Source organism: Dermacentor silvarum, chromosome 1 (genome assembly GCF_013339745.2).
Source record: "Dermacentor silvarum isolate Dsil-2018 chromosome 1, BIME_Dsil_1.4, whole genome shotgun sequence".
NCBI lineage: Eukaryota > Metazoa > Arthropoda > Arachnida > Ixodida > Ixodidae > Dermacentor > Dermacentor silvarum.
Window position 1 is genome coordinate 11,250,953 of NC_051154.1, and position 72,089 is coordinate 11,323,041.

The 72,089-nt window shown below is 44.5% G+C and overlaps 1 protein-coding gene across 1 annotated transcript; it reads right to left on the reverse strand.

Moving 5' to 3' along the window:
• Positions 1–8,183: 8,183 nt before the first annotated feature.
• Positions 8,184–51,280, reverse strand: LOC119456656 (phosphatidylinositol 4-kinase type 2-beta). Its single transcript, XM_037718485.2, has 9 exons — positions 50,863–51,280; positions 50,227–50,424; positions 50,026–50,157; positions 49,812–49,965; positions 38,421–38,476; positions 38,128–38,218; positions 30,794–30,927; positions 21,701–21,760; positions 8,184–10,743 (listed from the first exon to the last, which is right to left on the reverse strand). Exons 1-9 carry the CDS (start codon positions 51,187–51,189, stop codon positions 10,564–10,566), a joined length of 1,332 nt encoding a protein of 443 aa, XP_037574413.1. The 5' UTR covers positions 51,190–51,280; the 3' UTR covers positions 8,184–10,563.
• Between the last annotated feature and the right edge of the window lie 20,809 nt (positions 51,281–72,089).

Genomic DNA, 72,089 nt, shown 5'->3' on the forward strand with positions numbered 1-72,089 from the left:
AAACGTTTTGGTAGGGTGCCGGGGCTTTCGCCGGTTGATTTGTGAACCCGCGCCCTTGTTGAGTGCGCATCGGTTGTGCATTTCGTGAATCGCGAATAATTATTAATGGCTTCTGCGGGGCAGCATGTCGTTCCTGGAAGCCATGTAGCACTCACCAACTATATACATATAGGGTGAGCAGGCGTGATAGCGCTGTTTTCTTACGCTGAGGTACGCCGAGTACCCTCTGCCGGCGCGGCTGCTTTGGAGTTTGTTGTCGCTAACTCATGCACTTGCACCTCGCTTTTCTTTCAATCCTTTTTGCACATTCTTTAGACATTTTGCATAAATAAGAAGTTTTTGAGCGCGCAACCTTCCGCGTCGGATTTAGCAAAGCGGTGCGCTTGTTTACATCGACATCTACAGCCACAGATCGTTAATTGTTAGCGTCCAAAATTGGGAAAAGGTGCATCGCTGATATGAAAAAAAAAATGTCAAAACGTCGAATAAAACACACATACTGGCTCATATGAGCCGCGTTATTCCACCGTGAGATGAGTCAGTATGAGCGCCTGAGCTACTCAACGGCGACTGTGATCCAGTTACAAATATCGGGCTGTTAATGTATTACTGATTCCCGCTTTTCTTTAACTTCATCATACTTAGTTTGCGCTTGTCATAAAGCATTATTAGAGAAAAATGTGCTCACATAAGCGCTCATTTAAAGGCCGTGTTGTTCTCCCGCAAAAACGCGGATGCCATCGCTGACACCGTTGTTATATAAATGAGCAAGGCGGCTGTTTATGCTGCTGTACCGAATGTACCATCTCTTGTTACGCGTTTGACGCAGAGATAAACAGTACATCTCATGAATTAAGAAATGCGTAAGCATACCAACACGTAGAAAACGACCCATCTACGTTGCGAATACGAGCGGCAGCCTACGGGAACGGTGACCTATACAGATGTTGGCACAGCCGTTGGGCACAGCGCTGTGTCGCCGCTTGCAGATTATTGGGTACGCGCCGTGCGAAGCGAAGAGTAGTTTATTTCAAATCGCTAAGGCCAGAACTGAACTATAAAAGCAGTTTCCTTCGTCCTAACTTGTTTACTTTTCAGTACAGGTCCGCCGGTAGCGGGTGCAGGAACTCGACGGAGCCAGGCCTAAGCTTCGCTGAAATCAACATTGGCTCAAACTTCATGTGCACGGCTTGAGAGGGTCGAAGCCTTGTGCATTTCAACCTTTCAACTTCGTAGGCATGTTTTGACTTACTTTGAGCGCGATTATTTATATATACCAACGAAGGCGTTGCGGCTATCGCGTTATCGGTTCGACGGCCTATCGCGCGGGTTTCGATCGAACGATGGTATACAGGCACGGTGATTTTATCGGTGCCGTGGACATGAAAAGCATGAAAGCCCGTCGCAGTACCAAAGCCAGTCTTACGCTACGCACACTTTCAGTACTGCACTGACGTCGAGCTACCAGTGGAGTTTCAACGCGGTACACGGCACGAGTTGTCAGTAGCGCGCGTCCGAGCGCTTTTTTTTTTTTTTTTTTCGGGGTACGTTTCCCTGAGATGGGGCCGCACGGCCGCGCGCGCGACCCTTCCAAAACGTTTCGCAACTAATCCGCCAGGGCAGGGCGCATGCGCCGTCGGGCCGTGAAAAAGGCGGATTGCTAGTAGGTACAGCGGGGGCGTGGCACTGCGGGTCACGTGACTTCCGCTTAACACGTGTTGTCATGGCAATCGTGGAGCTCCTAGGTGCCTAGGGACATAATCGCTTAGGGACTTTTGAGGCACTGGTCTGGCACGAGCATAGGTCGGCAGTGTGGGAGAATACTCACTCACACTCGTTCACCATAATTTTTTCCAGGCCCCTGCACTCACTCACGTTCACGCTCACCTCCACTCACAGCACGCACTCACACTCACCTCCACTCACACTCACTAGCACTCACTCGCACTCACCTGTGCTCACACTCACTCGTACTCACCTCCACTCACACTCACTGGCACTCACTCGCGCTCACCTCCACTCACACTTGTAAGGTCGCATACCGGAAAGGCCCGGAGAGGAGTGATGGCATTCTGAACTCGATACGCTTGTTTACTTGAAATGTTCAAAAAATATCGGAGGTGGTCTAGGGGTCCTTTAAATCCCAGCACTTCTGGATGGTGAACGTTTCTTACGGGTCTCGCTGGGTGAATACATTAGCATTACAGTAGGATGTGCCAAGTTGTTTTGGGATTTTTTGCTGCAGCACACACACACATCCTGTAGCGAATATTTGTTGTATGTTTTTGTCCTTAGGCAACCAGCTCGGGCCTCAAATAGCGAGGCACTGCCCTTCGTGTTATAGTACTGATTTTCGTTTCCAATTTTTTGCCATTCTTGTAAATCTCTAAGGTCTTTGTTTCCATCCTTTGCATCCAATTTACTGTTTCTCCCACTTTCTTTTTGACGGTTACAGCCCCTATAGTGCACTGTACCTACAGCTTCTCCTGTTCTCCAATTAACCTGTTCCTGGTTGCCAACTTTCTTCACCTCTTCCTCTGAGCTGTGCACGTTTTTGAGGTACACTAATTTATTTGGACTTTAGCCGCCCACTTGGTATTTTCCTACATGTTCCTGAATCCTCCTTCAAAACTAATTGTGCCCGGCACTTCTCCGACTTAAAGGGCAACTCCGGCGATTTTTTGACCATGTCGAGGTAATAAAATATTTAGCTTCCCGAGACCCTCCTGTGACGCACCTGATAGGAGAATTGTTCCGCAAATTCGAAAATAATTTTAAATAAGCAGAAAACCGCAAAAACGAAACCGAAACCTGAGTAAGCAGCCGAGCGAACCTCTGCGTGTGACGTCACGAATGTATCCCCGGCGGGGAAGGCGCGCAACGCATGCCGGTCTCGCCCGCGGGGCGAACGAAACCGGTGAAGAGCAGACGCTCAGCTTATTCGTGACCGCGCCGGACTTTCGGGGACCTTCGGGTTACATTGCAAGCTGCACCACCTATTCGGATCTGTCAAACAGCGACAGTTATGATTCAGACGAATTCAATAGCCACGAATCGCCGTCCTCCACCACTAGAGCCAGCACCCATGCGCAATATATCGCGCTGCGACATGAAGACCAAGGGTAGCCCTAACCACTGATATACGCGCTGCTTGCTATTTTAGTTGTTTTACCCCTCTCAGGGAACCGCTTCGCATGCTCACTGTAAAATGTGGAGCACGACTTTCCGCATTTGTATCCCACAAGAACGCCGCTGACAGTCCAAAGCACCGACCGGTGCATTTGTTTACATCTGCAGGTACAGCGACCACTCGTACGTCGTTCGCTTGAGATAGCCGCTCATCGATGACATCAATTAATGTAAGAAAATATCAAAACACGTAGATTTTGTGCATGTAAACACCGTTACATCACTCCGGGTCGCGCTGATACGTGCGACCACACACCTTCGGAAACAGCGAGCGGGAGACCGTAGTAGGCAAGCGTTGTGCAGCCTGCTTATCATTCTTCGTATTCTCTTCATGCACATAATTAGTGTTCCGTAAAGTTGACATAGATTAGGACATTGCACGTATGATCTTTCATTTAGAGAATGTATAGTTTTCTCGCAGAAACGCCGATGTCGTGAAGTATGACGTCGTTGGCAGCTGAACGAGACGGTTGTTTACGCATGCTGTATCGAAGGGGCCTCCGCTTGCTGCCCATTTGGGATACAAGGCAAACAGTGCACCTCGTAAGCTAAATAATTAGTCAGCATAACAATAGGCAATAATACACCCATGGATTTGCGTAGTCACATTTCATTTATGGAAGCGCCGGCGAGTGCATGCGACTGGCCGCATTCGAGAACGGCAACGTATACGGATGTTGATTGCGCGTCGTGTTGTCGCTTCTAGCTTTTTGCGTGTGCACTGTACGAAATGAGGAATGGTTTATTTCAGATCCGTATGGTCAAAACTGTACAGAAGCAGCTTTCCTCATCCTAATAGCTTACTTAATTAGCTTCATATCAGTGGGTCTGGTCCGCCAGCAGCAGACGCACGAACTCGGCCACTGTGATAGGCTTAACCTCGGCTGAACGCGATCGGCATCGGCTCAAACTGTGTTTGCGGATGGCGAGGGCTGAAGTTCGTGCAGCCAACAACGCAACACCGCTTGCCACCCCGCATCACTTGCCCATCCACAGGTAATGCAACTTCTCGCGACAGCAACATCTCACACCAAGCACTAGCTCACGATCGTCAACTCCTGCACGCTCTCGTCGCTGTCGTCTGCATGATCCCGGCATGCTCTGCGTGGACTATTCCTGACGTCATACACAATGTGGCCTATAACTGAGGAGGAGGTAATGTAGGGCGCTCGAGGCAATAAATTAAATTCATTTGTAAAAAATCTGTGCAACTCACAAGCCTGCTTTTTTTAGGACATGGCGGAGGTACTCAGAGGAACAGACCCAGTGAATTTCATCGACATCCGTTGACATCGAAAAATCGCCGGAGTTGCCCTTTAATAATTAATATATCAACATAAATAAGAATGTTTTGGTTATGGACAGTGTCATGCGGTTCCACTCTCCACTTTGTTAATTCCATGGTGCTCACCGCTGCCCCGTTTTTTTTTTGTTTTTTTTTTGTTTTTTTTTGCATGCGCGTTTTTACAGCGGAGCTGTATATGGCTAGGGTACCATAGAATTTTCATGCCCGAACACAAAAACTATCATCATCAATGGCTCATAACCCCGTAAGTTAGCAAAAAATGCAGAATCAAAGCCCCATGAGGCAGAGGTATGGTGGCTAGAACCCCCTTCTAGCCACCATAGCAGAGGTATGGTGTCTCAGCAAAGCAAAGTGAAGCGAACAGTGCTTACATTCTTTGAAATCACGCATACAACATACAGAACATCATGTCAAAAACTGTCGTCATCAATGGCTCATACCCCCGTAAGCAAGCAAAAAAAGAGCAATAGCTCATGCAGTCATAAGGCAGAGGCTACAAGCACTCATCAAAGTGCAGCGAACAGTGCACCACTGAAGATCGTGCCCGATGATGATGATGATGACGGAAAAGGGAGTGGTTTACGCGTTCCGTGTTGGAGACATTTCGCTTGCGATGCCACACCGATCCGGCTCAAATGACCACCCAGCGGCATATGTGCATCGATTTGAGATCATCAAAGAATGTGTCTGCAGTTGCGAGTATGCCGATCAGTGTACATCATAGCGACCACAAAGTGACCGTCGTTACTAAGTGACAATGAGTGATGCAATAAAGTCTTTACCACAAGTTTTCTTACCACGACGCTCCACCATTCTTACCACAACGCCCTGCGAAGGTGGATGACCACGACGCTCCACCAGGTCATCCACCTTCGCAGGGCAGAATGGCCTAAAAAAAAATTTTTTTTTCTCTCGTTTTATTGACCCTTTTCGCGGAGATCCTGGCGATCCCGAGGGCGCCGCCATGTTTGATCACGTGGTGATTATGAAATAAATCAGTTTCAGTGTGCACTTCCTGTATTTGGCAAATATTTTGAAGCAGTGGCTTGTCATGTTTCTGACCCACTAAAGTTCCTCGGTTCATCAATGCGGCCACTATCTGATTGTTTATTTTCAGCCTAATCGCTTGCGGGGGTGCTCTGCTGCGATAGATTTGTTCTTGCTGCGCACAAAGCTTGGAATGCAAATGTTCTGTACTTTGTGGGAGCCTGTAGCAAGGACGTATTATCGCTAGTCCCTCGCCTACTCTAGATCTGTGGACCCATTCAAAACAAAAAAAAGCAATTCACTCCAATTAGCTTTTCCAATAGAATTAATCAACTGGGACGAATAGGAAGCAATTGGAAAATCCTTACTTCCAACCAGTGAGTCAGAGGAGAAAACAATTGGATTAGCCAATCGAAATGAACTGGACCCAATTGGAACCGATTGGAAAATCCCTAGTTCCAAATGGTTACGATTGAGTCAAAGTGAAACCAATCGAGTCCGATGGACTTGCCAGTTTTAACCAGCTAGGCCCACCTTACATTCCCAACCGAGTCTAATTGGACCACGAATACGAATAAACTAGCTAGAACGTAACCAACTGTGAAATTATACTTTCAGTTTATGAAACCATTCAAGGAAACTGGAATGAGGTATAGCTATATATGCATGCAGTACTAAGGCTACAGCAAACCTGTTTCTGACAGCTGGAATCCTATTTAGGTTTGCTTTGTGGTGTATACATGTGTATTGGTATTGCTCATTGGTATTGGTCATTCCAACCAATTGGTCACGTTCCAGTTGGTTCAATTGGTCCAGTATATATGTACTAATTTACGATTGCAAATTTTCCAATTGGTACCAATTGGAAATTTCCCAATTGGGGTCAATTGCTTTTTTGACAGGGGACCGTCGCAAAACGTTCAGCTTCCGACATTCACATCTTGTCGGTGTAGTCGCCGTCACTCAGGTTTTGGCACATCGATTCGAGTGTGCTCCCATTCACTAATTATTGATATGTTGGCGATAGGGCGGGCGTAAGTTTGCGTGCAAGTAGGGGTGGATGTGTGTAGATAACGTGCGAGAAACTTACTAAGCCAGCAAGTGGCGTTACTTCCTTTTGTAACGAGCGGTACTCACTCTTAAGTGCCGACGTTCCGGAGTTGAAGTCCTTTCTTTGGAGGTTAGCTATACTGCGCTGGCGGATGAATTAACTTTTATTTTTTTTTATCCTCGAGGAAAGCCGTGCATCGCGAAGGTCCGGAAACACAGGCAGTCCTTACTTAAGTGGCGACACAGGTTGATTCCATTCCTTAATATGCATATCACTATTTTTGCAGTTAACTACCGCACATGTCTTCCCTTTATCGTTACACATTTTGCAGCATGAATTGGGCACAGTGCATTAGCTAACACCCTGTTGCATTTCCCACAGCCGATCCCACAAGAGCAGGGCAGAAGCGGTAATAGGTACGTTCGATTCACCTGCACCGCCTGAACCAGTTCACGAGGTGCTGCACCCTGCCATTCGTTACAGCGGTGCAGCAATGGCGTCCGCTGAACCACGCCGTTCGTTTCAAAAGGTGCAGGAAAGGTGCAGGGCTGGTTCATGGTTTTGCTGCACCCCCTCCACTGTCGGTGCCGCCTTGGTGCAGGCGCACAGGTGCACGGCAGAAGCGCAGCAGACGACACAGCACACGGGCGTTATCGCAGTTAAAACCCCGCTTATACACGTCTGATGTATCTACGCAAGTGTGGTGTGTATTTACGCCTCAGAAGGCGATCATACCTGTAGTTCAGGACCTCTCAAACTTACGCAATCCGTGCATATTAGTCGGACATAACATAACGCGCCTGCACCACGTCTGCACCTTGACACTCGTTTTGAGTGTCGCGCTGTGCCTGCACCACAGAAATCGAACTGCACAATGTCTGAACTTCTAGTGAACCGCCGTGAACTGGTTCACAGTGGTGCAGGCGAATCGAACGGACCTAATGGTTTTGTATTCCTGCGCATTCGCTGAGGCAACGCATTGCACGCCGCCAAAAGCGCCATCTCGTTCCTGCAGAGCAAACTGCTCCGCAAAAAGGGTGAATAAAACCTGTAGTAGCATGACCAAGCCTTTGCTCGGTTAACCTCTTTGCTTATAATTAAAATCACCACCATGCACATATTTTCACATACTGGTTTATATACTTTCCTTTCAATACATTCTAGGAATACGCATGTGCACGATAGGTGGGCTGCGTTATGTGAATAAAGCACGATAGCAGTGCTTGTTGAAGAGACTATTGCCTTAGGCTAACGGTCTGGTATAACACAGCACCAACATTCCAAACAGTTTAGCTCACAAGACCCAAATGCAAAATATTGTATCTTTCTGTTCAGTACTGTTATACAGTTTCTTTATCCTCTCTCCCGGTCATTTCGCTAAGGACAGGAGAGAGGACATCCTAAGGCTGCCAAGTATTAGAGCATTGTAGCTTTTGTATTCCGAAAACTGCTGGGGTACAGTGTTGATTAAACCTAGCGTGCACCCTCCTCTCCATGTCACATATTACTTGCACATTAATCTGTTTCTGGCGTAAGCATGCCTGTATGTCCTCTGTGCCTGAGGTTATGGTACAGGCTTGCTGTGGTGGCCACGACATTGACTGAGCCAGCTAAAGTCCACTAAGTGCATGCAAGTTAAGAACGAACAGCTTTACAGGTGCCACATTTTATTGAATAACAACAAACTTCATATTTATTTAGCAAAATAAAAACAATGTGTTCTTTTCCAAAAATGCACACTTCTTAAATACTTGCAGTCTGTGATTCCCTTGCGAATGTTCACTGAAACGCATCTCCCACAAGTGGCAATAAAACTGAAATTCCAAGTTAGTTTCAGCAGACACACCTTCCAAGATATTGAGAACTGAAGGAGTACAATAATTCAAGAAAAAGCCAGCAGCTCCACCAGTCCTCTTGTGTCACCACTGTTTCATGTTCCCAAGAACTACAACCCAAAACATTATTAAGCAAATCGGGAAAATACACATCAAAGCATACCACAGTGACTATTGGCGGCTTTTTGCCACTTGCTGCACAATTTCAAGGCATTGATGTAGCACACATTCCACTCTTCTGACAGCTGCTATCACATCACAATTGCCATTCACGATGCATTTTGAACAAAAATAAATGCATCGCTCTAAGTCACTGTTCCCACTGTTCGCAAAGAGGCAGTGCCAATGAAGGTAAGCTACATCATAGTACAGCAGCACAGGTTATGGCTACATTGGCATGCGCACAGTCAGTTGTGCATTCAGTCCAGCCACAGAGGATGCAGCAGCTCATACACCCGAAGATAGCTAGCGCGTCTAAACATCAAACATAGTCTTTGGCTTCACAAGGTAGTGCAATTTGACAGGATGTTGCTTAGATGTTAAGAAAGCTACTGATTATTCAGTCCTTCATGCACAAACATGTACAAATGAATGGAAAGTTTGTGCACATGGCACGCAGTGACCTGCACTTTAAGAACAAATATTTTACGCTTACTGCTGTTTGCACAGATACTTCACAACAAGATCGCACCTTTTGGTCCACATAATTCAATAAAGCACTTGGCATCCTTGCTTGTCTGCTTTGTGCGGAAAAAGAATGTAAAATCATTGTCATCTCAGAAAAGAGCTGCTGCAAAGATGCGTTTTGCTGCATATCGCAATTTAAAGTGCAGATGACCAAGTCAAACGACGATGTCGTGTTTTACTGCACAATGTGGACCAAACAATACAATATTGTTGCGAAAATGGGACGAAAACAAAGCAGTAATAGGCACTAAACACTTCAGAATAATTACACATAGTTCACAGTATAATGGCTTCTGCATGAAGCTACAACTCGGGAGCCAACTGCTCCTTTAATGAAACACCAAAAAGCTAAAAAGACAAATCGAGGCATTGTAATGGGGTTGAAGCACATTCAAGATCACATAAGCAATTCATAGAATTCGACTTGCTTAGTTTGCACTATACCAGCTGTTCCAATAAGGGTTGTTTCTTGAAGAAAGTACAATGGAGATAATGCCTTTCTTTTGGCAATATATTCACAAATACACTTTCGATTACCTTGGAGCCTATGTTGCAATTGTGCAACTCCAACCAGCCAGCATTTGCATGTCTACTCTAGTTTGAAGTATTTGTACCCAAAACCTGGCATGAAATACATAGGCATTCCACCACAAAGTTTTGTCCCACATGCACAAGGTAGGCTTTGAAGGAAACTGGTACATTGCACACGGAGTCATTTCAGTACATGGTTAGGGAGCGTTTTCTTCAAATTAGTGATAGTCTCAACTCCTAAATGGGCATGCCTTAATACTGACCAGCCCCAATGCTACAATTGCAACATGTGCCCTAAAGTAACTAACAAAAATTTGTGAATATAATATAAACAGCTATCACACATTCAATCACCAATGCCCACTGCTGTTAATGTGTTGCTAAAAGAAAATCTCCAGTGGCATCATAAAAAAAAAAAGATCATTCAAATAGCATGTATAACTCCCCTTGCACATGTTTAACCAAATCTTTTATCCCTTAGTGAATATTCAGCCTTAGGGCAACATCTCGGCAGTCGCAGTTAAGTGAAGTAGTTTAAGTTTCCTGCTAGTTTAAGAAAAGTCAACAATAATTTATGCTCTCTTTTCGTTTGTGCCAAAATCTGTTTTTAAAATACAGGTAACTTACATTGCCCATTCGAGGCATTATTGTAGGGGGTGTGCACTTCATCTTGAATGCCTTCCTGACAGCTTGGAATTGCAGTACTAGAAAATGAAACGGTGTTCTAAGGCATGCACTACAGGACGCCTGCTTGGAAGTGACTAGCAGTAAGCAGCAACTTAACTGTCACAGAAAGTAGGGGATTTAGCACCCACAGAGCACACACATGTTGAGCTGCTGCACCCCCATCAATGGCCCCAATGTTGGTTTTTATTGTCTTAAAAGTTACACCAAAGAAAGAAAAATACAAAAAAGCCACCAGGAGGAGAAAGATAAACCCAATGTGCTTTTAAGAGTCACAGTCCCTGTCTAGGGTGTCAGCACCAAGAAAAGAAAGGGGCCTTGTTTTGGAAGCTCTGGATGAAGTTGTCATTCAGCGACTTGATACGTCCACGAGCACCTGGTCGTCGGCTGCTCCGCTCCACAATGACTGCTGGCATTTGGACCAACTGCACGGGAGACTTGCCATCCTTTAATGCCTGGTTCAAATTCAGAATCTGCATAGACAGCACAATTCACTGTAACACCTGCTTTAAAATGGAGAACAAATTGGAGGATAACTGGTTCTGCAAACAGTAACACCAGACCTCCTCAAGTTGCAACGGAAAAAAAAAAAAAAAAAAGAAAGGGATTGACTGCTGCACAGCTTAAACCTCCCTTTAAGGATGCAACATAAAAATATCTGAAGGAAAAAAATTATTTTTCATCAAAATATACAAAATATGCTAAGAATAAAGATGATCAATGGAAATAAAAAATATATTGCGAAAACATTTTGTGAAATAGGTGGGGGAACAACAGGTAGAACACTAGAAGCGAGCTTCACTCCAAGCAACCTATGACTTGTGTGGAACTTGTCTGGAGACAGTTCCCATCGTATATGAAACAAAGATTTATATTGAATCTGCTCTGCATTACCTGTGCGATACCACTGCAGTCTTGAAGTTTGCATCAGTCTTTCTCCTCTGACTGTTTTTAAAAGAAAGCCAGTCCCAGTGCCCAACTTCTTCCTCATCCTCTGCTCCTGCTCTAACCCAGCAAATGATGCTTGCTGCCCATCATTAAGTGTTGTCGAAGGACACTTAGCCAGAAACTCCATACTCAAAACTGAAACTTGGTAAGAAAAATCTTATTCTGTGTTGCCCTAAACAACATTAGTCTATAAAGCATACATAGGTCACCCAGAAGGTTTTGCAATATGATAAGTGTTTATGTTCGCTCAAAATACATTCCCCCACAGTTCTGCATCCTTCGGAGCCAGCTGTCGAACCAGCCCTTCCATGTTTCTTCACGTAGCTGAGTGCACTCGTCATACCAAGCCCTCAGAAGGTCCTCTTCATCAGAAAACCATTTTCCTTTCAGTATGTTCATTACATGAGGGAATGATGTGAAGTCACATAGAGCGAGGTCTCAACTAAACAGAGGATGCTCCACCAGCTTCAAGCCCAGTACTTGCCAAATAATCCATGTGAGCTTTGGAGTGATGTGCAGGTGCATTGTTGTGGTGCAGAAGCCACATGTTTAGCCTTGAGTGGGCAGACATTCTTTCGTGTATCACTTCGCTGTGACTGTCTTCTGTGCGTCTAGCCCTCAATATTCTACGACACCCTTGATATAAAAAAAATGCCACCATTCTCTTCTTCACAGATGATTTTTGCACAGTCACAGTTGTGGCTTTGTTTTGAAAAACCCAGACTTTGTTCTGGGCTTTAGTGGGCATGTCATAATAAAACACCTGTTATTGTGCTTTTGACATCGTGAGAAGTTCCATTTATTGAGCACCTCAGGGCACCATGAAACACGTGCCACCTGCTGTTATCAGTCAAGGCATGAGGCAGCCAAATGGAAGACTTTTTTTCATTTCAAGATGTTCATGGAGAATAGACTGAATTGCTGGTGCAGGAATATTCAAAGTCTCCTTTTTTTGGCGATATGTCACATGCCTGTCTTCCTGGCACATCTTTTGCTCAGCAGCAATGTTCTCCTCTGAGGCACATAAAATGGGGCGTCCTAACCTTACAGCACCTTCCATGTTGAAATTTCCTCTCTCGATGGAACTCCCAATACACTATCTGAATATTGTCGTGCAGTAAAGGCAATCATCACCCAGCACAGTAGTCATTTTGTCCAGACACTGTTCCACACTCAAACCATGTGCAAAGCTGTGAAAAATTGCCTAGTATTTCGTTTATGACCACAGCAGCATTGTGAGCATTGTGAGCATTTTGCACTCACACAGCTCGGAAGAAATTAAAAGTACAGGGCTTGTGTTGAAAGCGATAAGTTAAGTTAGAACTTGCAACAAACGATGTGTGACCATTGGCTGCATCATATTACAAAAGTGACCGTCGTAGTAACTGCCATAAATGCCTCACTGCCTTCAACTTCCCTGGGCAACACACAGTTCTCTAATAGAGACTCCATAATAAGCACAATTACAATCAATGTAACCATTGAAGTTACTCATGCAGCAAACATAACATGCTGAAGGATGTAAAGTTATTAACAATAATCAGTTATAGTACTTCTGAGTGCAGAATTATGCATAGTATTGAACTCTCCAATGACCTTTGTGAATATGTGAGCATGGACATTTTACATAGTACACAACTGCGCAGAGTGTGTCAGTCACAATAACTTGATATCTGCTGCACAAATGTACCTGTCTAACAAGCAGTGTGGTAGATATTAAGAGTAATCGAGGCCACTACTGTTGTTCTATTTCAGTGATCAACAATGTTTCTGACATTCTTAACACTTTCCAAGCCACAACAAAAACACTATATAGGGCGCTGATGTAACGCATGGTCGGAACACAGGGCTGCTATTTTGTAGTGATGCCTTTTCGTGTTTCGTCGGTGGTCAGAGCGACGCTCCACCAACGTTCTCAACGGGATGAACAAGCAGAATTGAGCTGAAGGCATTGCTACAAAATAGCAGCCCAGTGGCGTAGAATGCATCAGTATCAATGTGCGATATGCTACGCCGACACCGCACTCACCAGTTATGACCTCCACAATAGGTGGCACATGCCACAAGATTTCGGAAGCTATGACCAGCTGAATTCGTCGCTACCGGTAGCCTCTCTGAGCCAATCAATGCGCAATTTGAGAGGTGCACTCGCAAGGAACTGCATATATTTCAACCCATCTGTGTCTGTGGCAGCTTCGATTTATTGCCTCGGTATTCCCTCACGATGGAAGTGAAATTTTGTTATATATTGAAATAACATATAAACTCACTTTGTTATATTTAGGTTAAAAATACATGGCGTTCTACAGGCAAGAAGTTCACAAAAGTTAAATACTTTGTTATAACAGCATTCGTTTCGATAAAAAAAAAAAAAAAAAGACAAGCACAAAACAAGCATCCAAACCACTTATTTGATGACTAGCACTTTGTTAATCAAGAATCTCTTCATATTGGAATTCGTTATATTGAGGTTTGACTGTGCAGCCTTTTGCTCAATCTTGCACTTCAGCATGATCTCTACTCAAAAAGCAACAGACTCATGGTAACCATGAGTCAAGAGCACTACACTAAGCAGCTGACGCTTTGATGTCATACCAGACCTTTCTACAGCCTATGTCAACACCCCTGTCCCATCGTACCTCATGAATCTTCTTATTCTGGGATTTTACGTGCCAAAACCAGTTCCGATTATGAGGCACGCTGTAGTGGAGGGCTCCGGATGAATTTCGACCACCTGGGGTTCTTTAAAATGCACTACATGCACTACAATGCAAGCACACAGGCGTTCTTACATTTCGCCTCCATTACCTCATGAATCCCAACCCTTCATGCATATCTTGTTTGCACCCCATTGACCGCCCTGCCCCCAACCAGCCTAGATAACATGTTATTTGCTTTGTGCGAGTTTCAATAAGCCTACATCTGTTCCATCACAGCTTTGGCTTTCTTAGCAAAACTAAGCTGATGAAACTACTACTGGTTCATGAGGCCCCACCTGACCCATGAAATGATTGCCGCCTCGACAGGAATTGGACGACGCCCAATTCAACATTGATGTCAGTGCCACTGCATGCAAACACATCCAAGTCCAACAGACTTGCAGACATATGGAAACTGTGACTGACCAGTTTCCCACCTCATAGCTGCTCAGCATAGCAAAATTTTGGATGGCCATCCATTTTGTGTTCTCGTCACATGTACAGAGTAGATTTTTGTGGTGAGGCGAGAAAAAAAAAAAAAAAGTGTAATGCAGAGTGCAGGCAGTACCGCATTCTCCAAGGGTCCTTTTCCTTTGTTTGAACCAAGTGACCATGTTGTAATCATGTACAAAGCGATAACGCAGGGTGCAACAAAAGAGAGAGAAAGAATTGTTACAAAAAGATGACCCATGGCCGTGCTGTGCAAATTCAATAGCATGCAAGCTTTTCTTTGCGAGTGCTCTGTAAGGCGAACTTGTTCAGAGCTGGCGGTTCAGAGCTGGCATTGCACGGCCAGCTATAGCCAGAGAGAAGCTGCATATCAATACTCAATTGAGCGGTTTTGCCGTTAAATTTTGCAAGTTTTTGTTCTTCCTAGGGGGAAACTGTTCGCTCGCAGGCAGTGGGTTGTTTAGCAGTTTTCATGCAATGTTGGCTTCCTTTTTGGTGGCAAAATAATTAGAGCTTTTGATAATAATTTGGGCTCCATGTTTTGTAAACATGACGCTTATCCATGCCCCTTTGAAAGAGGGAAGTGTGAGCATCATCGACAAATTTCCCATCCTTCGTTCATATCATCTCGTATCGACCATCGTCATAAAGTGTTCCTCGTCATACTAACCACCACTTTCATTCTTCAAGCTTGTAATAATTGGAACCACTTACCCACCTCCATTCATCTATTACGGATCCCATTGATTTTAAAAACCCACTTGAAGAACATGTTACCTGATATTTGTATTTGTTTTTTAGTACTTAACCCATATATGCTCAGTGTCCTATATGTAGCTGAAAATTTTCCAAATAACTCAAACATGTTTTTTTTTTAAAAAAAGCTAGTGCCCCCTCGTGGGTGTTTCTGAGGCCCTACCCTTCTCGCATGCAAGTCCTGGTTAGCGTGGGAGCACTCCTCGCCACGTGCTTTCAGTCGCAAAATTGTTGTTCCACGTGAGCTTCGATGAACGCCATGTCGCGGAAGAAAATGCAAGTAATATAAATTCAAATGATTATTGATGTCGAAATTTTTGTCAGTTATTCCTGAATAATTGAATATGCTCTGAAAACAAAATCATTGTGATATATGCAAAAGTTTTTTGTTTGCAGTCGGTCAAACGGCGGTGTCCTATATGTAGGACGCTGGGCAGATTGGGGGTCGTTGTTGCCACTGTGGAACGCGCGATCCGTCGCGCGCGTAGCGTTGAAGTAACGTAATAAAAGACATATGGACGTACAGTAGAAACTTTTTTTTCAACTTGCAGTCAGGAGATTCCCTACAGTTCATTTTACCGCAGAAGAGATCCGCAAACACTCAACGACATTCTAAAGTGCATTGACGCTGCGGAAGATGTATCGTCGACTGTGGCCATTCTTCCGCCCGAAAATCACGCGGCGGTAGTGACAGAGAAAGAAAGTGGTGATGCTCCACCGTTGTATGCTCCATTACTACACTGCTTCAGCATTGATGAAAGCATGTGCGAGTACTTCGGAAAGCATGGATGCAAGCAGTTTATGAAAGGGAAACCAATCAGGTTTGGATCTAAATTGTGGCACGTTTGCACTCCATTGGGCTATTTGCTTTCTGTTGAGCCCAACCAAGGGAGGTAATGTGGATGAAAAAAACAAGCTTGGTCTAGGAGGATCTGTTGTCACAGAAATGGTGTCCAGGATGAAAGGAAAGCTTGATTACTCTTTTCATGCGTTCTTTGACAACTTCTTTTCAAGTCTCAAACTTGTTAGAATGCTTTCGTCAATGGGTGTCAAGTGCACAGGCACCGTGCAGGATAACCGAATAGAAAACTGTCCCATCCTCACACAAAAATTAAAGTAAGACTCGAGGCTTCTAATATTACAGAGTCGACGCCGAATTTGAAATTATCGTATGTCGCTGGAAGGACAATAGCGCAGTGACCGTCGTCTCAAATGCTTACAGGGTCGAACCAATGCAAATGGTAAAAAGATATTCAAGAGAGAACAGGTCCAAAGTCACGGTGGAGCAGCCATTTTTGATTTCTAGGTACAATGGCAACATGGGAGGAGTTGATAGACTGGACCAAAATATTGCCAAGTACCGCACAGCCATTACAGGAAAGAAGTGGTATTCTTCACTCCTGACGTATCTTGTTGATGCATGTGTGAATACATAATGCATTCCAGTTATACAGAATGGGAACGGACAGAACAGAGCTCCTCACATTTGGAAGGACAATAGCGATGTCATACATGACGAGTAATGGCTCCATTGTGTGGAAAAAGCATGCAATCTTTACTGGAAGCCCAAAGTCGATTTGACCGCATTGACCACACAGTGATCCCTCAAGACAAGCAAACAAGGTGTGCTCATTGCTATGGTAAGACCACCACACATGAAAAAAGCGACATCGGAGTCCATGTCAAATGCTTCAAATTGTATCATTCAAATAAGTAGTATATGTGCCTAGTGTCCTATATGTAGGACGGCTACAAAAACACACTTCGAAAAAAAAAAAAATTTCTTTTGAATAATAGGTTGATTCTGCTTTCTGAGGTCCCAGAAGCAATTATTACGGGAAAATAAACCACTTTCCTTAATTTCCCCAAGTTCAGGCATATATGGGTTAATGTTCCCACTCCCTTCTGTAACGCTCTGCAGGCCCTGTACGCATTCAAATAAATAAACACATAAGCAGTGTGCCCCACAGTTCTTCCTCCATGGGTGCTATTTTGGGGTGCTAGTCTGGACATTGACCATTTCTGTAATGGCACCATCTTGAACTAATCAGAGACCCAAAGGGCTGATAAAGCCTTTCTGATTGGGTCAAATTGCCACCATTACCAAATTTGACAATGGGCTTGTTCGATTTTCGGAGTTCTGGCAGCCCGCTGGCAGCCAGACGGCAGCCAGCTAGTTCCGGTTTTGATAGGAAGTCACGTGAGCTGGGATCCCAAGACAACGCGGAGCTGCCCGAAGTTTGCAAAATCGAACGCTGGGACAGCGTTGGCCGCGGGATAAGTGTAAACATGCTACCAACATGGCAGCGACCAGCATGGGCGGCGTGCGCGCAGCGTAGTCGGCCTATTTCATCGTTGCCACCGTGAAAATACATATACAGCTGCGTTCGGGAAAACCATTACTTTTGCGAGATTTCGCGCGACTGGGCATCTCACTTTGCACAGCGTAAGAAACGGCCTGCGACGAGTCCGATGCCAAGACGCAAAATTGCACGTAAATAATTGAGAAAAAGCGATCGCTCGAGGATGCCTCGAGGAGGTCGGCCACCGGCGACATTTGAAGTCATTTGACAAGACACGAAAAAGCGGGCATGTCATTACGCGTAAAATTTTGTGCCGATTGACATGCTTGAATTCGATTTCAGAAAGTTTGTTTCGGTTGATAGTGCTCCTTTCAATTCTGCTCCTGTGCTGAAGGAGCTGGGGCTGCGGCTGGCGCGTGAAAATGCACGCCACCTGCGACCATCGAAAAGCTTTATCATGAGAGCAATAATTAACCTAATATGCGTGTGGCCACTACTCATCTCAACCAGTGCATTCCTTTAACATCAACGGCGGTTTCGAGCTGCCACCCAAGCATACGACGGAGAGATGGAGCCAACACGAGCTAGCTGCGACGCCTTCGCTATATAACTGCAGAAAAAAGATATCGCCGCATATACGCGAGCGATGTGAAAAGGGATACCACTAGAGAAAGAATGAATCGAAAAGGCACCGCGATGTGTGGGAATTGAGCGTCTACAACTTCGCGAACAACTTACGTGGAACATGATGAAAATAGCATGCAGCATAATCGACCAGCGCCCACGGTGACAGCGCCGTGTGCTCTGTTTACGGCGGGGAAGAAGCATTCACGGCGTACACACACACACACACACACACACAAGAAAGCATCAAATGGTTCGCCGCCGCTCGTATGGCACCGCCTCCCAAGGCGAAACGGTGCGTTAGAACCCTATAGATAACGCTAGAAGCAACGCAATCAGCGATCCACGCACTGCGCCGACAAGTACGCGAGACAAAGTCCAAAACCACAACAGCCAGGTCAGCGGGGTGGCGCGCGCTAGCATCGAGGCAAGCCAGTTGGCTGAGCGAGGTAAAAGTCCTCAAGTGCCCGCGCTGCAATCCGTCAAGTCCCCACAAAGATGTCGGCGAGCACTCATCACCTCTTTTTGTCGTCTGCTAGCCAGAAAACTTCCAGAGAGCTGCCAGAACAAAATCGTCCTGGCAGGTTCTGGCAGCTCGCGGGTAGCCAGAACCGTCCAGCCCGAGTAAAACGAACGCACGGCGGAAGTGCGTCACGCGGTGGGCGGGGCAATCCGAGAAAAACGAAGGCGCTCTGGCTGGCTCTGGCAGCCCGCAGGTAGCCAGAAGTGGAAAATCGAAGAAGCCCAATATAGCGGTATTTGTCAATGTCCAGACTAGCACCCTCAATTCTACCATACGGTTGAATTTGCCATCTTGTAAGCTTTGATTGGCCCAGAGCAGACTCGGAGGGCTCCTACGGCCTCTGATTGGCTCAAAATACTGCCATAACAAACTTTGAACATTGAAGAATTCGACCATGTCCAGAATAGCACCCCATGTCTCTATGCCTCCTCTGAACTATAAGCTTTAGCAGTTTCGGCAGTTCATAACAGTTTCACTCTTTGCCATTCGACGCGCATTAGGAGACTCTGCCTCATGAAATGGCTCCGGTGAAATAGTAATTTTGCTTTATCAATACTGGTGCTGCCGTAGTCTAATGCAGATGTTGAGCAAGTTTTCAGCCAGCTGAATGTGATTAAATCTGAGTTAAACAACAGAATGTCCATTGAGATGACAAATGCTATCCTTACAGTGCAGGCTGGTCTACGAAGAAATGATAAATGCTGCTTCAGTTACATGCTGCTCGAGCACGTTGTTTGTAAGATCGGCACGATGGACGTCTACAGGGTCAGTGATGGCACCGACCCAAGATCCAGCCATGCCAGCAAACAAATCCACACAGAAGACGCGCAACCATACCAAGATCAAAGAGAGGACATTTTTTTGTAATTTTACTCAGTACCCAGCAGTTCAACCTGATGTCCAGGCAGTGGTTGTAGTTCAGGGAAGCATTTTTTTAATTAGTTTTGTTTCGCAACACTTTTCCGCACTTCACAGTCGCAGAAAAAAGAGCTTATTAATATTGATAAGTGATATCTTTTATCCCATTATGGACGAAAAAGAAACGCTTCTCTGCCCAATGTAACTTTTCTTCTACTTTGTTTTATTTATATACAATAAAACGTTTTGAACGTGATTCTGATTGTTGTCTGCAGTTAGCGAATTTTTAGTGGATTTTAGGTCTTGTATAGTGGGTGTTAGAGTTCTCTACTTGCAAGTTTCTTTTACTCCTAGTTGGCAACACTGGCTGCCAGAATGGTTCTGAGGGCATATCGATGGGGTGAAGGCATCCAGCGGGCAGCACAGCAGGTTTTTTGCGGTGCTGACAGAGCGCACAGGCTGCAACGTGGTAGCGGCCGTCAGGTGTGACGAAGGCAGTTTTCTCATGGTCCATGTCATCTACCGAGATTTGCCAATAGCCTGATCGAAGGTCTATGGATGAAAAGTACTTGGGAAGCAGTCTAAAGCGTCATAAATACATGGCAAGGGGTAGGGTAGACATCCTTGCACGTGATTTTGTTGAGGTGTCGGTAATTGACACAAAAGCGCCAACTGCTGTCCTTCTTGACAAGGACAACAGGGGATGCCCACAGACTGCAAGATGGCTTGATAACGCCTTTAGTCAATATCTTATCGACTTCTCTTTGTATCACTTGTCGTTCAGCATGTGAAACACTATACGGCCAGCGGCGTATCGGATTGGCGTCTCGGATGTCAATATGATGGGTGACCACCGATGTCTGGGCTACAGGGCGGCCGTCAAGGTGGAAAATGTCGCGGTAAGTTTTCAAGAGACAGCGGAGGTCAGCAGCTTGTGCAGGAAGGTAAGGCGCAATCATCTGGCTAAGATTAGAGTAGGTGAATGGGGGGTTCTTGTAGAGAGCAACGGAATGTCGGCATCAAAAGCCAATACCTCGCTATCGTTGATAGGCAAGATGTTGCCCAAAGAATTGCCTCTGGGAACAATTTGATGCGAGCAGTTAAAATTAAAGGGGTTGAGACATCAAATTTGTGGCTTGCACATTCTTTGTTTCAAACGTTTCTTATTGCTCCAGGAAGCATGATACACGGTTGAAGATTCATATATTCTCGGTAAATAATTTAATATGGCAGATTAGCAAGTCAGTTGCGCCACACTTCGCTCTGTTTGCAAAGTACCGTACGAACAGATTGTCTGCGCCAGCCAATATATCACAAAATGAAATTTCGCATTAGAGAGTATCGTAAACGTCAGTGAAATTTTTTCGTTCCTTGCTCGTTTGTTCCGCATTCCCTGCTCATTGAGAAGCGTGCTCGCTACCGCGCTTGTCTGCGGTAACCTAGGATGCAGATGCAGGTCCACATACCTTTAGTGCAATTCAAATTTCCCGCCCCCGAGCGGGGAACGGTGACGTTGCATATGCTATTACCATCGATGAGTACAACGGCGACCGACAGACGGCGCTATGATTTTCTGCGCAGAACGCAAACACCCGGCCATGGAGAAACTGAGCAAAGAAAAAGCGTCGGATTCGCCGCTGCAGCTGCTCTTGGTCAAGTGGTGTGGACCGTTCGGGAATTCCGCGACATCACATGGACGTGGCATTCTCTGCTACTTGCAGTTTGTGTGAATTTTGTGAGCCAGCAAAACCAGCGCAGCACTATGCGATAACGAAGCTACTGAAACGCGAAAGCATGGGTGGCACAGAGTGGCGAAAACGAAACCTTTTGACTGCCCCCGTCGTTGTGAAGGGTAACACATCAATCAGTTTTTTTTAAATATCAAATAGAACTGGACAAGTAGCATTTTCTTTCAACTTATAATGCAATACAATCATCTTCTTATTGTGAGTGGTTGATTACTAGTGACAGAATTATAATGTGCCTTCATGATCAGGCTAATACTTGAATGTCCCGGAGGAGTCTCTAATCATGTCCTGCATTTAACTCAATGTCTCTATTACTAAAGCTCAGTTCGAGATAATATTGACACCTTAGACATTCTCGAGCACTAATGTATCATTTTAGCATGACTTAAAATTGCTTTTAGTGTTCCTTTCAGCAAACTTTCACTTCCACAGCCAGGTTACACAGTCACTGCCAATGCTGCTATAGATTGTTGGCTTTTAGCATGCATATTGTGTGGAGAATGAAAAAAAAAGACGCTTACCTGACCGCGCATGACTGACATCTGCTTCTCAAAAAGGTTCTTGTCGAAACCTGGGTCCTTCTGCAGATGCAGGCAACAACCACAAATATATCAGCTTAAAGAAAAATGAAAAAAAAAAAAAGTGTTCTGGGACAGTTGAGAGATACCAATAACTTCTCTATTTAAGCTATGATGCCACTCCTGAAATATCAGTTTTCTTCATTGCTCATTTTTATGATAACCCCATGCGCTCCTCTACCTATTGCACAAAAAAAAAATTATGCTTCTACTTCGTGCTGTTCAAAAGTTCCAGAACAATTTGTAGCCTTCGCTGTGCTTTGTGAAACTGAAAGTTGGAGGTTTCGGTATTGCATTTTCAAAAATTGAATATTTTACATTAGTAAAATGTCAACTTACTACTATTACTTGCTCACATGAATAATACATTTTCAAAAGCCACAATATTCCAATATAAATCAGCTCTACATTCTAACAAGGGCCCCCAACAACAATTTATTTGCATATATTGTGCCTAGTACCTAATTTCATTGAGCAATGCTTTGCTTCTATCTTTATACACCATCAGCTTTGCAAGTAAAATCACTTTTGTTTTTACTAGCGGCCTAATGGCACAGTTAAAACGCAAAAGTGTCCGAAAAAAAAAAAAAAAAATGGTTTTCAGGCCTCCGACACAAGACAAATGATGACGTGAGCACGTACACATAGAAGCCTCAGCAATATCGTGTCAAAGCCAGCAAATATATACAGTAAAAGCTCGATGATACGATCACGGCTAATACGAATTTCCGGATGATACGAATTTTTCTGTGGTCCCGGCCGAGCCCCATTACTTTGCAACGTGCTAGAGAACGGTTGTTACGAATCGATTTTCAGCCTGCGTCGGTTGATACGAATAAACGCCGCCCCACCGACGGCCGCGAAAGAGAACAGTGCGCAGTCACGCGCTTTCTCTCCTTCTCTTGGTGCGGAGGCGCGGCGCCGGACAGCGCGGATTCCGCGACTGGGCGCGAAGAGTTTGAAGCGGTGGCGCTTCAAGAAATAAATGCTTTTTACGTACATGTGCCTGAGTGAGTTCACCTCTGACTCTTTAATTTAGCTACAGTCGAATCTCGTTAATTCGAACACGCTTACTTCGAACATACCGCGTACCGACAATGCTCTTAGCAGCGCGCCAAATAACGCGGCAGCGCCTCCGACCGGCATTGCTCCGACACCGCCATAGAGCAAAAGCTCAGGAGAGACCCCTCAATGCCGCGCGCGAAGGAACGGGGGGAAAAAAAAAGAACCCGAACCCGCGGCGGAAATTTCCCCCTCTCTAAAATTGCAAGGTCGCCGTTTCTGCATCGTGCCGGAACAAGCATGTACGTGCCGACTAGAGTATGCTAGACAACCGTATTCTAGCACACACTAGTGCCGACGTCTCGTCTCAGCCACGCGGATAAAATGGCAGTGAACCCTTCTCCTCTATTTTCTAGTCACATGTTGACCTTGCACGCTGCGGCAGCAGCGCAGAGGGAAGCAGCGGCGGAGGCGCAGTCGGGCCAACGAAACTGCTACGCCCACAAACGCTCGCTTCCCGATAACGGCAGAAGACGAAACTTCAGGGGGTGGCTAAAATAAGCTGGCGCCAGCACGGCGGCGGGCGCGCTCGGAGATGTGCGCACGGAGTCGAAGGTGAGAGAGCTACGAGGGAGTTGAGAGGGAGGGCGAGGGGAGCCACCGAAGCGGCGGATTTGACGCAGCCATATCCGCTTCCCTGCCGCCCTCCTCCCTCACCTTCGACGGTCTCCGCGCGCACCCGTGTGCCGGCGCCGCCCGCTCGCTCCCTGAAGCTTCGTTTTCTGTCGTTATCGGGAAGCGACCGTTAGCGTGGGCAGTTTCGTGGCCCGCGCTTGCTATGCGCTTGCGCGCCGCGATATTTCACGACTCGCACCGTTCGTGCATCGTGCTATGGGGCACGAATATTTCAAAAATACGTCCTTTTAATTCGAACAAATTTTCGGGCCCCTTCGAGTTCGAATTATCGAGATTCGACAGTAGTTTTAATTGTGTTTCGATGATACGAATTTCGGCTAATACGAATATTTTTCGTGACCCCGTGAGATTCGTATCATCGAGCTTTTACTGTAGTATAAGTACCACAAGACCAGAAAAAAGCTGAAGGGGAGCTCTTCGTTCTAAGCATGTCGTCCTAAGCCTGTAGCACTTTGCTTTCTTGTGTACACGACAACTTATAATCTTAATTCTCATTTTTCGTAAAATGCAAATTTGTTCCTTTTTCTGTTATGCCAACATTGATAATGTTCCACTCAATCAATTTACTCTTGAAAATTTCCAGGCTGATTTCTTACACTTGAAGGCGTCCAATGAACTACACTTGAACCTTGTTATAACGAGACTGGATATAACAAAATAAAATTCTCCTTAAAATCCCCATAGAGATCCGCGTATTTAAAACCTCGTTTTAAGGAAGTAAAATTGTCCTGCCAATGGAAATAACCAACTATATTCGTCTCCAAAACCAAAAGTGCTGACCGTTGTGCACCGAGCATATCGCTTTCCACCAGGTTCCGCACTCGTTCCAGCATGGCAGTTCAAAATTCCCGCGTCAAATATGCTGTCGAGCAACACTGGTCTTTCTCAGCACCGTGCGCACGGTGACTGCACACAAGTAGTACTTCACTGGCCCTCACTGTGGCGCGCCACGTTGGCTGACGCAGCTAGGCGTGAGCTCTGAGATTGCGTGAAACCAGCATGAGCCAGCCAAGCCAAGGCGGCAGGCTCACACAGCCGTCAATGAGTTAACTCTGATAATGGAGCCGCGGCAGCTGCGGGGCCACAAGAGAGCAGCGGATCAGATAGTTTGCCTTCACAGGTCGAACGCGTCTGCACACCAGTGGGTAACATCATCATCATCGGCCTATTTTAAGAGGAAGCTTTAAGCTTGAGCCCAACTCCGATGCCACCTGCTCAAATACATGTAAAATGAAGAAAACACTTTTCTGAGATAACCACTGGGAAGATTTTAATGAAATCAAATTTGCTGCAGTGGTTGCTGAGAAAAAGGATTTCTCCTTTCCCATGTATTTAGATAGGAGCCCCCGAGCTAAAGCTTCCTCTTAAGTCCACTGCAGGATGAAGGCCTCTCCCAGAGATCTCCAATTATCCCCGTCTTGCGCTAGCCGATTCCAACTTACGCCTGCAAATTTGCTCATTTCATCACGCCGCCTAATTTTCTGCCGTACGCGACTGCGCTTTCCTTCCCTTGGCACTCATTCTGTAACTAATGGTCCACCAGTTATCTGCCCTACGCATTACATGGCCTGCTCAGCTCCATGTTTTTCTCTTATTTCAACTAGAATATCGGCTATCACCGTTTGCTCTCTAATCCGCATCGCTCTTTTCCTGTCTCTTAACGTTACACCCAACATTTTTTTGTTCCAGCACTCTTTACGCGGTACTTATGAGCTTCTTTGTTAACATTCAAGTTTCTGCCCCATGTGTTAGCACCGGTAGAATGCGATGATTGTACACTTTTATTTTCAATAACAGTGGTAAGCTCCCAGTCAGGATTCGGCAATGCCTGCCGTATGCACTTGAATCCATCTTTACTCTTCTGTAAATTTCTTTCTCATGATCAGGGTCTCTTGCGAGTAATCGAACTAGATAAATGTACTTCTGCATAGACTCTAGAGGCTGACTAGCGATCCTCAATACTTGTTTCCTTGCCAGGGTATTGAACATTGTCTTCTGAATATTAATCTTAAACCCCACTCTTACACTTTCTTGGTAAAGGTCCTGAATCGTTTGTTGCAATTCGTCCCCAGTGTTGCTGAACAGGACGCCGTCATCTGCACACCGAACATTGCAGAGATATTTGCCGTTGATCTTCACTCCTAAGCCTTCCTAGTCTAATATCTCCTTGTGGAGAACCAAGGTAGCTGTGGAATCTTTGTAGATATTTCCCAAGATATTCCCGTATGCCTCCCGTACTCCTTGATTACACAATGCCTCTATAAATACTGGTATCTCTACTGAATCAAATGCCTTTCATAATCTATGTAAGCCATAGAGAGGTTGATTGTACTCCACAGATTTCTCGATTACCCGATTGATAACATGGATATGATCCATCGTAGAATATCCCCTCCTGAAGCCAGCCTGTTCTTTTGGATGGCTGAAGTCAAGTGTTGCCCTGATCATATTGGAAATTATCTTGGTGAATATTCCACTAGGTATATACTGCAGTAAAGGGCAACAGTGGATTCAACAAAGTAATAGATATAACAAAGTAATTTTGGCTTCCCCTTCAACTTATAACGAGGTTCGAATGTATGATCATTGAAATCCACTGATAATTCTTTATAATATGACCTGCTATCTCAAAACATAGCCTTGCGAAAAGCCAGTTTTTGTGTGTTCGGTCTTTTATAAGGAAACACCCCAATTTATGGACACATTTTGATCAAACTTGCATTACTGATGTATTTTGACATGCTGATTTCAAATACTATATGATCGATTTTCCTGTTCAACAAGTAGTTTCTAATATATTAAGAAATTTATGTTTTTTTGTGACAGCTAGTTTGGAGGTGAGCTCTCATGAGATTCTGGTTGTTATGAAGGAGACTAGCACATCAAAATGAAGGAGTCAGAGGCCTGTACTTTAATTTTTTTTATTTCAATAAAATCCTTACATGGCATAGCAAAATTTCTACACACATTGGAACTGCACATATTTTTCAGTGCATGCCTTTGTGTTTTAGCATACAAAAATTCTTAGCTGAGACAAGGTGGAAAATGCGGCTTATGCAACTGCACAATGTTCAGACTTAGAGAAAAAAAAAATCAAAATATGCTATGATGCCATACCTTTTATACCTACTTTACACAACTTCTTTAATGGAAATAAAATAAGTTTGTCTGTGCAGGCTCACAAGATGAGAAAGAAGAGCAAACTGTTCTTTTAACAAGAGGATAAAAAAAATGGGCATTTTTTTTGGCAATCTTTAATGTGTTCCCATTCCCGTAATGTGTTTGCAATGTAATCACATTCTTGTTCACCATCGCATAACAAATGCTGCGCCGCACCCCTACAAGTGCGCTTCTCCTATTGTGGACAAGATTACTTCTTGCTCCGTCAGAAATATTTGCGCCGAAACAACGGCACCGTTTTAGCAGATGCTGTCACACTGAATCTGAAGGTCAGCACATCCCATAGAGTAAAAATGAGCAAGGTGCATGTAGCTGCAAGCAGCCATTCGTTATAAGCAAGAGAAGATCGTCACACTGCTTCATTTATGATAAGGGCTTCCCAGTTCAATACGTGCTTCCACAAGATATAACATCTTTTCAATGAGCGGCTCCAGGCATGGGATGCCGAAATGCAGATGTCTACGCCACCGGGTTTGTCCTCTTGTGGACCAGGAGTTTCCGCAAAGAGCATTTTAAGGTTCCACGAGCAGTCAAAGCAAATCCGACCCCAACTTGGACGGAGTTTTACATTACAGTTTAGATTTAACAAAGCCACCCCGTACTCCACATCTGCACTTCGGTAGTTATCACAGAAAGACCACTACCACAGCAGCGGACAAGACTCATCACTGTGTGATTTGCAGGTCCGTGCTGAAATATAAGTAGTACTGGAGTGTCTGTGGTTGTCTATGTTATATTATGGGCCCCCGTGGCAGGGAGTTGAACCAGCGCCATCGTGTTCAGCCGCAGATTGGCACTGCCACCAAAATTAGAGCTAGTCTTTATTTATCTTTAAAAAAATTGTGTTTGCTCAGTAGCCCGTAAGGTTTATTATTTGTTCATGGCATTAATGGAGGCCATCATTAAACATGACGCTTGCTCGGCTCCACATTCCAGAAAGCAGGCCACAGCGCACCGGACACCGCAGCCTGCACACCACTATTCATTGATTTCTTTTGTACTCAGCAAAATAATGCAACATGTTTTTCCATATAACAGATAACTGATCCAAAACGACACGGTGTTGGGCTAGTTGGTGATCCGCAGAAATAAACATTGAAGGGTAAGGCACAGGACCTGTCATCTAAACGTACATGCACAGAGTGTCACACAATTTGAAGGCTGCAAACCGATATGGCATCCCCCTCATTTTTTTCTGCCCCATGGAATTTGGTTCGACTGTGCTTATGTGCACAGGACAAGAAGGCTGCAGCGTGAAACACATGAAGCCATACGTAAAATTTCGTGTCGGGGTGGTTTTTCAAATCCCGCTGACATGTGGTAAAGTGTATGTAGGGCAAATGGGGCGACACATGAATGAAAAAGCTGCTGAACATGAAAGGTCAATAAAAAACCAGCGAAGATTGCATCCGCCAGTGCACTGTGAACCAAAGCTAAGAGACAAATCTACTAGGAAAAAGCAGGAATGCCATGGACAGATAATTGCTAGAAGCCTACTTTATCAAGGAAGCAGGTGCGTCAGTGATACTTCCGTAGTTTCATACAACTAGGAAATGATGCTCATGCGTAATGCAATGCGAAAGAAATTGTCCTATCTGGGTTTTTGTGCGTTCGTGTTTCCCTTATGATTTTTTGTATATACTAATAATGATCTTTATTTTGGCAGGAAACAAAGAAAAAAAAACACAAAATTACAATAGAGACACCTTCCTACCAGAGTCAACGAGGCAAAAGGCGCTGATCAGATATTGGTGCTGATCAAGCAACCATAAAACCTGTTGGTTGTGGTGCTCTGTGGTGTCTGTTGCCGTCCTTCTTGTCTTTTTTGCACATATGCTTATTTCTCAGATACGTGACAATTTATTTGTGCACATAAACTGTCAAATTTTCAATGTTATGCATTTTATAAAATTTTTCCACAAAAATAAAAAATAACGGTATGTGAAAGAGACTAAATACATGCAGCTGGCGCATTTAGCATGTACAAAAGTCTGCAAAGAAAAAAATCTCAAAAGAAACTCGCGGTAGACATGCACAAAAAATTGCAAAGGCCCATTTTTTAGCCTCTTGATTGAAAACTGTTTGGCACTTTTTGCTTGTGTTATGAGCTTCCGCAGACAATTGAGTTTATTTTATCTCCGTTAACAAAGTTCTGTAAAGTAGGTATAAAAAGTATGAATATATAGGAAATTTTATTTTTTATTATCTTAAAGTCGGTACATTGTGCAAACGTGTAAGCCGCATTTTGCACCACGTCTCAGTTAAGGTTTTTTTCCTACTGGAACAAAGGTGTGCACTGAAAAAGCAAGCTCGGTTCCAATGTGTGGAGAGTTGTTATGTCATATAAAAGTTTGTTATGCCATATAAAAATTACCACATAACAGTCGGTCCCTCTGACTGTCCTACTCTGGACATACCCAGACGCTTTTTATTTTAGTTTATTTTCATTGCACACCACAGTGGGAGACCTACATTAATGTCAAAGCATTATGCAATATATCAATTTGTTAGCGAGCTACGAGTGTTAACGTGAGAGGCAGATTTAACACTTTTTAAAGAAAAATATGAAGTTATAAAAAATTATTTTTTAAGCATGTAGACAATAGTGGCTTCCTAACAAAGGACAATAGCAATGAAAATTTCATTTACCACTATAAAGGTTTTGTCTGCAGAGTGGCATCATACTCTAAAGGAGTACTGACAATTTTTTTTCTTTCATGAATTGCTGTTGCCCCAATAATTACCAGTATGAGGCCTGAATTCCCAGCAATTGCAGCAACAAATCATTACACTGCCTTTGATGTGATCAGTTTAATACGTGCACCAAGTGCAGTACAGTTTCGGATGCGAAACAGGAGGCTGGTTACAGCACAGAACACAGAAATGGTGGTCATGTGGTGCCCCAAACCAATCACATGCACACCTACACACAATGACCATGCTACCAGGCTGAATGCACTGAGCACTCAGGCAGTCTACCCCCTGCATTCCCGAAGAAGTAACAGCAGAGCACCGAGCTTAATCTCTGTCAAGTACAGAATAAATGGAAGGGCCAGCTTGGCAGTTCAAGGCCATATTCAGTGACAGTCAATGTGTGGCCTTCAATCATTGAACCGGGCTGACTGGTGTGTAGCCACCATTGGCAATTTTCCTGTCAGCTGCTATTTAACAACAAATCGGTTTGAAAATTTCTCAACTATGTTTCGTAGCATTGCAGGTTTTTTCTGCAACACCAGCTTGAGCACAGCACATGCCTCCAGGCCCTTGTGTTCAAGGGCCACAGCGAGGCAATACAGTAGTGCTGCTTGCAAACTACCACCATTGCCGCATTTTTGGTTGCCGATTCTTATGCAAGTTACCTTTTACGTTAACAGCACACCTCACTAATGCCATTGCACATATTTTTAATACATACGTATTTTACCCACTTATACAGCGACTGATTTTAGGCCCATTTACAACAACATTATATATCAGTGATATCACCATTAAAATTTCACGTACATATTACCAATGACAAGCCTTAAAACACTGTCTAGGCACTCTTTGGCCATAAATGGCCCTTGCACCATCAAAATAAATATACATCATCATCACTGGCAATTTTCAAGATGCAACCAGCCTCCTGCTTCATGCCCAAACCCACACTTCACTTGGCACACATTTTGAACTGGTCACATTAAAAGGTAATGTATTGAGTTATTTATTGCTTGTGCTCTTGAAAATTTAACCTTCATAACATAATTAGGGAACCAACAGCTACTTAATAAGCAAAAATCAATACACAAAATTTTCATGCCTGAACTCCATTACCGAAGGAGATACCAGCGACTACTTGGTATAGGCCTCTTATTTTTTATGATGTGATCATCACAACAAAAAGAGTTCATGAAAACATGACCAGTGACAAAGCGTATAAGTAAACAGACATATGCCTGCCCCCATAGCAAGCATAAAAATAAAAAAGAATCAGGAAGTGCCCTACAGGCTATATCTTAGAATGCTGTCCACAACTTGCACACACTAATAATGATTTTATCAAATTATAAGAAAGAACAAAGAACACTACTGACTACATGACTGAACATGTGCAGAATTTTTTTTTGCCCATCTTTCTAGATGTTACATTTAAGTAGACCCTAAAATGCAAAAACTTGCCTTGAAAAGAGCATGGAGCTCGTCGCACATCTCTTGCACAAAGTTCATGTCGGAAAGCTGCGGTAGAACTAGGTCACGTGTCTCTGCAGAAAAAGGCACCTTGGCCATAGGCAGCCACGCCCAATGGTAAGGATCTGCAGTAGACAGTTCAGTCTTAGTAGCACCATGACATTACCATCCACTTATGTACACTCTTATCTACAACAACCTGCAAGCCATAACCTGAAGTGTGCGTATATTAACCCTTTGCGGTCCGTTGTCAGGCCCGGCCTGACAACGGAACACGGCCTTAGCGGTCCGCTGTCGGGCACCGTCCGACAAGGGTGTTCGGGGGTTAAATTTCGCAGTTTTTCTCACTGCGATTCCTGCGCATTCTTTGTATACATGATGCGCCATCTCTTGGGGGATAAGTAGACGTTGTTTGTTGAAGTTTACTTTCTTTTTGCACTAGGGTTCCGGGGTGCTGGCCACATGTTTCAATGTTGAAGTGAGAGTGTCTGTTGAACTGGGATCATTTAGCGGGGAAGCTGAGAGTGCTCTACCAAAATCAGCAGACCAGTGGACTGGAACTACAGGATACTGGGCAACTTGGGGCCAATTTAGCATGCATGTACAACAGCCTCTTTGCTCCTGCAGTGTCGATTGTGTTCCAGCAGTGGTGGAACAACCAAAAGGCTTCTTGTAAAAAAATTATGGGGTTTTACGTGGCAAAACCACTATAGTGGGAGACTCCGGAAATTTGGACCACCTGGGGTTCTTTAACGTGCACCTAAATCTAAGTACACGGGTGTTTCCTGCATTTCACCCCCATCGAAATGCGGCTGCCGTGGTCGCGATTTGATCCCATGACCTCGTGCTTAGCAGCCCAACACCATAACCACTAAGCAACAATGGCGGGTAAGGCTTCTAGTAGCAGCTCTTGCAGCAGAAAAAAATGTCTTTGTAGCAAACATCTCAGCTTTTACAGCAGAGCATTTTGGGTAAGTAAATGACACAAAAACAATATAACACAAGCCAGGGTTCTCTCCAGAAATTTATGAGGGAATGGACGTTTAATGACCGTGGTGGTGAGGGGTTTTACACAGGCAAATGTGCTTTGCGTTGTTGTTCTTTTTCAGTAGGATCATTTACATTAAACAATTTTGCATTTTGGACACATTAACCCTACAACTTATTAACCATAAGAAAATGCATGCTAGTCGACCATTTAACCCCCCCCGCTTAGGTAGCTGTATCTAGCTGTAGATAGGTAGCTTTAAATCGGAGGGTGCATAAGCCAATATGTCTATACTCAATGGTGCAAAAATCAGCTACCTATGTTTTCAGCTTATCTATCTTTTCTAAAGTCCAAAGCAAACACGGCGGCACTCTCAGGAAAGGTGAAGTATGCAAGAGCATAGGACAATAAACAAGCTACCATTTCTCCAAGAGAAACATGTGAAGCAGATCCATAATGAAATGTCACAAACTGTGTGTGACAGTAGCCCTTTATAAGCTACCGTTTAACGTAAGTTGACGATCTTAAAACTGCTCATTTCGGTGTTGAAAGTGAGAAACCCCGTGGAAGGCCTGTTTCTGTCTCTGTGCCTGCAAATGTGAAATGCTCCATCTATGAAATGCTCATGGACGACGACTGAGAAATAAGGCAAAAGTATCGCTACATATCTGGGAATACCATGTGAGAGAGTTGGCGCCATTATCCACAATGACTTGAATTCGCTTTGCTGCACGCAAAGTGCAGTTCCATGTGCAAAGTTTGATACAGAAGCAAATGCAACAAGATTTTTTTTTATTTGAGTAAGAAGGTATTTCTGCTGATGGACTACCTCTGGCAGGGTTCAACCATTAATGCAGAACATTACTGTGCTTTATTGACAAAGCTGAGGCAAAACCAAGAAAAAACATGGAGGAAAGGCTCTTTAAATGTGTCATCCTGTTGCATGACAATGCCTTGTCATACTCTGCAAGTGAAACAATGGCAATACTGACCTTCCTCAATACATGCTACATAAAAGTGTTTTTCCGAGCGTGAAATCAGCCTGCGAATACACGTAAAGTGCCTCGAGTGGCCAGTCACGCGGCAATTTTGCGTGTATTCGCGGGCTTCTTTCATGCTCGGAAAAACACTTATGTATTGCGTATGGAGCAACACAAAGCTGTATCGGGAGCTTTTCATGTTGCTCTACAATTTTCTCATTGACACTTTTCATCTAATTATAATATTTGATAAGTTTATTAATTAAGAATAATTATGTAATTAGGCGGAATGCAAAAAATAATCTGAGTACCTCCAAGCGACGGCAAACAGTATTACCTTGGTTCTGTCCAGCTACGTGGCATTTGCATATTTTTAAATCTTGGTGCATTATAGTTGGGAAACCCTGTCTATATATTTAAACCTAGACAAACAACGATTTGGGAATAAGTGGAGGCAACCAATGCTGCAAGTTAGTGGTTACACCAGCAGACAGAAGAATTTGATTTGCAGGGACTTAAGAAGCTGGAGGACAGGTGTCACAAGAGCACCGACATCGTGAGGAAATAAGTAAATAGTGTGGCAGTTACAGCTTTCTAGCTAAATTTTTTCTGAGTAAGACTAAATACTTATGGGCCCCTTGTGCCATGGTCGTGAACAAGCCCCACCAGCCCCTGCAGTGCCTGCCTCACCTGGTGTCACAGCATCAGCATTGCACTATACGCAAGTTCTGGGCCAAAGACCCCATCCTGCAGTCCGTCCAAGTGGAGAACAGTTTTGCCTATACCACATCACTCTGGAGTGACGCTTGTCTGAGCTAGTGCTTGATGCTCTTCTTTCACAAGTGACTGAGGTGCAAAACATTCTCCTGGTGGCCGCAACTGATACACTGTATGCAATCCTTAAGAAAGCTTTTGCCACTCTCACTCATCTTGAAGCTTCCGAGCAGTGACAAGCAGCCACTCGCTCAAGAGGAACTTTGATCGTTGCCCAATGCTATTCCTCAGACATCTTCAACACCTGCTTAGTGACAAGGCCTTAGACACTGCAAACTCTTGATGCTTCCATATATGCATGACCCTCACCGCTGCACATCAGCTTCTGCTCTCAGAACTTGTGATGTTGGCTGACTGCACAATGGAATTTACGAATCCTACTGTTAATGCCATGCAATCATCACAAGACATGGACATCACAGAACTTTGATTCCACAAGCAAAATTTTGCCACCCATCCCAAAGACAGCCACACCTTGCCGACTATTTGACATTTAGCTTAAGAAATGCTGCACAAACATCTTAACGAATTATCGATAGAGTGACGCACAAGCTGCCTCTGTGCGTTGTTTATATCAATGACCTCCTTGTTGCCAGAAAGAACATTGAAATACAAAAAACATTTGCATCAGCTTTTTACTTAGTTCAATTTTGGCTTGGTCATCAAGGCTGCTAAGTGTGAATTCAGTGTGGGTGCTATCTCCTATATCCAGCATCCACCCAATGCCCTCAGAAAGTTTCAGCGATTTGTATTTCCATGCCCCATGTGTTGTCAGGGCACTCTGAAAATGCCTTGGGCTGATAAATTATAAGCCACTTCACTGTGGACTGTTTATCTATTCTTGAACCCTTGGAAGCACTTCTGTCAATCATCAAAAGCAATTCTTCAAGCATTCCTTGAGATGCTTGTGCCAGACCAGGCTTTCTAAACAGTTGAGGCCCAACTCGCTGCTACTACCTCGCTTCGCCTGCCTCTACCAAATGACGCCTTTCACGGTCCAGACAAGCTGTGGGTGCCACCCTTCAGTGAAACATTGCTAACAACCGGGTGCCAATTGCTTTTGTCTCGATAAAGTTGCATGCCATGTGGCAGCACCCTTTTGGCCATGAGCTTTTGGCAGCCTAGCTTGCATTCAAAAAGGCCGTTTGTGTATATGCAGCTGTGCTGCTAGCATGCCATTTTGTTCCTGTATCACGTTTTAACAGCAGGCGCACAGCCACAAAATATTATGCCCCCGGAAGGAGCCCAGGGAAAAGGAAAGTGCAGTATTTCTTGTCTTCACTGATGTAAAAATCCTGGCACAGCGAAACGCTTATGCAGTTGTTCATAATACAATATCAAGCCCTAGCAATTCTTGACTTACAGTGCCAAAACGAAAAATCACAGTGCACTCCTAAAACATTTTACTGCTCCCTTTATTGCTACACGTCATCTTCATTATGCATTGTGTGCATGGTGATTTCGTGTGATTCAGTAATCCGTTAATAATTTCTAATAAACAATGGCTCCAGTCACAAACCAATTTAGCCTTCTTAAGTGAACAACGACTGGCACATGTTACAACTGAAATAAAGAGCACTGATGTTGATTGAAGAATACTCTCAAGCACACAAAACTTCTTAAGAGCTTGTACTCCACTGAGGTTCATAACAAAAATCACAATACATTACATGTTACCTATGTAGAAGAAAACAGGAATCTGTGAGAGAGGCCAGCCTTCACGGATGTGTTATGCATCGGAGAAGCTGCTGCTCAAGGGGATGAAATGAGAGCATGAGCAAAATGGATGAGTCTGACACACTTGCCTGTCTTATTATTTCTCTGTTCATCACAATTGTGCTGCAAAACCAATCTTCATTTGTCTCCAAAAGAAGGTGAGACAGTTTATATGCTGTTTTTTGTGCTGAATGAGCAAACAAAATTAAAGGGACCTTGCAATATCAATTAAGAATTCAGCGTCTGCATGTGATTAGCAGAAGATGACGAAGATGATAACACCCAGAATGTGAGCTGGTTTTCTGCGTCAACAGTAAACTAAACGAAGAGCCTGCTGATAAAGACATCAACTTCCTTAACAAGTGATATAGTTGCTGTCACGTGCTGTCGTTGAAGTGTATATTAGCCACTGTTCTGCCGAATAAAGGTTGTTGAAAGTTAGCAATCTGTCTTTCCTGCATTCTTCTGATGCAATTGCCTTATTCAAAACCTTTACTATGGCATACCAACAGGCCCAAATTGCCACGATGTTAAATGAAGAGCCAATCAGATGAGACCACACTGGCTGTTTAAGAAGGAAGAAATAAGAGGAGACACATCGGTGGTTGGGATCAGGAGAAGACGGCTTGGGGCGCAAAAGTGTGTGCTAGTAGGGCCAGAGAGACACCCCAGGGTGCAAGGCCTTCATCCAGCCACACGGTGGCTGGATGAAGGCCTTGCAGGCCTCGATGACCCGGCGTGTCCCAACGACATCTTTTGATGGCAGCTAGAGGGCAAGGCAGCTGAGGCATTGAGGAGCGTGCTAGAAGGGCGCGTCGAGACCCTGACACGCAACACTTTCACTCAGCCGCCTCGACGCTACCGCGATAGCCTGGCAATTCCCGGCAGCAACCACTGTCTATGGCAGCGCAATGACCATGTAGTTCCTGAGCATGTTTGGCCTGTTGGTGACATGACATAGCAACTAGAGTTCTACTAGTCTGTCGATCAAGTCACCAAACTGGTTTCGGACCCTGCAGACAAATGCCGTCATCAACTAGGATTCAGTGACTATTTTACAGCTCATTTTGTATGGTTAGAGTTGCATGAACAGTTAATCCTAGAGAACTGAATTGGATTGAAAGACTTAATTATTCTAACGCACCGTGCTATCTGTATATTTTTCTTGGTTTTTGTGCTTAAGTAATGTTAGGTAAGTTTCCCATGAGTGCAAGTGGTTGTTTTTTTCCCTGTCAATAGATGTGTACCCTTAGATTCTATTTTCGGCTTTGATTTCCCTCTTGAACTGAGGCAACACCCCAGTTACAAAAGTCACCATCGAACATTACCACATCACAATCGTCAAGTAAAACCTTGACCCCAAAATTTCAATGTGCCATGTATGGGCAGAATTGCTGGCAATCAAATGGTGACCTTGCCACATCTTTGCAACCTTACCTTTTGTCATTTTTAGCAAGCTGCACTGCAGCAGAGTTGACAACTGCAATGTTCCACCGAATGCTAGACATCACCGCAATAATGAGCTTTGATGCAGGCACCGTAAATTTGTTCCCCAAATGCCAGGAGGAGCACCACTGCCTCATCAGTGACACGATTCTACCGTTTTGTTCAGTCAGATCTTCTGAACCTTCTAGACCACTTCAATAAAGCATCCAATAAATGTAGTAGCTTTGCTAAAACACGTCCAAAAATAAAAATTGAGAATGACACTATGTCAGCCTTCGTAAGGACACAGGTAATGCACGGAATTCACAGGTGCAAAAGGCACTGGAGCATGCAAATGTGTAAGACAGACAAAGAGGGAAAACCTACGTGATGACAGCATAATTTGCTCAGCAAGAGATAGCGAGACCTCAAGCCATTATTCATAACTATTATTGCACTTTCTGAGATGCACATTCATTTTTCGTTACCAATTAGTAATAACATTGTTGGATATTTTTGCTGTTGCTAGAGGCACTGATTAGTAGTCCGCATGCAATGGTTGGGATATTAAAGAGTTGAAAGAAAGGGCAAGGGTGGTTTTTGAGAGAAATTGTAGGCTTCCTTCTCCAAGTACAGCATATCAAAAGGCAAAAATATTAAGTCAACAAGGACTGTTAAAATACCATTCCAGAAAATTCACAGTGCTTGTTTTGTGCAAAGAAATGACTTAGTTAAAGAGAAGGGAGTTGTGATGCTGCATACGCCATCACCGCCCTTTACTGCCGCGTGTAAAACAATGCTGCAGTTTCTTGCACAAAATGCACAAGCGCGCCCAAATATCGAGGCAAGACAGAGCCTACAGTGCTAGAAAGCGCACACTGAATGGTAAACGTGGTCTTCGTCCCTCGTTGCAATGGACCTCGTTCTCTGCCATTTGCGGTTTGTGTAACTACTGAAATGCGAAAACATGGGTGGCGCAGAGTTGAGCAAAAACTAAACCTTTTGACCGCCCCTGTCGTTGTCAAGGATAACGTCAAAAAGTTATTTTTCTCAGAATGGAATAGAAGTAGACAAGTAGCATTTTCTTCCGTTATATAATGCAACGTAATGATCTTTCCATTATGAGTGGTTAGTACTAGTGACAGAATTATAATGAGTTCCTACGTCATCATGCTAGTATGTGGATGTCCCAGTGTAGTCTCAAATCGGGTCCTACATTTATCTCAATTTTCAACTACTAAAGCTCTGTTCGCGATAATATTGATGCCTTGGATGTTGTCGAGCAGTAATCTATCACTTTAGCTTATCTTAATATTTGCCTTTAGTGTCCCCTTGATATTTGGCTTAGCAGCCCATGACAGCTGTGTATAGAAACTAGGCACGTTTATTCACCATGTTCAAAAAGTGCTCTAGTTATGCTCAGAATACCAGTGGCATCTTACATGCTCTCCACGAGTCTGGATGCTTGAATGGGAAGGCCAGACCATTGTCGATGGCAGCGATCTTGATCTCTGGTGTCCGTGGGCTCCAACTCTGCACATAACATGTCGTCAGCCTTGAGAATATGTAGCTGCTACAAAGCACAGACAAAAGAGAGTGCCCAGCAGCGCATACCTCAGCTCCTTCAGTGCCTGTTTCCTGGGTCCGCGAGCAGCACAAACATTTACATCTTTGCTCTCTGGCCTTAGCACGTTTGCACTGCTCGGCACTTGCCCTGGGGCAAGGCATCACTCACCTGAGGTTCCTTGTCGGGCCGGGTGCACTTGATAAGCCAGTTGTCATTTCCCCGATCTGCGTGAAACAAGATTCACTTTACATGTCTCATCAAGTAGAATAACAAAGCAGCAGCTCATATGACCTGTTATTTCCCAAGCCAAAGCAATGAGATAAAAACAAAGGCTTTGAAGTGTATACAAAACTAAACTTTGTTGAGGAAATATATGTCTGTTTCTAAAAAAAAAATTTGAGTTAATCAGTAAGCTTAATGAACAGGACTAATTATTAATCCACACTAATTACGGTGATCCTTCATTTGATATCCAGACTTATTGTGTATGCTAATGTTAAAACTGAGCACTTTAAATTTTTTTTCAGCTTGCATAGCTGGAGACTTATTACGGTGATCCACATAGCCTGTACATTGGAGAAGAGGAAGCAACATCAGAGTTCATAATGAAGCTATTCTTAAAGGTGTGTCTGATGGGGGGAAGGGAAGAGGGGTTAAAAAAAAGTACAATTGTAAAGGCGTTTATTAGACACCAGCCGTTTGGGCTGTCCGTTGTTTGAAGGTCTGAGCTCTCAGCACGAGCTGCGTTTCTCAAGGAAAGCGCAGGAGGGATCGACCCACTAGAAAGGGCTGGAGAGAGTGACCCGCTATGACGTTCGTATTCTTCGCTACACAAAAATTAAATTCTGGTGTTTTACATGCCAAAACCACAATACAATTATGAAGCACGCCACCATGGGGGGATCCAGATTAATTTTGACCACTTGGCTTTTTTTAACTTGCACATATTCATGCTTGTTACTGGCTCTCTGCCCTGACAGCAACAAAAAAAAAAATGTTTAAATCCATCATCGCTTACTCTCATCTCATGCTGAGGACAAAGCATTAGGTATGTTTTGTCATTATTGAGATCAGCTGTTTGTTTTGACGCTGCTAAGACTACAGAGGCAGCGCTGAGCAGTAGAAGAGCAATAGCATGCTAACTTGGGCTGGCTGGTACACGTCTGAAGAAAACGAGTAACAGCACTGAACAACGGGACGTGACAGAGTTCAGCGCTGTTACTCATTTTTTTATTAAAAGTGGTTTGATCTCCATTTAGCAGATGGCGCCACAGCATTAGCGCTGATGATGCGTTGACGATGTGGAATGCTACGAATTGTTCACTACCATAATTGATTTACTACTCCGCTCTAGTACAGTACGTGAGCAAGCGCCAAATAGACACCAAGCAGACGATGCAGCGTGTGTGAACATTTACCAGGGCGTTCACTCTTACTAAAACAGGCTAAAGAGGCTGCATAGAAAGCGTATCGATGAAGTGAAGCCCCGCTGTCGCATTCATGGAAACGCAGCCTATAGTTACAACACAGAAATATTTGTTGCGTCATCCCACAAACAGTGGAGGATGTACCGAAAGGATGGCAAGCAGACGCTGAGCAGACGGTGCGGTGCGGATGAACACATCTCGAGGGACATTCAGTTTTCCTATTGGCTAAGGAGCCCTGCAGCTTCCCCAGTATAAATATAAGTACACAAGCATTTTTGCATTCCACCGCCCATCGGATTGCATCCAGCGCAACTGGGATCAAACCTGTGACCTCGAACTTAGAAGCACAACGCCATAGCCACTAAGCTACCGAGGCAGTTGGGGTTCAAAAAGCAAGCAAGTAAATATACGAACTCAGCACTGCTCATCTAAACAGCCCGATTACTTTTACTAAATGTTTCCTGTGCACTACCACCACAGATAAGTAATTGTCACAAGTAACAAAGCAGGTGAACAATGCCATTAAAGTGCATCAAGCCATACTCGATGCAGCCAGCAGCAAGTTTAATAGCACAGAAGGTGCTAAGCCCAATTCTAACGAGGTGTCTCAATGCTAGAGGCGTTTACCGAGATGGTACAAAGAAATGCGCAATTAGCGATGGAGAAAGGGCATGCCCTCCACTTGACAGTGCGTGGTGCTGAGGATCTTGGAGGTCATCTATCACATGTGAGACCCCACAAAGTGGCAGCGCTACAATTGCATTATGACTTCGTGATAAGTAATATCGAATGTGTTGAGCAACACACAAACTTTCTTACAATTATTGTGAAAAACCTCTATGGTTACACTCCCACCGGCTTTCTTTGTACATGGCCATACCAATGGCAGTTTATGCGTGTGAAAATCGGGAAGTTAGGATTTCTGAGAGATACTTTCCCCAGCTGTACAAAATGGTTAAAATCTATACATTAAAGGGACTGACAACTGACCAGAATGTGTTGCGAGACGATGGAAATGGAATGACCATGATTTATAGTGATATAATCTAGCACGCTGTTCGCGATTTAAGTAGGAACTGTAATTTTAAATGGCAAAGAAAGTCTCAAAAACCAGTAAGTGGCGAGGCCTGGAGGTGAAATCTTGGTACTTCGGATGTAGTCTATGAGATTACTGTACATAAGTCAACTGTTATCAAGTACAGCATAATAACTGCTTAAAATTGAGTTGGTATATTATTAGACCAGTTCCGCTTTATTCTACGATTCGGAAAATAAATGTGCATGTATGGTTACAGCAACATGCTGAACAGCGTATCACGTGTAAAAACGTCGTTTTGTTATCCATCCGATTGGTTTCGTTTTGAGTGCTTAAATACAAAAGCAGTTGGACAAGAAACCACGAAAGCATGTTGCTATTATCGCAGAAATACTTTAACACTTCGGAAAACATGAATCACAGGAACATTGACTGGATAAACAAAATAATACTTTCTCACAGCTACGGCTACACTTGTCTGCCTCCCACTAATGCCAGTGAATAATCGCTATCATGCTCACCTATCACCGTTTTCAGCATGTTTCGATCTGCAGTGAATGACTACATCCTCACTGCAGATCGAAAAATTTGGATAAATGTTCCAGGGCGTTTTCCAAGTTACCACTTAATGATTAGACAGTCAGACCGGTAAGCTTTCCACTGAACTAAAAAAATTGGGTACCATGAAAATTGGTTGTCAGTCCCTTTAACCTGGGACTCATAACCCATCGACCCGGGAGACTCACTAGGCATAAAGTTACCATTCCCTTGTAATGTTTTGACATTACATCAAGTATCGGTGTATTTTTTTTAAACCATACAGAATTTTTTTTTTTTGAAATCGTCTGCCACAGAAAGCACAATTCTAGCCCTCGAGCTGGATTGTTTGAAGAGGCGGACATCACTTGCTCAAGAAATAGAAATGCATAAGTGACTAACAAAATTGCACTATCAGTTTTCAGCTAATAACTTCACTACACACACAAGTTGCAATTTACAAACTCCAACTGGTGAGTTCATAAAGTGAATCTACTTGAAACAAATTCTCAGGATGGCACAACATTCCTGAAGTTTGTGATGAAATACATTGGCGGCCGAGTTACTGTATTTACCGGTCTATAAGTCGCACCTTTGTATAAGTTTCACCCCCCTCAAAACGACAGTTTTTCCGAAAAAAAAAAAAAAAAAGTATATAAGTCGCATCGGTGTATAAGACGTGCCTGTTCATTCAGTGAGTGAGGTAAAAAAAGATAGTGACGTTTCACTTCGTGATTGTGGATCACTGCGCAAGCGTGTCGGTGCCATTCCTATTCGCCGCGAGATCGAACTATAGGTGGCAGCCCCGTCCCCGCATTAGTGTGGATAGGCGGTCGACGGCGTGCACTGAAATGTACGCGTCGGCGTTTTGCTGTGAACAATTTGGCCCGATTTTTTGGTAATGAAACGCGCTCACTGCAATGAGCTGATCTTATATTGCCCTCCAATGCCACACTGCCGTATCTTGAAAACGATTTGCAGATGAGACGACTTCGGAGTCGGTAAACTCGTGGTCGGCCTGCTGTCGCTTGCACGGCACTCAGCAACTCGATCACGAGAAGAACGCAGTACTCCCATAGCGCATAAACAACCCGTAGCAACGACCAGAGGAGGTCACCCCGCGCTTCGTGGGCATAGCATCCAATTCGATTTTCACAGCAGTTTTTCCAGAAAAAAAAAAAAAAAGAACACACTATAAGTTGCACAATACTATAAGATGCAGTGATGAAAAATTATATTAAAAAAAATGCGACTTATACACTGGAAAATACAATACTTTCTTGCTCCAATGCATAAAACAAAAAAGCAATTGGAAGAACAGTGCATTTTACCACAAACCTGACACCACATATCTCAAAACCAGAGCCATCTTTAGTATTTGTTCTATCTGGATATGCCTTGCCAACTCACTGGCTACAATTTGTAAAGGCAATATGTGCCATAATGTCATTATAGTTGAACCCGGATATATCGAACGCACACACAATGAATTATTGTGTATATCGAACATGGTAAAATCCCCATGAAATTATTATTATTTATTTATAATTTTATATATCGAATTACCGATAGATCGAACTATTTCGCAATCCCCTTTGAGTTTGATATATCTGGGTTCGACTTATTGAAAACTCAATTAGAAGTTTTATGTTAATTAGTCAATTTTGCATTTCAATTTATTGCGCAAGTGATGCCCAACCTTCAAGCATGCCAGTTCAAGGATTAGCACTGTGCTATCTTACACAGGCAATTTATAAAAATTCTCTATATATAGTCTAAAAAAACACTAGCTATGTTAGCGCATAGTGTGTTACCACACACGTTTCAGCGAATCAGCTAACATTCGCCAAGCTCTTCAACGAAAAGATTTAAAAAACACGGTGCAAGGTACGAAGCTCTCTCACCAAGGCCACACCGCCAATACGAAGTACGAATGCAGGACATGCCAACAATGAGTAATGGGCCAAGCGCGCATTACCAGGCCCGACAGAACATCCTAAACTACGCACAACCCACAAATATAGAGTATAGTGTTTCCAAATGGCTGACTGTGAACCTGTGCAAGTGCGTACTAGATTGAATTAGCTCAGCGACTCTTTAGCTCATTTAGCTTTATGAATGGCAGGAGATGTGATGGCACTCTTCGCATAGAGTAGTGGCGACCGCCATCCGACTTTCACCGCAATTTCTCTTCACCGTGGCCTCGGATACTGCATGGCACGGCTTGTCCTGGAGCAGCTTTGGAGCAATTTCTCTCATGTGTACCATGGATGTAGCAGCTTTAACGAAATGTAGCAGACTGGAGCAATTGTAGCAGCATTCCTACTACTGCAACTGAAGCGAACACGTGCTTTGCGCATGTTTCAATTGAATGACAGTAAACGACAGTGCCTGCAAACTGACACAACTGTTGGTGCATTCACCTTACTTTCTTACACCTTCACACACATTTGCTCATCAGGATTAAGTTTTTTGTTGTTGTTTCTTTGGGGGGGGGGGGGGGGAGATCTAAAAATTGGCACGAATGTCATGATCACCATCTCGTACGTCCTAGGCAGATACAAGTAAGATGCTGCTTCTCATTGACACTAACGGAGCTGGTAATAAAGTGACCAAGGAAAGCTTGGTGGGCCAATTTGTTGATATGTTGCTAGCCTGACACACAATTTCGGCACTCACATGCAGACATCTCATCCATTCTGTAAAAGCAGCAACGTTTTCTGTCTTCATCATACTTAAAAACAGATATGGGACCAAACACAGACTGCCTTTCCACAAGTGAAAAATGTCTCCCATTAAAGTGAGGCCTGCGTGGGACCCAGAGAAGCTAATTTTGATCCTCACTGGTTGAGTTATGCAGCCCTTCTCTATAGAATAAATAACATGGCCGACATGCCTTAGCGAGAACAATGCATGGAGGTGCTGTCTTTCACTTGTCAGGTAAAATGCAAGCAGATTTGTATTCTAAAAAATTAATGACCTCTTTTAAAAATTCAACGGCCTTAATTTGTTGTATTGTTTTTGCTGTTACTGTGTTAGTTTATTCTGTGAAGACTTCAAAATAGATTCTGAAACATAGACAAATTATTTTTTCCAACTTATCTGATTGCAGATGTTTTCATTTAACATTAAACATGTCGTTTAATAGAAAGAGGAAGACATGAAGGGGTATTAATCAATATATATACTGCAGTGAGAGGTGAAACCATAGGTGCCCAAGTATTGCAAATTAATGCACTCAGCTGTGCAACTCTTAATTTTCTGTCTACAGCAGGGATTGACAACTCGTAGCTCACAGGCCAGAGTGCAGAGCCTTAACACAACTTGGAAATGGCTACACACTAAGGCCACATCGACTTTTGACCTCAGGCTGGATAAGGAACAAAGGATCCAGTGACTCAACTTGTTTGGCATCCTCACTTGGAGAGATAACATCTTGACACAATGGGGTGTGACTCTATGAACTGGGACACACTCAACTTGCTGCTTTAAGGCTGTCATTTCGCAAATCATTTGACAACCATCTGGCTCAGCTGCTTGGACTTGAACATGCAATTTTAGTGCATCTATTCAGGGTGCATACTTAAGAGACAGTTTCCTATGTAGTAACTCATATTTGGAAACCAGATAATTACTACGGCTGGTCATCAATTTAAATATTCAGCCTGGACCTTGCAGTCAATTTTTTGGTAGCTTAATCAGGCTTGTGGATTTCCATTTATATGAGCTAAAAATTAACTGGTTATTCATATCAAACTCGCACTGATGCAATCACAAGTGCAGCTGCAGTAAGGGTATTCACATGTCCAACAGGCTTGAAGTGCAGTGCACATGGGCAGATTTTGTTCAGACATGCATGACGGTGCCTTTTTTTAATAGCAATATTGCAAGCTCAGTTTGTCGTTCTCTTCCTTGCTGCACAGCATTTGAAAGGGGGTGTTGGTGCTGACACTTGCCTGTTTTTGCCCATGTGAACTCAACTGATTAATTATTGATTGATTGATGTGTAGTTTTTATTGGCGCAAGGGCCAGATATGGCCAAAGAGCGCCATGTACGTAGTGATGAGTAATCAATGAATGGTTTGTTAATAAATGAAGAAATGAGTTAAGAATGGTGGATAAATGTGGCTGTAAAGGAGCCTAAAGTCAATCACTGTAAATACTTAGAATATAAATACACTAAAAAGATCGCAATGATTTTTGATGTGCGCTATGATCATAAAATATTTACGATGAAGAATACTTAGCGCGACGTGCAGGTGACAGCAGCACTAGTACCTCACAGAGCCGTTGGGGGCAAGGGCTGGTAGGCACGTGCGTACAAATATGCTTGTATTGTAGCTGCAGCCTCCAAGAGGAGGTCGTGCTACAAGTATTCGGGTCAAATGACTTTTAACATGTTGGTTTCGGCTAAAAATTTCAGTATTGTTTGAAAATCAAAAAGCGGTTCATTGCTCAGAAAAAATGCAGGGTGTAAAGGTAAGTGGTAATGATATGCAGAACCGGAAGCATTTTTTTCTCTCTGCTTCTACTTCAGGGCACTCAAGAACATGGAGGACTGTAAGACTATTCCTACACTTAGTATACAACTGATTAATTACAATAAAAAACTTTCACTATTAAAGCATTAGTCAATTAATTGGAAGGTTAATCAATCAATCGCCCAGCCCTAGTAAATACCTGGCAGCAAGTACTGAATTGGCTCCAAAGAAATCTTGCTCTATCATCATACCTCTCTGTAAAACATGTTTGTGCAGGAATCACCATACATTATTACATGCAAAGGTTAACCATAGCAGCCATTAAAGGTAGATTTAAAATGGTCAGTAAAATGGTCAAAACGCTTCACACTAGCCCCGCATTCATATCTTAAATATCCCTCTATCTGACACGCTGCCTAACCTCTCCTGAGTGGACAAGAAGCTCAGCTCATTCAAGGTGCTTGTGATCAGACTGTTCTGGAGATGCCATAAGCTCACCTGCTGTTTTGTTGACAGCAATACATAAGGAGCTTCCAGACTCTGATTGTCTGTCACTGCAATGGTTGTGATCTACTCGATCATTCATCAGAACAGCATATGTCAGTATTTGAAGATGCCACTGGCATAACCTGTGTGCAGCCACCCTCCTATTATTTTGCAATATTATAATATGCACCATATTCACATAGGAGCAACGCAACTGTAGCGTTGGACTGTGCACAACACAATGTGCATGCAGTGAAGCCAATTTTTCTTACTTTATATTGTATTCATATTTTAATAAACATTCTCCCACAAATTTTTCATGTAGCTTTGCTTTATTAATTTATGCTATCACTTTCGCAAATAAAAAAAAATGCTAAATTTTTTTTTTCAAGGTTTTCATTTCACAATACCTAAAGGGCCCCCCCTCACCAGGTCCAGTTGGAAATTTAGGTTACACAATATGAAAACCTCCGAATTCCCCCTGCCAGCAAAACTCCATTGCACCAGCACTCCAAAACTTAAGAGATGCTTACATTGAAAGAAGCTGTCATGGAAATGAACTAATGTTGGCCCATCTATATAGGCTGAGCGACCCACAGCAGCCATTCCTCTCCTGCCTACAGGAGCCAAGGGCTGTTCACGTGACCCCTTTTAGTATTCCCTTTCCTGCTGTGCAGCACATTTCAGATGCAGTTTTGAATGCTCTGGAGTTCTACACACTGCAGCTGGCTATCAGGTACTACGCACTGCCACCACTCTGAGAACAGAGTGCCACCTGCAGTGCCTGGTGAGGCACGAGGCTCATCCCTGCTATATCCTCCATCATTTCAATCAACCGTGATATCCTTTCTCAAAGTACGTGCTAGCCCATCACTGAATATAGAAGTCATTATTGAGTGGAGCAGGCTTACTAGCTGATAGACCAAAAGGACAAAGCAACCATGCTCTGGCCAAGCATCACAAGCACTGCAGACGCCGAGAATGTGTACCAAATGTTGTGCGCTCAAAGAAATTTTACAATGAGGTGGCATTTTGTGGTCTACACAACTTAATTCCATGCCTAGTTGCAAAACTTGCCAAGTTTGTCCAGAATTAACTGAATGCACACATGGTCTGCAGTGATACCGGATGTCAATTTCACTGCAACAGAATAGTGACACTATCTCTCACTATAACAATGAAAAGGCATATTGTGCTGCTCTTACTAACAATGGTGCCATTGTTCTGTTGCAGGATAATTTTTTTAGTGACATGTCTGTACTTTATAATTAATGCATATTTCTGATTTGTTCTCGATGAAACAGGCAAGTAATACATCTAAACATGGTTTTGAACTGCATGAATAGCAAAACTCCACCTCTTAAAATTTGACCGAGCTAGCAGGATTGCACCCCTATTGATCAGGATAGGAAACCGGGCGAGTTGGTATAGCTTCATGGTTGCAACAGCGTGACTAGACACGGACTGAGTAAAAGGAGGGGACACCACACCCAGCGATAACTATTAACTGAAGTTTATTTCAAGAAAACATCCAGTATATAAAGCATATATAAGCATGCTCCTATTTATGCAAGATTAGCAGCCACTCTTGCCACACTGCATTTGTTTACAAGGCAGCAGCTAGTTTAAGATGTCCCTACTCATTACCACTGCAGCAATAGTGTTTCGTGTCCAAATTTTACACCTGGGCCGCTATTTTGTAGCGATGCCTTTAAAGTAATAATGCCTTTTCGTGCTTATCGCGCTTTGTCAGTGGTCAGAGCGACGGTCCACTCGCGTTATCAACGTTGATATCGTGAGCGGACCGTCGCTCTGACCACAAAGGCATTATGACATTAAAGGCATCGCTACAAAATACCGGCCCTGGGCTATAAGTGACCATAGTAGAATGCCTCATATTTAATTTGGTTAGCAAAAATCCTTCAAAGGCAATGTGTGGCGACTTAAAATTTGTAACAAAATGAGCTAATATAGGGTGCCCCAGCTAACGTTAGCCAAGCTGTTTAATGGAAAAAATTATTAAGGAAACACGGTGCAAGATGCGATTTTAAGACCCACAATGTTCAGTTGTCGCAACACAGACGACCGAACATCGTAGGTCTGTACCTTCAACTGTGTTTAAAAAAATTTTTTTTTTTTCATTGGGCAGCTTGGCTAGCGCTAGCTGGGACACACGGTATGAAAGGTTGCTTTAGTCCATCCCAGACTGACTCAAGCAGCTTGGTATAGAAATGTACGATGCACAATTAATATAAGTGCCCTACTTGTATCCTGTATGCAATGTACGACATCATTAGGTGTTCCTCACTCCCAAAACATGTTACACATCATTGACACTGCATTCCCAGGCTCAGTGTGTGGACTTCAATTTTTCTGGCAGCCATCTACGCACAGTCACTGCACAACCGCCTACCTAAGATGTCCCAGCCAAGCAATGTGGTGTGAACTTTGGTAATAATCACAAATAAAAAAACTTAAAAAAACAAAAAAAAACAAGTTTTTGTTGTATTCGTTTAAAAGGTACCTGCTAGTTGTTTTAAATGTAGAGAACATAGCACACTCCAAATCTCAGAACATTCACATATGGCTCAGATATCGCCTTGATGTGCAGCCAATGGATCAGAACCTTTTTTTTCTCCCTTTCGCCTTCATTAAAGTGCTGTCACCATGGCTACAAACGTTTCCCCAGAGGAACATTGTTTAAGTGCAGCAAATATGACTCGCCTCTCCTAAGGTCTATGCAAGGGTCAAGAAGATAGAGGAGAGGTCACTGGGCACATAAAAAGGCCAGAAATCATAGTCTAGAACAATATTTGATATGTACCATGCATGCATGTTTTATATATAGCAAAGATATATATCACGATACATAGTTGTCTTTGGTATGTATCAGCAACTTCCTGATAAAGTACCGTGAACCAAAGCACATCACATACTTTGAGGAATCTAAACTGGCTTGGCTAGGTGGTGAGCTTCTGTAATATCGGTGTCACGCAGCCACTTTCAATCGAGCCCGATCCCAGATCAAAATTCTCTACCGCAATTGGCTCCCTCCCTCAGCTTGCACAAAGGAGCCAATCGCGACCAAGAAATTCGATCCCATTTGGGCACGATCATGATCGAAAGTACCCCCCCCCCCACCAGGTGATACCCGTATAACTTCCAAATTTCCTTTGATAAGCTGTAGTAAATTATGGCAGAAGGGCTCTCGTGCACATTGTGAGGTGTCTACGTATTCCATAAATGAACATCAGACTTATTGTCCTTCATGCTTCCTCAAGGTTTTTTCACGAAACACTGCTAGCCCTTTCATTCAGAAATTCTACGACACTTTACGGCTAGAATTCACATAATCATATCATGGCGCAAAAAAATGTGGCAGGCACACACAGAAATAACACATTTGACTGTCAGTCTGCCCACCAGATCAGAAACTCTACTTTGACTGGACTGTCAGGCCAGTCAGAGTAGAAGAGACATCCAAAACTTGATAACCACAAGACTCAATTCAAATAAGAGGTTGAAAAATGAAACTAGCAAAGACCCATGAAACATAGAAAAGGCCTGACAGCAATAAAATACACCCACTCACCTGTATTACGAATAATGTAATCCAGTACCACTAGCCGCTCGAACTGGAACTGGAACATGCGCTGGAGATCAGGGGGGAGTGGTTCTGATTCAAACTTCCGCAGCCAGTAGTCGGCATCTTGGTAGCTTTCCACGTACAGTTGGAAGGATCCCACCTATGAGCAACGCATCTCAGGTAGCCAGCCATCTCTTGACATTCAGCTAAACACACCAACCTTGTGAGGCAAACCAATGCGATGAAAATGTCGGCCAACTTTTGGGAACCGTTCCGTCACATTCTTTTTGGTCCGGGCCTTGGCACGGTCCAGAGCTGAGTAATTGAATGTTTCGCTAACCAACTTTACCACCTGTGCGAGAAAAAAACAAGGCAAATAAGTATGTCAATGCCGTCATTCACTGCGAGGATGTGCACTCACCTTAGTTTTAGGTACAATGTTCAGTTGCAATTTTTGATCCACTAGCGACGCTCCTGCCTCGGACAGGTAGCCTTGATTCGGCACCAGACAACTCCTTCCAAAGCAGCACGGGCAACAAAGCTTGTGCATCCATTTCGTCCACTTGGGATTCAACCTGCCGTACGGTTCTTCATCCTTTGGTTTGTAGACCGCGATTTTCTGTAATGATAACCGTTGGTGTAGCTGACTCGTTCCAAGAAACAACGCAACATTTTGAGCAGCACAATGCAACGGGGAAACAAAAATTGCTGCTGCCTCCCGAAGAACTTACCTACGCCTTAAAGGCGTAACACGACGTTACAAGAAGACCTAATAATTCAACTGTTACCGGTTGCATTTATCTTGACAAGACGGAAACACAAGGTAATACTAAAGAAGAGTGCCGATCGACAGGCACAAGCTGTGTGACAGGTGCCTATTGCGAGACATCACCCGCGGTCGAACGTTAAAAGCAAGCTTTTGCTCATCGGGTCAACATTCCGCGAAACAAGCTTAACATCGCTCCATCGCGCATTAATGCTTAACGACTGCAAATAATTCAGGAACAGCTAGATGCTTGCTAACGTAAGGTAAAGCAGCGGTTCAACTTAGGCTTACCGTTCGTTCACAGTTCTTGACAAAGTAGCTTCCACTTGATCCCTGGTAAATTCGCTCTGGATAAATCCCTGACTCAATCGCTGTGATGGCTTCCCGGACGACATTAGCGAACTGCGGGTCGTCCGGGAAGGTCTCTGCTGTGGTCCCCAGATCAGGCTCCATTCGACGAAGAAGAGGCTGACTCTCACGCGTTCGCGATGCGTTACTCGCAAGCGATGTCCCGACTGAAAACGTCACGTCGGGCAGGTTTTGCTCGTCGCTGTCTTGATATAAACCCAGATCATCACCAGCGTTGATGGCGCGTAATTTTCCCTGTTCGCTGGTCATTGACTTAAAAAAAAAGGAAAAGAAACGGGTCGCGCCAGGCCCGCTACTTGAACCATAGAGTTTTGTCACAGGAAATATAAGCAGGAGCAGCCGAGTGGCGTCAACATCACGTGATAGCTGTATCCGCCTGTCTATGTTGACGCACGCTGTGGCAACCTTGGGCGGCTGGTGAATACGCATTGAATACGCCTCAATATCGCAAAAACAGTGTCCACTGCAGTCATCGTTAAGCGCCTATTGTATATGTGTAGCAGTCACGTGAGGAGTAAGTGGCGTTCGTTCCTCCGTCGCCTTTTCATTTTCTTGAACATGCGGTGACACCGGCGGCAAGCAGACGACGTTCGACTGTGCGCTTGGGACGCGTTACCATTCCTCCTGTACTCTGGCACGCCCACCGATGTCACGATCTCGTAAACCTTTAGTAGGTATGACTGAAAGATGAGCCGTTGCTACGATTCATTATAAAGTGCTCAGAGCATCAAACTTCAAGGGGAAAAAAGAGGGAAGGGGAAAAAAAAAACGCTCTAGGACATTCGTGATCGCTGTCCTTTCGTCTGAGTTTTGTTGCTAAAGGCATGCGCTCATGAGAAAGACTGGAAGCATAAATAACGAATCAAATTCGTGCTACGTATATGCAAATTAGAAAAATCACAGGCTGAAAATATATTATTTTGTTGCGACATTACAGCTTTAGAGTGTATTTCTAGAGTGTAGCTATACATTAAGTGTGTTTCCTGCACGTGCTCACATTATTATTGCATCCAAAATGCGCGTGTAAACGCCATGTCTTTTTTTCCTCCTCCCCCCCTCCTCTTTTTTTTATTTTTTTTTTAGGACGGGGAGGGCAGGCCGTCTGATGTGAACGTAAGGTAACGCAGTAAAGCAATGGTATTCATGCTCTTCGTTTTTTTTTTTCTTCTTCTTCTTTTGAAAACAAACCAAACTAAAGTTCAAGTACCGAAGCTTTAGTTGATACTCAACCAGTAAGGTGCTGTCTAAAGGATCGATACCCCCTAAATTCGCAGACAACACAAAACATCCCGTGCATGTCCCAGAAAGATCCGAACGTCCTTGCTTTTCATGGGGCGTACTATAAGGACGTCCACAGCACCATTCCCACGATGAAATTTAAACATAACATCTACTGCTGGACTTAACGTGAACCTAATATTCGAGCATCATCCTCAGCAGGATTCTCTCAGGACGTTGCTTCCAGGTGTGTTTATTTGGGAGCTTCATGCTCGCCCGAGCGACATTGAGTATAACCAAAAACGAAATGCAAATGGCACACTGCAAAAAAAGAAATGTTTATTTGTACACTCTCTTGTTTTAAACATTATTATTATACAAGCCCACGAAAGGCTTCCGCAGACCTAGCAAAATTATATGTACAAATTGATTATTTGTAATTATTATTCAAATAATGAATCAATCTTCAAATAATGTAAGCAAAACTTGGTCTTTGGTAAATCATCTCAGAGGGATGAGTTCCAGTAAACGGTCTGTTTTCGATTCTTTTCAGCAACCTCCCACAGCAGTGGCTGATGCTTTCAACAGGCACTTTGTAAAAGCATCCCTAAGCGCTGTTTCTTTATCCACAAACACTCGGTCGTTAACGCATTCCATATCTGAGTCAGCTTTTCTTCCGAAATTTTCGAAGTGTGATCTGGAAGAAATTCTTTTCAGTTTCCGTCCTAACAAGCCCACTGGATATGATGGAGTATCATTACACATCATCCGAAGGAATTTCAATGTTCTGGCAGATATTATTCTTCATATTCTGAATGGGTTTTTGGAAGGTGATGAAATTACGGCATGCCTAAAAACAGCAGTTGTTTTACCACTACATAAGTCAGGGAAGAAAGATAAGATTGAAAACTATCGGCCAATTTCTATCTTACCGGTTATTGCTCAGGTCTTAGAAAAATTTCTTTTCCACACTATGTCTTCTTTTCTTAACAAATTTTCTATCCTGACCGATCGCCAGTTTGGTTTTGTTTCTGGGCGCGGTACTGTGGCACTGCTTGAAGAATTTGCAGACGACCTGTTCTCGGCATTCGATCAGAATCTTTTCGCGTGTGCTCTCTTCTTAGACGTAGCGAAAGCGTTTGACACCCTGAACCACCAAATCTTGTTAAGTAAACTGTATTTTTTGGGATTTCGTGGATCCTTTTACAACATTCTCAAAAATTACTTGAGCAACCGATTTCAAGTGGTCGCTACTGATGATAAGGGCGTTTTCAGTTCTAAGTTGTCGCTGAATGCGGGTGTACCGCAGGGGTCAATTTTATCGCCATTGTTGTTTAACATCTTCGTTAATGACTTTCCTTTGGCGATTTCCAAATGTTCTGTGTTCCAGTATGCTGACGACACTGTGTTACTAGCAAAACATCTATCTTACAAAATGTCAACTGAAATGTTGCAAAATGACGTGTACAATGCGATGCTTTGGTTCAGTAACAATGGAATGGCTGTCAATGCCCCAAAAACACAACTGGTATGTTTTCGCTCTCCACTTAAGACTACTGTGATTAACTTGCCTCTCTACTTACATAAGTCTAACTGTGTTCCTTGTAAGTGTACTCCTATTCCATACGTAGATTGTGTTAAATATCTTGGAATATTTTTCGATAGCAACTTATCATGGCAACATCACTTATCACTCATTTGTTCAAAACTGAGGTCAGTCGCTTGGCTGATGTTTAATATGAAAATTATTGCGCCTCTCTCTGTAAAAAAATTGATTGTGCATGCATTGGGTTATAGTGTATTGAGATATGGTATTACGGTCTTCGGATTCTGTTCGGATCGTTGGAGATGCAGGGTAGACAGGATTATAAAAAATATTCTTATAAATGTTGCCTACAATTCCCAAACAGTAACAGCTGCAAACATCTTCCGTGAACTTGGTCTGCCTAATTTTCATTCTTTGCTCGTTGAAACAGTTGTCATAAAACACTTTTGGACTTCCGCTTTCAAACAAAAAAATACCTCCACAAGGGAACTTCGTAAACACGTCCGCTATATGTTTCCTCGTTCATCCACAAAGTATGGTGCGGCCAGACGCTGTGCATATGTGCCGGATATTTTTAACAAGTTACCGAATGAAATTTTTAACGCTACTTCAAAAAGCATGCTGAAAGAACTATTGAAGGAGTCATGGTGAAACTAACTTCCACAACGCTTTGTCATCAAAATTTTCACTGCTTCAACTTCTGTTTCACGTAGAATAACCAAATTTATCTTATTTTTTTCTGGTCATTTTTTTTCTTTGTCTTTCTGTCTCATCAACATCTTTTTATTTACCGTTTGTATTATGTTCATGGCACGGTCCTACAAGCCAATTGAGGCTTAGACCGGCCTGTTTGTGTTGCTCTGTATTTTTTTTGGTGAATAAACATTATTATTATTATTATTATTATTATTATTATTATTATTATTATTATTATTATTATTATTATTATTATTATTATTATTATTATTATTATTATTATTATTATTGGTCGTGGTGTCCAAAGCGCACCTTCCACCAACGGTTCTCTTGAAGCAACAAAAGTAGATCTTGAAGGCTATGCTATTTTAAGTGCACATATACGTGGTGCTGCACCTCAGGTAGTTCGTTTGTTACCGAACTGCTTTTTAACGTGGCAAGAAACAAAGACGGAAAACTTCTGAGATTCAGAGCACATGAAAGCGCACAAATATCAAAACGCTTGCCCTACAATATGGGTTCGCATATCCAAGCTGCGTCATGCACATATTAACCCAATTTGTAAATAATGAATTGCCCTCTAGTTACAGTGTCAAACAGTAGTTCCCTTGGAACACGTCCTGACATCATCTTTAAATTGTCCTCCAATTATGTACCTGGTATGTTCGCAATATCTACTTGGGACGGGCAAATGGACCTGATCAGGAGAAATTAGGATTAGTGCAGGGCACCCCTTAGGATGCCCTGCATGTCTAACTGACATTAACAATGCATCTGTGTAGCTGTGTACATGCCACACCATGGTAAGAGAAAAAAAAAAAAAAAAAAAAAAAGGAGCTGGGCAGGCCATGTAATGCGTAGGATGGATACCCGGTGGACCGTTGCAGAATGGGTAGTTGATGACGGCAGTATACTAGGGGGGGGGGGGGGGGGGGTGATGAAGTTTGGAAATTTGCAGGCGCAAGTTGGAATGAGCTAGCGCAAGACAGGGCTAATTGGAGATCGCAGGGAAAGGCCTTCGTCCTGTAGTGTACATAAATATGGGCTGATGATGATGATCCTTAGGATGTACGAATTTTTTATGCTGACATCCCAGAGACTTAATGAAGATACCTTTGCGTTGTCTAGGTTGGCAGGCGACCCCTAGTATATTATATGATCTTTATCTCGATGTCTGGAATTTGCTGCCGGCAGCTTAAGTTTACGCTGCCTATTGGATAATTTTTGATAGGCTGAATACTGTGTAACCCGCAAGAACAATCGTATCTGGTAAGGCTGGATGACCAATATCAAGGGCTTGCATCAGTGAACACATTTGCGCTGCCTTGTTCGCTGGCCGCGAACACGCACATGATCACTGGTGACATAATACCATTAAACGATTTCGACGATTTTGAACAAACGTACTGAGTCGTTAGGGCAGGTCCTTCTGATTTTAAGTGTCTCATTTAAGCGCTCCGCGTAAAGCGTGTAATTTAATTATTTGTAAAATAAGGTTTGAAAATGGTGAACAAATGTTGCTCGTATATATATTATATTGCTGGAATGTCGGTTAATTTGGTTCTGTAAAAAAAAAAAAAAAAAAAGTGGCAGGAAGAGAATATACACAACGACAATTTATCACTACACTCAAGCACTTCCGGCACACAGCAAGTGTCGTCTGCTTATGTTACAATGTTCACCGTGTTGACGCGATAGCTCGATCTTCGAGGGTATCTCCCTGGATATTTACTAATGGTAGAGCATGAGATTGTCGGCCTTTTAATTTGTTTACTCTGTTCCAGGCTTTCCGAGTTGCGTGTTCAGTGTTGGTGTCGAGCTTTCTTTTCGCGAGCACCATGGATCGACCTTGTTACGTTGTGGGTTGCAAATCTAGCTATCGGCGACATTTCAAGCTGCGACATCGTGTCCCTATGCAAGGTAACTTAATTGCGAGCGGAGTGGCTGCAGCGCATCGGGCTGTCGGTATCCGATCGACACCAGCATCCACGCGTTTTCGGCCGTCACTCCACGTAGGATTACTACCGCATAGAGTAGTATACAGGGTGTTTTTTTATAGCTGCACCAAATTTTTTAAATTAGAAAAATATATATCTTGTTCACGTTATCTTTACCATTCGAGTGCATCGATTGGCGGCCTCTAGATACAGAGCAATTTCCGCACTTACGTGCGTAATTAGCAAAGTTACGCTAATTAACTTTCTAATTATCAACAATAGGTGACTACAGCAAATGAGTACTTTGGGGCCCGTCCTCGACACTACCTATCCCAACGATCAAATTTTCAATAGCGGAGTTCATGTGAGAGCTAAGCGACCAATTAATTCCCCTTGGCAGGCTCCTTGAAACCGAAACTGGCCGCAAAAAGAGCGTCGTTGTCGTCGATGTCGCCGCCCCCCTGCCTTTCGTCACGTCTCCGAGGTAGGCGCCGGTCCGGCCCGCGAGCAGCTTGCGTTATCGCCTTGCTATCTGCGGCGTTCGCCGTCGACGCTACAGACTGATATGACGTAATATGACGCCGTGCCTGTAGTATCTAAAAGCCCAAGGAGCGGGGTTCGCTACAGCGCAACGTGGCGCCCGACGGAATGACGAAGTAAATTTGGCGGCCCGCTGGCATTGAAACGCCGCAAACAGCAAGGAGATAACGCAAGCTACTCGTTGGGCCGGACCAGCGGTGACGTCGAAGACGTGACGAAAGGCTGAGGGGCGGCGACATCGACGACACAGACGCTCTTCTTGCGGCCAGTTTCAATTTCAAGCTGCCTGCCAAGGGGAACTAATTGTTTGCGTAGCTCCCACGTGAACTCCGCTATTCAAAATTTGATCGTTGGGCTAGGTAGTGTCGAGGACGGGCCCCAAAGTACTCATTTGCTATAGCCACCTATTGTTGATAATTAGAAAGTTAATTAGCGTAACTTTGCTAATTACGCACGTATGTGCGGAAATTGCTCTGTATCTAGAGGCCGCCCATACGTACACTCGAATGGTAAACATAACGTGACCAAAATTTACATTTTTCTAATTTAAAAAATTTGGTGCAGCTAAAAAAAAAAACACCCTGTATAGAGTTTTAGGTTAGGAGACGTAAGCCGCACCCAAGCGTTGGGGGACGCAAACTACATTGGGGGCCCTTCGCGCTCTTTTTTTCTTGCTTTGGGTTCTTTTGTACGCCCGGTGGTTTGTGCAAATGCAGGCAGACTGGGCGTTTTGCCAGACGGGTGATCGAAGGCACCAACGGGAGCGGCCTAAAGCCCTTCTATTTTTGGAAAAGTACCACCATCCTTTGAACAACGCCGCTTCTCTCTCTCCTGTATTTCCGTTGGACTATTGCTGTGACGTGATAGCGCGCGCCTTCCCTTTATATATATATATATATATATATATATATATATATATATATATATATATATATATATATATATATATATATATACAGGGTGTTTCAGCGAACACTTTCAAAATTTATTTGAGGTTGCCTGTGGCAGATAGCCTAATTATATTTAATCAGCTGATCTACTGGAAGAGGCGGACACTATTTGCGCAAAAAATTGAAATGCATAATCGACTAATTAACAAAAATTTGCTAATTAAGTTTTCAACTAATTACCGGATGGCCCATATTGTAATTTACAAATTGTAGCCGTGGAGTTCGCAAGGCAAATCCACTTGAAATTAATTTTCTGGATGACACCAGTTTCGAGATATTAATTCCCGAACTTTGCGGAGAAATGCATTGGCGTTCCAGTTAATTTTGTGCTTCAATGCATAAAGCGACGTTTTGTTAAGAAACTAACTGGAACGCCAATGCATTTCTCCACAAAGTTCGGGAATTAATATCTCGAAACTGGTGTCATCCCGAGAATTCGTTCCAAGTGGATCCGCCTTGCGAACTCCACGGCTACAATTTGTAAATTGCAATATTGGCCATCAGGTAATTATTTAAACACTTAATTAGTGAATTTTTGTTAATTATTCGATTATGCAGTTCAATGTCTTGTGCAAGTAATGTCCGCCTCTTCGAGTAGACCAGCTCATGAACTAGAATTGTGATATCTGCCCCAGGCAACCTTTAAGAATTTTTGAAAGTGTGTCTGCAACGGATATACGGATGTTTCACGAACGCAGGAAGTACCCTAGTAAAAATTATAATAGAAATATTTTATTGGTTTCTATAGGTTTCATTTTATTGGATTATGAAACGACACACCTGCCACACTAATAAAGCTGATAGCCTGTATTGGTGTCGACGGTAGCACTGTGTATACCATAGTGGTTTCTTCTACAAAGGTGCATTATTGTCCATTCTAAAGCGAAGCTTTCTACGTGAACCCTCCCAAACTTCGAGCGTTCTGGAAAGGCAACAGCACACCACTACAGGTGTGCTGGCGGCCAGCTATGATCTCTACGAAATTACGCAGTGAAACAACAAAAGGTACCTAAATCTTCCAAGTACAACAAATAAACAGCTTGGAACGCATAAACCCTTTATTAAAACGACGCCTTTTCTGCCTTCATTCTCGATGTTTGGCACGTCTGCTTGGTCGACTTTTTGCCAAGCAATACTATATACCAATACAAGTTTATATCATGGTCACTAATTCTATTACATCTATTGGGACCTATAAAGCATTTTATTTGTCCAATACAAGTTTTTATCACTACTTCTATTGCTTCAATTGGGACCCATAAGACATTTTATTTGTCTTGTAGAACACTGTATTGCCTTGATACAGGACTGGCAGAAATCTTTATGGGAGCTGTGTACTTTGCTATGGGACCTGTACATTCTGTTATGGGACCTGTACGTTTTCGTACAGTTGGTGTAAACATTAGCCCTCTGTAGAATCTGTGCTGCAAAGATGATGCAGTATTGATTTGTACAAATGAAAATACAACTTGCACACCCATGAAACAAAGATTCCAAAAGCAAGCTATGTTTGCACAAAAAAGGACAGACAAACACTTTCACATATATTTTTATTCATTTATTCAGCTTTTGCAGCACTAGCCAACAATTTCCAGCCCCCGAGTGCTGCAAGTGAAATGAGATCAGAGAATATAAGAGTATCTACTTATATTCTCTGATCACTGAGCACTGTAAGCACGGAAAAGTTTCTGTGGCGTTGCAAGCAAAAATGATAAGAAGGTCACAAAAGCTTGAGAAGCTTACGATCACGCTGTGCCTTAGAACTGTCCATAAACCTGACTCCGTTAGTACCTGAATGCTCTAAAAAAAAAAAAAAAAAAAAAAAAAACGGTGGGCAGAATTTGAATTTGTTGTAGTTTATGCTGCATGTTAATATTTGACGACTGGCTGATATTTCGCTGAGAAACGTTGATGTGGTTCACATAGCTTGAATGAACTCTACGCCGGTTCTGCGTTGGCGTTTCCAAGCTCAGAAATGCTCAACAAGGGCACCTTCATGACTAAAAATGCTCGGTCCGTTGGCAAAATGTCCAGCACGAATGACCTAAGGACGTCCGCAGGAGGAGAAGAAATGAATGTTGAAATTGGTCCGATAATGATATCCACTGGATGTCCCCAGGACGACTGCTCTTGGACTTGGACGTCGGGATCTTATCCGGACGTCCGAGGGATTTTCAATGCCCATCGGGATGTTGAAAGTCCCTCTGCGCTAGCTACTATGGCCAGTATTCTAGGGACCATATAGCTACGGCGGAGCGGGGCGTGGCGTGCCCACAACGCTCCACCTACTGAACGTCACCGTGGGACCGTGGCACGCAGTTGGAATTTGATTTTGGACGTAGACGCCACTACTTTTGATTTTGGCGCCTACGACGCGCCGAACATAGCCGTTGTCCTCAGCGAGCTGCAGTGCTCTCAGTCAGCGAACTCGTCACGGCACACCGCAGTGTCTACGGTAGCAGACCGCGCGTACATGCAACTGTAGAGCGTATTCGCAGCGTTTCTTTTGTGCACGACAGGGCTTGAGTGCGCGCTCGTTCTCATATGTTCCAGTCTGGCCGTGCTACGTGGTGCGGACCGACTTTGTCCTGCACCAGCTTGACAGACGGATAGTAGCAACTTGCACATTTTGATGCGCCAAGTCTGCCATGGCGTCTAACTAGGAGCGGCCAGGAGTGAGCGCGCGCTGGCAAGCGTGCGTGTGGTCCGACTGTAAGTTTTGCTTGGTTCGAGTCTAGTCGAGTGTTGAAATCTAGTCGAAATTAGCGGGACCCGACGGCTACAACACCGATAAGCAGGGCGGCCAAATTTTAATTCATACGCGGGCGGCCGCGGCCGAGCGTGAGCAGATGATAGTCGGCTCACGAATCGAAATTCTAAAGCAGGTTCTCGCTTACTTCTGCATGCTTATTAAACTGCGTCAGTAAATAGACAGTAACAGTAGAAAGAAGCGCACTGGTCCAAACACCCATCTTCATTAATTGATGTCAGCCATTGGACAATAACAGCCGCGTATGGGAATCTGGTATATTACGAAATATAGCGTCCAAAAAAGAGTGCTTAGTGTTATGATCGGCTTGGAACTCTGCATCTCATTTGTGGGAAACCAAACCCACGTACGTTCCCGTGTCGTCTCCAAGAGGCAGTTATGATCTTCCTGGAAACTCTACCCATCAAATGTGGGAAACATGCCCGAGCGCTTTTCCCGTGACGAGATAATCAGCTTCATCCGCGAGAAAGCGTCACCACTCTACGACCTGAGTAGACGCAAAGGCGAGCAACCAAAGGAGAGGACACGAGGGGCAAGAGGTCGTCAACTTGACAACCCGACAAAGGCACTGACACTTCCACAAGTTCCCCGAAGGAGACGTCGGCTGCATCACACGACCGCGAGGGGTGATTTAAGGCCGTCCTGGTCCCCGTGTGAGGCAGAACCGCTCGAGGCTCGGATAGAGTCACAACCATGTACCAATGAAGTGAATACAGTCTTTTCCAATTTTCATCATCACAATGCCCGCCTTCGTCGCCGTCTGCTGATTCTTGCGGGGACGACCCACCTCACCCGGTCGCGACATTCCAATTGCTAGTAGGTACAACGGGGGCGTGGCACTGCGGGTCACGTGACTTCTGCTTAACCCGTGTTGTCATGGCAATCGTGGAGCACCTAGGAGCTTAGGGACATAATCTCTTAGGGACTACTTTTGAGGCACTGGTCTGCACGGCCGCGTGGCGGCTGCTAGTTACTGAGCGTGGCTCTCTTATCTCCGGGACCGGGCGCAGCGACCTTGCCGAGCGCAGCTCCTACGTGCGTAGGGAGCGAATCGTTTAGGGCGCGTTGAATGTCGTACGGTGACTGGGCCACGCCGGCCGCGCTTTATTATTGTAGCGTTTGTTCTAGTGGCGGAAATCCTTTTAGTAGTGGTGGTGTGGCATGGCGGCTTTTGATCTCGGTGAACTGTGGTGGTGTAAACAAGCGGATTTAATTACAGGGTGCGAGAGAGAAACGATGATATTCCTAACTAAACGCATCACTGTTTTGGTGATCTAAATATAATCTCACTATCAGGGAGGGAGCAGTCTACCTGACTGGAGCACTATTTTTTATGCACATTTTTTTATGCGCCGCTTCGCGTCGGCGCCCGGCACCGCGGTTTCCGCCGCGGCACCGGGGTACAAACGCGAGCAGTATCCGCTTATTTACACCACCACAGTTCACCGAGATCAAAAGCCATCATGCCACACCACGACTACTGCAAGGATTTCCGTCACTGTAACAAACGCTACAATAATAAAGCGCGGCCAGCGTGGGCCAGACAGAGCCAGACATTCAACGCGCCCTAAACGATTCGCTCCCTACGCACGTATACGAGCTGCGCTCGGCAAGGTCGCTGCGCTCGGTCCCGGAGATAAGAGAGCCACGCTCAGCGGAGACCAGTGCCTCAAAAGTCCCTAAGCGATTATGTCCCTAGGCACCTAGGAGCTCCACGATTGCCATGACCACACGTGTTAAGCGGAAGTCTCCGCTGTACCTACTAGAAATTGTAAAGTCGCCACCCGGTCGAGGCTGTATCAGTAGCACGCTTATGTTGAAAGAGAGCGTTGAGAAGAAGGTGACTTCGCGCTCCGCTTGCGAGCTTCACGCGCCGCAGTAATCACTGCAGTGTATGCTATACCGCGGACTGTGTTTTTTCACCAAGCCCGAGGTGTGGTTCAGGACCCCTTTAATATGAGACGCTTCACTTAAATTGTGGCGCTAATGTTTTACTGTAGATGTACCCTATACACGTCTACAAAATTTGTCCGAACGTACCGTTTCAGGGACCCTTTAATACATACACTTTTATATGCTATTGGCAAGCCCAGGATCGGTCACTTGTTCTGGCAGCACTGTCCAATTAAACAAAGGTGGCTACGACATCCAGGTTCACGGCGGCTCGTTCGCTTGGTGCTGTGCTCAAGTTTCGCGGTTGTGGCATCGAACCGAGGTGTTTCGTCGACATAGGCGTATCTCCCGAGGGGGCAGGGGGGGGGGGGGGGCAAGGTATGCCATTTGCCCCCCCCCCCCCGCCACACACACACACACTTTTGAAAGCCGGTACTTTCCAACAAAACACAGCTGAAGCAAAACTTAATTTCTTGTTTTCGGTGAGGGAAGCCAATTGCCAATCAATACTGTGTTTTGGTGATGATCCGCCAGTGTGTTTGACACAGTGTGCCACTTGGCTACATCATTGCGGTGCTGTTGTAGCTTTCTTTTTAAGTTCCCAGTTCCGCCTTATAGCACGCCTGGCAGTCTTGGCACGAATTTTTGTAGAACGATGCCAGGGCATTTTCTTTTTCGAGGCGGTCTTTGACTCTGACAAGTTGCTGCGTTAGTTTGCTTGTAGAGATGTGGCAGATTCGCACTTCATAATCTTTGAAAATCCTTGAATATGACTCGCTCACTCCTCGTGCCTAAGGAAGTGAAGCCCGCTTCCTTGTTGTCCTTGCTCTGGCAGGAGCAGCACGCCTTTTTTCTGTCGTTATAGGCTGGTGGGGATAGCCATTGTCGAGGAAGTCTTCAGCTCAAGTTTTCGTGCGACAGCAGTGGAGCAAAAAAGCGGAATGCGAAATATATAGGCGAAACTGGGAACTTAAAAGGAAGGCTACAACAGCGCCGCAATGATGTAACCAAGTGGCACACTGTGTCAAACGCACTGTCAGAGCATCACGAAAAAACAGGACACGGTATTGATTGGAAATCGACTTTCGTTATCGAAAAGGAGAAGAAATTATCAACCCGCTTGTTCCTTGAATCATTTTGCATATAATCTACGGCACACACGATTCACCGGACACGGGGACTCCCCCTGAGCTATACGCAAACGTATTACGTCATTCGGCATGTATATAATAACGACCGTCATGTACTTCGTTCATTGTAAGCAAGGCACCCGTATTGGGTGCAAAAACGGCAAAAACATTCTCGTTTTTCTTTTTGTTTTTCGGTTGGCGAGTGCTCGTTCTCTTCAACGATCCCGCAATTTTTATGCGTTATACACGGCATTTAGGTGTTTTTTCCCGGTATCCTCGGCAAACTATGCGAGGAACGTTGCTTATATTTCTTCGAAGTATGAAGCAATGCTCTGAGTGAAGAGCGATAAATGTTTATTCTGTGTAGGTTCATTACAGAGTTTGTAGACTACAAAGTTACTCATTCAAGCATTCCAGGGTGCCATACTGCCACAAATGCAAATGTTTTCCAGACTCATAAAACAACTGCATGTTATAAGAACTTGAAATTTTGTCAGAATATGTAGAATTTTGAGTGAGATGCGTTGATAAACATTCACGTTCCTGCTTTAAATGGAATTACAGCAGCAAATTACTAAACCTTTATTTTTCCATGTGCTTCTTGTGCATCATATGAGATTCGTAATTTGTTTCTCCGGTGTCCTCGGTGAGCTAAACAAGGCATCTTGTTTATATCTGGGGAAAGCTAGGGGCATGGTAGGGGTAATGAGTAGGGGATGTTTCAAATGAGTAGGTTAAATGCGCCTTTTCCAGTAAATTACGTATGCAAGTGGTCCATAGCGTTATTAGTGTGTTTTACGAGCGGTGTTAAACTTATACTGCTGCACTGGCATAATTACAACTGAGGTCTAATTGCGAACATAAGGAGAACAATACGCCAAGTTTATGTACGATGGTAAATGCGTGTTGATCAAACACAGTTTTGAAACATCCCAAGCAAGCATTTGAATATATCGTTATTGGAGCGATAGCTCTACTACTCCAGTTACAAACCCAGAAAACACCTGGTTCCGCAAATCTGACCTTTAAGCTCAGCAAAGATCAAAGTGGGACTACCACTACCGGCGGCGGCTGCGTACGCTGCGTGGGCGCCCATATCTTGAAAGCGATCTGCGATGTGTACAAAGTGCGCCGAGTGCTGGTAGCTTCTTACGCGCTGTGCTTTCGACGCTTAGTTCGCGTTGAAGCCAGACGCAGCATGAAGGTCAATTCGCTCGCTGCTGCTGCCGCGCCGAGCATCGTCTGTATGTTGTATTGTGCAGATGCAGTAGTTGCTGACCGCGCTGAGCAGTGTGGTTTTACTTTTTTTAACCGCGTTGAACCACGACAAATCTTTACCCAGGTTTCCCAATGTCCCAAGAGAACTCTGCGTTTCCGAAATTTTATACTTTGAAGGAATAAGCAGCATTTTAAATGCAATATGCCGCGAAGTTCTAACTTTAGTGGCTTATTTAGAAGCGTTACGAATAATTCTTGAACTCTCTTCTTTTTCTTGCGTGATATATTAGGCTCACTTGGTGTTCTCACTGAACTAAAGAAGGCAGCTTCTTTATGTTTGGTAACTGTAAGAACCAGGTAATGGGTGATGTGTAGGTAAAGCTTAAAATAGATAGATAATCAATAAATTCCCTACGCGAGTGCTCTAAAGCGTTATGAGCGTGTCTAAGGAGCGGGGCGCAATTAAGACCGCTACCCTGGCACACTATGGTAAATGTTCTGGAGAAGTAACATGTGTGTTGATGAATTACTGGCTTTTTAAAAATTTATCCCAACACGAGGAGCTCCAAAACATTACACGTGGGCATGGTTTCAAACGGAACAGTCATATACGGGCAACGTTTTCAAGCATGCGATATAATTACAGGAAACTAAACTTTTATTGCAACTGCTCGAAAGAAACAGCTTCGCTGGAAATGGGGTAGTAATTCTACAAGGTCGCACACATCTGCTGTCTTTTTTTCTTGTGAATATTGAAGTAATTTGTGTAGTGTATTTCGTTGCGTATGGCCTCAACAATACTATTACGTTAACTAGCGATACATTCGTGCTGTAGACTTCAACACCAAGTAGAATTCTTTGTCTAATTATTAAAATTGTTTGTAGCAGATGTGCTTTTTTTATTATTGCGCGCCGTACTGTTGCTACAGTGCGGGATCAGGGACCTCTGTGAGGCACTCATTGGCTTAGTACCTGCATAATCTTGAAATTTTGCATAGTTCCAAGAAATAAATGCAAATTAAAATAATTTCTCGGGCCCTCATGGTTCACCATGTGTGATTGATAAATAGGCCATATAAAAATAACTAACAGATGCCTTTTCCGGGCTCTATCACATAATAGTAATTCGCAATGATAATATATATATATATATATATATGTATATATATATATATATAGAGAGAGAGAGAGCGAGGAGCAGGTGGTTTACGGTTTGCCCCCACTCGAGAAATAGTTGGTACGCCACTGTTCGTCGAAGCCGAAATGGTCCTTGCCGCCGATTACAATATTTTGAACGGTCTCAAGGATTTCAGCGACGAAACCGCGGAAATAGTTGCGCTGTGCATGCACACGTCCGGCCTTCCTAGCGAGCCACATCAGAGTATTTATTGCGATAGCAATTTTATGGACATTCCAGGTAAATTTCCGCCGTCGGCATCGCCGCGAGGTTCCGCATGACGTCCAAGTGCGATAATATCGCGGCCGCGCGCCGTATGCTGTAGGCACGAGGGAAATCATGCGAGGGTGAGCCGAGAAGTATGGTGGCTTAAAGGCTTGGTGCTGCAGCGCCTCCTCGCGCGCGCGAGGCTGAAAGGCGGGGAGGGTACACGCTGACCTATCATGCGCGGAAGAGGGGCGGGGGGGTTTGCAACGCCAGCAGGCTGGCGTTGCAAACGCGTGGCGCCATTTTGTTTGCGACTGTCGGCGTTGTCGATGTACATACAGGGTAAACGTTTCAGCAAACACTTTCAAAATATGTTATAAATTGCCTGTGGCAGATAGCACAAGTCCACGAGCGGGTCTACTCGAAGAGGCGGACATAACTTATTGCAGAAAAAATTTAAATGCATAATCAACTAATTAACAAAAACTCACTAATTAACTTTTTAGCTAATTACCTTGTGGCACATATTGCAATTTACAATTTCTAGCGGGTGAAACTGCAAGGCATATCCAATTGGAACGAATTCTCAGGATGACGCCATTTACGAGATATGCTCCGTAAAACTTGCGGTAAAAATGCATCCACTTACTTTTTTAACAGAACATCGTTTTATGCATTGAAGCACACAAAGCAACTGGAACGCCAATGCATTTCTCCACAAAGTTCGCGAATTAATATCCCGAAACTGGTGTCATCCTGAGAATTCGTTCCAAGTGTAACTGCCTTGCGAACTCCCCGACTAGAATTTGTAAATTGCAATATGTGCCATCAGGTAATTAGTTAAAAACGTAATGAGTGAAATTTCGTTAATTAGTCGATTGTGCATTTCAATTTTTGGTGCAAATAATGTCCGCCTCTTCGAGTAGACCAGATCATGGACTAGAATTGTGCTATCTGCCAAAGGCAATGTTAAAAAATTTTGAAAGTGTTCGTTGAAACACTCGGTATATACGTATAAGGAGACAACAGTGAAGGTTCACTGCAGAGACGGCAGAGAAGTTCCGGAGTGACCATGTGTCACAGAGGAAGATGAGCTAACCTTCCAAGAAGTTAAAATTATCGTGCTCGCGGATGGTGCGTATTCTGACTGAGCGCTGTATTTACACGCACAGAGAATTTGTCTTCGTGCGCTGCGCATCCCCGATGTAGTTAGATGCAGTTTGTCGTTGCTGAAAAGAAACGAGTACATCGGCATTGAGTGCGCAGGCAAGAGGATTTATACGCAGCCAATGGGTGCGATGTCAGGTCATTTTTGTCTGCTGATGCAGAAGACAACACGCAGTCTGCTCTGATTGGCAGCTACACCCCAGTCAGCCAAGGACAGCACACGACGTCACAACATATATAAAGCGACGGAAATTAATATATTATACGGTTGAAAGATTAGGCATGAGCACGGAGGATTAACAGAGCGAAAGAGAGTTAAGAAATAAACAGGCATAACGATTATCGGTGCAGGGGCGACAGTTCATTCGACACGACGACGACTCACAAAGAGCGACCCTCGAAGACGGTGGATTTTCCGGGGTCGAGTGGTCACGTCGGGAGAATGCGGTGTCGTTTTCCCGAAAACAGACTGACTATAGTGGGACGGACATACACACACACAAACCAGTGAGCACGTACACACGCACACGCCTACGCGCGCACACACACACACACAAGCACGACACACACGCAAGTACACACGCACACGAACGCATACACACAGACAGACAGACAGACAGACAGACAGACAGACAGACACGCACGCACGCACGCACGCACGCACGCACGCACGCACGCACACACACACACACACACACACACACACACACACACACACACACACACACACACACACACACACACACACACACACACACACACACACACGCACGCACACACGCACACACACACGCACACAAAACCAGCGAGCACGTACACACAAGCGCACACACGTATACACGCACACAAAAGCATACACACGCACGCACACACACACAGACACGAACACACAAACCAGCGAGCACGTACACACACGCACACAAACGCACGCACACACAAACCAGCGAGCACGCACAAACACGGACACAAACGGACACACACGCACACAAACAGGCACACACACAAACCAGCACGCACGTACACACACACAAGCACCCACACAAACGCACACACACGCAAGCACATACGCACACACACGCATACACAAACCAGCGAGCACGTGCACACACGCACACAAACGGGCACACACGCATACACACAGGCAGGCATACATACGCGCGCGCGCACACACACACGCGCACACACAAACCACCGAGCATGTACACACGCACCACGCACAAGCACACACACGTACACACAGGCACACGCACGCACACACACACACACACACGCAAACAAACCAGCACGCACGTACACACCCGCATGTACACAGACACGCACACACAAACCATCGAGCACGTACACACATGCACAGAAACGCACACAAACGGGCACACACGCATACACACAGACAGGAACACACACGCACAAGCACGTGCATACACGCGCACGAACGCACGCGCACACAGACACGCACACACAAACCAGCGAGTACGTACACACACGTGCGCACACACGCACGCACAAGCACACACAAAAGCACACACAAACGAGCGAGCACGTACACACAGTCACACACATGCACTCACAAACGCACACAAACGCGCACACACGCATACACACAGACACGCACACGCGCACGCACATTCATACACGCACACAAACGCCTACACGCACGCGCACACACAAACCAGCGAGCACGCACACAAACGCACACACACACGTATACACGCACGCACACATACATGCACACACAAACCAGCGAGCACGTACACACATGCACACACACGCACAGGCATGCACACGAACGCACGCACACATGTACACGCACGTATACACGCACACGCACGCAGACAAACGCGCACACAACAAACCAGCGAGCACGTACACAGAGGCACACACACACAGGCACAGGCACGCACACACACGCACACACAAGCATGCACACACATAGCCTGCGCAAACATACATACACGCACATACAGACATGCACACAAACCAGTGAGCACGTACACAAACACGCACACACGCATACACACAGACACGCACACACACGTGCGCATGCACACAGAAACCAGCGATCACGTACACGCAAGTACACGCGAACACACAAGCACGCACGCACAAGCACACACATACAGACGCACCTACACGTACGCACGCACGCACACACACAGACACGCACACACAAGCCAGCGAGCAGTACACACAGGCACAAACACGCACACACACACACACGCACAAGCACGCACACACACAAACATGCATCGCGCACACATACGCGCAAGAACGCACACGCATGCATAAACGCACACATTCGCATGCACATATGCACACACACGAATGCACACAGACACGCACACACAAACCAGCGAGCACGTACACACACGCACAGAAACGCACACAAACGGGCATACACGCATACACACAGACAGGCACACATACGCGCGCGCGCACACGCAAACACGCACACGCAAACACGCACACAAACGCACGCATACACACACAGACACGCACACACAAACCAGCGAGCACGTACACACAGGCACACACACTCACAAAAGCGCACACACGCATACAAAACAGACACGCACGCACACGCATGCACGCACAAATACGCATACGCACGCACAAACAAACCAGCAAGCACGCACACAAACACACGCACATGCACGCACACACACGCATACATGCACACAAACGCCTACACGCACGCACACGCACAGACACGCATACACAAACCAATGAGCGCGTACACAAAGGCACACACACACGCACGCGCACACATAGACACGCACACACACACACGTACACAGACCAACACACACAAACGCACACACTTATATACACGCACACGCACATAGATGCACACACAAACCAGCGAGCACGTACACACAGGCACACACATGCACACACGCGCACAGGCATGCACACAAACGCACGCACACACACACGCACACATACGCGCACACACAGACACGCACACAAACCAGCGAGCACGTACACACACGCACACGCACAGGCATGCACACAAACGCACACACACATATACACGCACACGCACGCACGCACACACAAACCAGCAAGCACGTAGTCACAGGCACACACACACACACACACACACACACACACAGACACACACACACACACACACACACACACACACACACACACACACACACACACACACACACGCACACATACGCGCACACACACAAACGCCCACACACTTATACACGCACACACACAAACCAGCGAGCACGTACACACAGGCACACACACGCACAAACACGCACACGCACATACAGACACGCACACAAACCAGCGAGCACGTACGCACACACACACGCACGCACTGCAGTTGGTCCTCAGCCATCACCTCGGAAAGGAACCTCGACGCTTCGGGCAACCTGACAGCTGGTTAACCCCAGGTCAAGTCTCCCGGCGGCGGAGCAGTCTGTTAGGTCTCAACCTGGAAAAGTGCATTCCTTGGACGTTTGGCACGAGTCAGTCTATTCATCAGCGCGCGCACTGACAACGACCGGGCGTGTCATAGACTGACGCGTTAACAAAGGAACTGGGTCGAGGCTACAATAACCACCGCCATCCGTGGATACGGTAATTACGGTGAAGCTAACTCTATCTAATCTTGATCCTGACAAGAGGGCCGTCACGCAGAGCCCACCAATTGATGAAAGGGGCCATCGTCGACCAACACTGTGGGGACCACGTCGAGCTCAGTTTCCCAGATGGCCACGCAGCTTACTGTACGTCAGTCGAAAACTGACACTGCAAGAAGGGTTATTCAAAAGCTAGGATGCAATATTCAAGGGACGAAATTCGAGGTCGAAAACGACCATTGTAGTCTTGCCTGGCTGAAGCAAATTTCGAAAAAAAAAAAAACCCTGGGAGATTGCCGAGATGGAGTCTCATTTTGCAGGAATACACCTTCACGGCCAAGTCTATGAAAGGGAGCCGAATAAGAATGCAGACGGTTTGAGCCGGGGCTCTCAAACAACGATTCAGGGTTTTCTTTTAAACAAACAAAAAAAATCGTGTTTTGTACGTATCGCTATCCAAGGCAACTAAATTCTGTCTTGCCGAGGGCTGACCACGACAAAAAAAAAAAAAAATGTCACAGTTTCGCCCTAAGGGCGAAGCAATGAATGCGATAGCAACACAGCAATGTCATACGAAGTAAGGTGAGCGGCTTTGGTAGCAATATGAATTGTAGTAAACATGAGCTGATTAAGTAAGCAGGTGTGCTGCGGCGTAAGTAGACCGACATGAAGAGAAACTCGATGACCACGAGAAGGCGCGTGTGGAACGGTGGTGTTGATGAGAAGCGCTTCCCGTGGACAGCGCGTGCGAAGGGACACACCTGTAGCGCTGCACTGCCGATCCGGGCAGCATTGCATGTGTAGCGTGCGTTGGAAAATGTGGCCCGACTATTACTAACTGAATGAACAAGCGTGGTGTGAGCGCGCACAAACAAACATGAATAGATCACACTGAATGACTGCAGACAACGACTGTCAAAACGCTGGCAGCAAGCGCATACGCCGCAGCGGCGAAGGTACGTGCGGTCTATCGCTTCAACGAAAACTGAGAGGCGAATGCACGGCGCATAAAGGTCAGAGCCGTGGGGAGATAAGAGACGGTGCGGGCGGAGCGACGAGCGCGGTTGCTGGCAGAGTAGAAGTGCCCCCCCCCCCCCCCCC

Bases quoted from the DNA above. Each gene is read 5' to 3' on its own strand.
- LOC119456656 (XM_037718485.2), bottom strand. From the start codon at position 51,189: ATGACCAGCGAACAGGGAAAATTACGCGCCATCAACGCTGGTGATGAT. The intron at 38,219-38,420 runs GTGAGTGATGCC...TGTTATGTGCAG, and splicing joins GGCCCGACAAGGAACCTCAG to AGTTGGAGCCCACGGACACC. The intron at 30,928-38,127 runs GTAAGATGCCAC...TGTCTACTGCAG, and splicing joins TCCAGACTCGTGGAGAGCAT to ATCCTTACCATTGGGCGTGG.